This window comes from Oncorhynchus clarkii, unplaced genomic scaffold, assembly GCF_045791955.1.
Source record: "Oncorhynchus clarkii lewisi isolate Uvic-CL-2024 unplaced genomic scaffold, UVic_Ocla_1.0 unplaced_contig_7590_pilon_pilon, whole genome shotgun sequence".
In the NCBI taxonomy this organism is placed as follows: domain Eukaryota; kingdom Metazoa; phylum Chordata; class Actinopteri; order Salmoniformes; family Salmonidae; genus Oncorhynchus; species Oncorhynchus clarkii.
Genome location: NW_027258197.1, coordinates 1 through 72,089, shown reverse-complemented (window position 1 = coordinate 72,089; position 72,089 = coordinate 1). Strand labels below are relative to the sequence as shown.

Here is a 72,089-nt window from a genome sequence, read left to right as displayed (position 1 = left end):
CTTACCTTCCATAATATACAGCTAAGAGTGCAGGAACCAATGGGACTGGTCCTTTCTTTTTCAGAGACCCTGAGGTGATCTCTCTGACACTGGAGGATGTGTCAATGTAAGCTGGTGTATAGCAACTATATGTGGACAACACCAAATTAATTGTTGCAATTTTAGATATTTATATTGTAGATCAGCACATCTGGACTGAATATGAGGGGTATCGTTCATTAATTATTCATAGATTTTCAGTATTCAAACAATCAGCAGACTTACAACCTCAGGGTGTGTGTGTGTGTGTGTGTGTGTGTGTGTGTGTGTGTGTGTGTGTGTGTGTGTGTGTGTGTGTGTGTGTGTGTGTGTGTGTGTGTGTGTGTGTGTGTGTGTGTGTGTGTGTGTGTGTGTGTGTGTGCGTGCGTGCGTGTCTCCTGTCTACCAAAGCCTTGTCTGGATTGAAATACTGTATCTTTGATCTTATCTCCAGCCCTGGTCTGCACCGGTCCTTTGTTGAATCCTCACATAGTTGGAGTGCTTTGCAGTCTGCACCTGTTTCTTATTGGGATGCCACTAGGTCTTATAGCTCTGCAGTCTGCACCTGTTTCTTATTGGGATGCCACTAGGTCTTATAGCTCTGCAGTCTGTACCTGTTTCTTATTGGGATGCCACTAGGTCTTATAGCTCTGCAGTCTGCACCTGTTTCTTATTGGGATGCCACTAGGTCTCAGCTCTGCAGTCTGTACCTGTTTCTTATTGGGATGCCACTAGGTCTCAGCTCTGCAGTCTGTACCTGTTTCTTATTGGGATGCCACTAGGTCTTATAGCTCTGCAGTCTGCACATGTTTCTTATTGGGATGCCACTAGGTCTCAGCTCTGCAGTCTGTACCTGTTTCTTATTGGGATGCCACTAGGTCTCAGCTCTGCAGTCTGTACCTGTTTCTTATTGGGATGCCACTAGGTCTTATAGCTCTGCAGTCTGTACTTGTTTCTTATTGGGATGCCACTAGGTCTCAGCTCTGCAGTCTGTACCTGTTTCTTATTGGGATGCCACTAGGTCTCAGCTCTGCAGTCTGCACATGTTTCTTATTGGGATGCCAGTAGGTCTCAGCTCTGCAGTCGGCACCTGTTTCTTATTGGGATGCCAGTAGGTCTCAGCTCTGCAGTCGGCACCTGTTTCTTATTGGGATGCCAGTAGGTCTCAGCTCTGCAGTCGGCACCTGTTTCTTATTGGGATGCCAGTAGGTCTCAGCTCTGCAGTCTGTACCTGTTTCTTATTGGGATGCCACTAGGTCTCAGCTCTGCAGACTGCACATGTTTCTTATTGGGATGCCACTAGGTCTTAGCTCTGCAGTCTGTACCTGTTTCTTATTGGGATGCCACTAGGTCTCAGCTCTGCAGTCTGTACCTGTTTCTTATTGGTATGCCACTAGGTCTCAGCTCTGCAGTCTGCACATGTTTCTTATTGGGATGCCACTAGGTCTCAGCTCTGCAGTCTGCACCTGTTTCTTATTGGGATGCCAGTAGGTCTCAGCTCTGCAGTCTGCACCTGTTTCTTATTGGGATGCCACTAGGGATTATAGCTCTGCAGTCTGCACATGTTTCTTTTTGGGATGCCACTAGGTCTTATAGCTCTGCAGTCGGCACCTGTTTCTTATTGGGATGCCAGTAGGTCTCAGCTCTGCAGTCGGCACCTGTTTCTTATTTGGATGCCAGTAGGTCTCAGCTCTGCAGTCGGCACCTGTTTCTTATTGGGATGCCACTAGGTCTCAGCTCTGCAGTCTGCACCTGTTTCTTATTGGGATGCCACTAGGTCTTATAGCTCTGCAGTCGGCACCTGTTTCTTATTGGGATGCCACTAGGTCTCAGCTCTGCAGTCTGTACCTGTTTCTTATTGGGATGCCACTAGGTCTCAGCTCTGCAGTCTGCACATGTTTCTTATTGGGATGCCAGTAGGTCTCAGCTCTGCAGTCGGCACCTGTTTCTTATTGGGATGCCAGTAGGTCTCAGCTCTGCAGTCGGCACCTGTTTCTTATTGGGATGCCAGTAGGTCTCAGCTCTGCAGTCGGCACCTGTTTCTTATTGGGATGCCAGTAGGTCTCAGCTCTGCAGTCTGTACCTGTTTCTTATTGGGATGCCACTAGGTCTCAGCTCTGCAGTCTGCACATGTTTCTTATTGGGATGCCACTAGGTCTCAGCTCTGCAGTCTGTACCTGTTTCTTATTGGGATGCCACTAGGTCTCAGCTCTGCAGTCTGTACCTGTTTCTTATTGGGATGCCACTAGGTCTCAGCTCTGCAGTCTGCACATGTTTCTTATTGGGATGCCACTAGGTCTCAGCTCTGCAGTCTGCACCTGTTTCTTATTGGGATGCCAGTAGGTCTCAGCTCTGCAGTCTGCACCTGTTTCTTATTGGGATGCCACTAGGGATTATAGCTCTGCAGTCTGCACATGTTTCTTTTTGGGATGCCACTAGGTCTTATAGCTCTGCAGTCGGCACCTGTTTCTTATTGGGATGCCAGTAGGTCTCAGCTCTGCAGTCGGCACCTGTTTCTTATTGGGATGCCAGTAGGTCTCAGCTCTGCAGTCGGCACCTGTTTCTTATTGGGATGCCACTAGGTCTCAGCTCTGCAGTCTGCACCTGTTTCTTATTGGGATGCCACTAGGTCTTATAGCTCTGCAGTCGGCACCTGTTTCTTATTGGGATGCCAGTAGGTCTCAGCTCTGCAGTCTGCACCTGTTTCTTATTGGGATGCCAGTAGGTCTCAGCTCTGCAGTCTGCACCTGTTTCTTATTGGGATGCCAGTAGGTCTCAGCTCTGCAGTCTGCACCTGTTTCTTATTGGGATGCCACTAGGTCTCAGCTCTGCAGTCGGCACCTGTGGCCCACAGTTAAATCCACCAAACAAAATATTGTCAAGTCCATTGCCCTGCAATATATCCATAGTCTATTCGTCATAGTCTATTCGTCATAGTCTATTCGTCATAGTCTATTCGTCATAGTCTATTCGTCATAGTCTATTCATCATAGTCTATTCGTCATTGCAATGTATTCTGTCAGATATTTCCATCTAAATTGTTACATTCGTCAATCAATTATATTTTCAATCATATTATCACTTTACATATTATAGCTGAATAATCAGCGAGGGTGTAGTGGAAATTGAAGTTCCCCACTGGTCACAAAGTGGTTGAATCAAGGTTGTTTCAACGTCATGTGTGAAGGTATTGTGATGTGGAATCTATGTGGAAAATACATTGGATTTGAAAAAAGTACAATTTAAAACTGTTGTTTTAAGGGTGAAATTTGAACTACAGGATTATGTCATCATGGTAAACAAACTTCAACATAGACAAACCTTGGATAAAATATGTATTAGACATGTACCTTTCAAACAACGTCAGATCTTCAACTTAACTCCACTGGGAAGCACCTCCTACTGGAGAATTGATGTATCTATCTACAGCTACTCTTTGGCCTCCCATCCAGGGTTTTAACCAACGTCTGTGTTAAAGAATAGGCCTAAATCAAATTTAACTTTTTAAAGTGCATTTAAAGTTAGATTTTCTTTCATTTAGTCCTATTCTTTAAATGAGATTTTTGGATGAAATGGAGACATGAATACAACATATCAATGATTCATTGTAGACAACTGTAATTAAAGCCAGACTAAGTCAATGGCACAGATGGAACTATCAAGCAGAAGGTGCATATCTCATACGTTGATATTTGGTTGTGTTGACAACCAAAGACTAATCAATATCACTTTTGAAATACAACAAATTGCATATTTATTTGTCCACAAGTTAACCAATTATACTGTATGTTGGATTCACCTCTCTAACTCAACCAAAAATATAAGTGAAAGACTGTGATTAAGCCAGTGGTTCAGATGGAACTATCCAAGCAGTAGATACATCTCCTTTAAATGTTGATATCTGGTTGCATTGTCAACCAAAGACAATTCAATATTAGGTTTGTAATATTAAGTTACGGCTATTTTACAAACGAATGTAACATTCAACATTAAAATGAGTATCACATCCATGGCCACATTGAGGTCTACCAAAGCCTTGTCTGGATTGAAATACTGTATCTTTGATCTTATCTCCAGCCCTGGTCTGCACCGGTCCTTTGTTGAATCCTCACATAGTTGGAGTGCTTTGCAGTCTGCACCTGTTTCTTATTGGGATGCCACTAGGTCTCAGCTCTGCAGTCTGTACCTGTTTCTTATTGGGATGCCACTAGGTCTTATAGCTCTGCAGTCTGCACCTGTTTCTTATTGGGATGCCACTAGGTCTCAGCTCTGCAGTCTGCACCTGTTTCTTATTGGGATGCCACTAGGTCTTACAGCTCTGCAGTCTGCACCTGTTTCTTATTGGGATGCCACTAGGTCTCAGCTCTGCAGTCTGTACCTGTTTCTTATTGGGATGCCACTAGGTCAAGTTAACCAATTATACTGTATGTTGGATTCACCTCTCTAACTCAACCAAAAATATAAGTGAAAGACTGTGATTAAGCCAGTGGTTCAGATGGAACTATCCAAGCAGTAGATACATCTCCTTTAAATGTTGATATCTGGTTGCATTGTCAACCAAAGACAATTCAATATTAGGTTTGTAATATTAAGTTATGGCTATTTTACAAACGAATGTAACATTCAACATTAAAATGAGTATCACATCCATGGCCACATTGAGGTTACTGTAACTATACATGTCTTGTTGTGTAATCATATAACGCCTGCATGTTGAAGATGGCATGCATGTATGCAAGCATGTCTTGTTGTGTAATCATATAACGCCTGCATGTTGAAGATTGCATGTGTTGTAATCATATAACGCGTGCATGTTGAAGATAGCATGCATGACCTATGTATGTCTTGTTGTGTAATCATATAACGCGTGCATGTTGAAGATAGCATGCATGACCTATACATGTCTTGTTGTGTAATCATATAACGCGTGCATGTTGAAGATAGCATGCGTGACCTATGCAGGTCTGTGGAGAGCTTCACAATTACTGTAATAATCTGCGCAGAATCTCTAACGGCATTGATCACTTGCGCCATGTACTTTTAATGTCATCTCAACTGCAATCCCGGTCATTCGGGTCTGCTAAAATATTAAACACAGTGATAACACATTATTAATGCTGAATAAATAAAAAATATATTTTAAATTGAATTCCCATTTTAATTTTGCTGTGCTTTTAAAAATGTTTTAAAGTGCATAGACATTTGGCTGCGCCCAGAGGGGAGTAGCTCAAAGTCCGGGTGGCTTGGGTCTAAAATGATTTTGTACGTTTTGTACGCATAGTGACAACACATTGGAAATTCAACTAACTTTTGGGTGTATTTTTGAGTGGGTGAATAAAGGTTGTAATCTCATCAACGTCTCAACCAAATATTACCCAATTGTCCACGTTGAAATGACGTGGCGTGCCCAATATAATTGTTTTTAATATTACCTTTATTTAACTAGGCAGGTCAGTTAAGAACAAATTCTTATTTTCAATGACGGCCTAGGAACAGTGGGTTACCTTCCTTGTTCAGTGGCAGAACGACAGATTTGCTCGGGGATTTGTTCTTGCAACCTTCCGGTTACTAGTCCAACGCTCTGACCACTAGGCTACCTGCCGCCCCATTATGATCAAGTTGCATCTACCGACTACTGTCCTGTCCTTCACCACGGAAAGTTTTGATGCGGCCTGGGCAGACTTGTCCTGTTCTTCACCACGGAAAGTTTTGATGCGGCCTGGACCGACTTGTCCTGTCCTTCAACACGGAAAGTTTTGATGCGGCCTGGAACGACTTGTCCTGTCCTTCAACACGGAAAGTTTTGATGCGGCCTGGAACGACTTGTCCTGTCCTTCAACACGGAAAGTTTTGATGCGGCCTGGACAGACTTATCCTGTCCTTCACCACGGAAAGTTTTGATGCGGCCTGGACCGACTTGTCCTGTCCTTCACCACGGAAAGTTTTGATGCGGCCTGGACCGACTTGTCCTGTCCTTCACCACGGAAAGTTTTGATGCGGCCTGGACCGACTTGTCCTGTCCTTTAACACGGAAAGTTTTGATGCGGCCTGGACAGACTTGTCCTGTCCTTCACCACGGAAAGTTTTGATGCGGCCCGGAACGACTTGGCCATTGAGAATGTTTATATGTTTCACAACATTTATAATGGGTGTGTACATATTTAGCCATTGAAAATAACGTCATTGGAATAGTAGCTTATGCTATTTATGAAAGGATTGTGTGCTATTAGGAAAGCGGCCTATGGTAGAACAGGTCTATACTCCACCTGTTCTCATGGTAGAATAGGTCTGTACTCCACCTGTTCTCATGGTAGAATAGGTCTGTACTCCACCTGTTCTCATGGTAGAATAGGTCTATACTCCACCTGTTATCATGGTAGAATAGGTCTGTACTCCACCTGTTCTCATGGTAGAATAGGTCTATACTCCACCTGTTCTCATGGTAGAATAGGTCTGTACTCCACCTGTTCTCATGGTAGAATAGGTCTGTACTCCACCTGTTCTCATGGTAGAATAGGTCTATACTCCACCTGTTATCATGGTAGAATAGGTCTGTACTCCACCTGTTCTCATGGTAGAATAGGTCTATACTCCACCTGTTCTCATGGTAGAATAGGTCTGTACTCCACCTGTTCTCATGGTAGAATGGGTCTGTACTCCACCTGTTCTCATGGTAGAATAGGTCTATACTCCACCTGTTATCATGGTAGAATAGGTCTGTACTCCACCTGTTCTCATGGTAGAATGGGTCTATACTCCACCTGTTATCATGGTAGAATAGGTCTGTACTCCACCTGTTCTCATGGTATAATAGGTCTATACTCCACCTGTTATCATGGTAGAATAGGTCTATACTCCACCTGTTATCATGGTAGAATAGGTCTGTACTCCACCTGTTCTCATGGTAGAATAGGTCTGTACTCCACCTGTTCTCATGGTAGAATAGGTCTATACTCCACCTGTTCTCATGGTAGAATAGGTCTATACTCCACCTGTTATCATGGTAGAATAGGTCTGTACTCCACCTGTTCTCATGGTAGAACAGGCCTATACTCCACCTGTTCTCATGGTAGAATAGGTCTGTACTCCACCTGTTCTCATGGTAGAATGGGTCTATACTCCACCTGTTCTCATGGTAGAATAGGTCTATACTCCACCTGTTCTCATGTATGTCACAGTCATTATTTACTCTGTCCACTTGACCTAGTCCCCTGCTATATCAGAACTCAGGCACCCCTCGCCCCATTTGTGTGTCAATTATATAATAATTATTATTATTATAATAATAATAACAATCATAATAACAATCATAATATTCATCATAATAAATTGTGTATAATTATAAATAACAATTTGATAAAATGTATTTTAGGCCAAAATATTATTTTATGTAATTTACCTTGGGCCAAATCTTATTAAGAAACGAATGAACTGAATATAGAATAGTACAAGACAGTATCAGAAAGCCATATATCCTCGAAGGAAGGAATGGATTCTGGAGATAATGAACAACTGTTACCAGTGTATGCAGTTATTTATTCAAGACTCCTTTTCTGATAAAGTTATTGGCACCCAGTGATATAAACCGAGACTACAGGGATGAGGGATTATTTCACATTTTTATTTTAAAATCACTTTATTTCATTCTTACATTGCATTTAAATTATACATTCGGTAGGCCTATAATTTGCTTATTAGGAACATCACAATTACTTCAACCCGTATAGAAAACATTCCGTTATTGGTCAACACAGACAATAAATAGTCTGTATTATATTGATTTATGATAGATTTATTTTATTTTCTTGTCCTTTTCAAAACCACATATTTGTCATCGAACATTTTACGTCCCCGTTTTCTAACAAAGAGGTATCATTTTGCATCCCGATTTTCTAAGAAAAGAAACTCTGCAAAGTATTGGCTAAGGTTTAGCAGTCAACGAAGAGCAGGAAACTCACTGCAGGTCGTATTGAAGGCCCATTTCAGACTAACCCTTTGTACCAAAGTACAATTCCACACAGGCCTGGCCTATATTATATTCAACATCTCAATAGATAAGCGCGTTTCAATAACTATCAGACGTTATTTGGCGTCTTTCCAACAACCACTGGGATACGGTATTGCATCCTGCCATTATCAAAACAACTTACATAATACTGGTTAACAACATTGACGTCGATTGCTGTAGGCCTTCTCCCAGCACATATTTAAAAAAATGCTATATTCTCTTACCCCCATCTCCAGCAAATTCCTGCGCGGTTGGAACCGTCCATTTTAGTTTGATAGATTTCCTATGGGACGTAGGCCGAGGTTCCATCGCAGGTGAGGCCCGTGGTAATCTATTATCACCCACACGATGTGCTGAGTCGTTTTTTGTTGTGAATAGAACGCTAATGCTTCTCTCCGATCTTATTTCGAAGTCTTTCTGTCGAGGAATGCTCTCGAACCAAGGCGAGTCCCTGTTCTACAACAACATCTGTTCATTTCACGTGACTTTTGTAAAATACTAACATCTGTTCAGAATAGGTTTCATTCGGTGCCTCTCTCTGCGTCGTGTCCGTTACCAACTCCTCTCCGCAAACACAGGAACGTATACTTGCTCTTAGTTGTATTACATTTCTGAGTTGGAGAGAGTTTGTTGACTTCAAATTAAGCTATTTTGCTTGTCAACGGGAACAGCTTGGATGTTCATATAAGCAAGTTGTGTTCTTAGGTAGGCTAAGGACTAGGTTTATCTTTTGCATTCAGGTTTTTAGTTTGCACATAACTCTATTTTGCGTTTTGGAACTTTTCTTTTGATTCTGCAGTGACTGTGTCCATAAAAACAAGCGGTGTATAGGAGACTTTCACAAATGCTGGCTGTATACTCCACCACCTCACACTAGCCTACAGGGCCTACCAAAGACGCCTTGAATTTCATAGACATCTGGGAATTCCATACATGCCTCACAAGCCAATTGCACACCTTCAAACGGACACGTGCTTTGAATTAAACGACTTCAGGAGGGTTGAAGAGTCCAAAATACTTTTCCAGATTCAACAAACGGATGGATAGATGAAGCGTCCAGGGGCAGTAACTGCAGGCTATGCAATACTTTGATTGAACATGTATTCTGAGGGAACACGCCTGCGATCTCAGATTGACAATCAGTTGTTCTGCGTTATCTGCCATAAAGGGACATGTTTGCACAGCATCTAAAACTGATACACATGGCCTTTAATACATGCTAATGCTAATAATCTATCAACACCCGTTCATCTCAAATAAATCGGTGAAGAATATGGGGACAACGTCATGGGGATCAATTCATTAGACGCGCTTTGATTTACAGGCGGTTTGGCAGGAGCTTTAGCCTGAGCGCTTGCTATTATAGCCCGCCATATGGGAAATAACGTGCGCTCATCAGTTCGATTTATTAAATAGTTTATGTTTATATGAAAGCCACAGACAGAAAATAAAACCCACCAACAAGATTTGTTAACGTAAGCTTAATATTTGACTCTGTCTCGCATCAGTAGCCTATTACATTTAGCAAAGTAACATGACTCTTTGTGAATAGATTAGAAGTAGCCTAAAATAATACAGACAGTCAATTACAATAGGCCTGCTACATCGTCTAGGCTACATACTAGGCTATATGCAATATCATGATTTAAGGTGTTATGAATCGCATATCAATATATATCACAATTGAATAGGCCTATATTAATTTAGTATGTTTCAGCTTTTGCAAAACTAAAACTAGAGTAACTTCATTTATCAGAAACATGGAATAATCTCATTTATCAGGAACACAGAATAATCTAATATATCAGGAACATGGAATAATCTCATTAACAGGAACGTGGAATAAACTCATTTATCAGGAACATGGTATAACCTAATTTAATATGAAAACATAATAACCTAATTTATCAGGAAAACGGAATAACCTAATTTATCAGGAACATGGAATAACCTCATTTATCAGGAACATGGAATAAACTCATTTATCAGGAACACTGAATAACCTTATTTATCAGGAACATGGAATAAACTCATTTATCAGGAACGTGGAATAACCTTCTTTATTCTTTATCAGGAACGTGGAATAACCTCATTTATCAGGAACATGGAATAAACTCATTTATCAGGAACATGGAATAACCTCATTTATCAGGAAAACTGAATAACCTCATTTATCAGGAAAATGGAATAACCTAATTTATCAGGAACATGGAATAAATAAATTTATCAGGAACATGGAATAACCTCATTCATCAGGAACATGGAATAACCTCCATCAGGAACATGGAATAACCTCATCAGGAACATGGAATAACCTCATTTGTCAGGAAATTGAATCATCTAATTTACCAGGAACATGTAATAACCTAATTGATCAGGAAAATGGAGTAACCTCATTTATCAGGAACATGTACTAATAGCAAATGTCAACACTATAGGCTTTAGTGGCGCACAAAGTGTTGCTACACAATTAAAAACGGCAAAGTTTGCCTACTACTATACAATAATAATTAAAGCAGTAGTCTGGTTTATTTTACAAATAGGCTAATAATAATATTGTTCATAATAATAATAATAATACATTATTCCAACGATGTCCGTTCATTACTACAAAACAAACCTAATAAATAGTATGATTATTTAGTCTTTCATAACCTATAACATAACCTATAGTCCCATTGGGTCGAGAGAAATCCGATATTCGGAGGCATTTCAGGAGTATGTTGGTTTAAGATGAAGCGTGATTATGTTGATTATAAGACCATGCCAAAAACAACCGTGAAACGTTTCCCAGGTGGACACAGTTTTAATACATTGCATACACACCTCTTACTGAATGATCTCTGCGAAAGTTGTTGTCGTAAATGTGAATGTTAAGCATGGTCCACTTGTGGATTGGAGCAGGACACATTATAAACATTCACTTCAATGTGAAGACTTACCGCCAATTTATTAACTATTTGTGTCAGAATAAAAGTCGAAGTAGCCTAACTGGTAGCCTACCAGATAACTCTGCTGCATAAGATTGCATGTTTGCATCAAAAGAGGGAATTACTAAAGTATTTGACAATTGTTCGATCCTAGGACATTTAGATTTGTATAATCATACCATATGTGTTTGGTTGAAACTTAATTAATGAAGTAAAAAGGGAAATCATTTTGTTTTATCATTTACTTTATTGCGGAAAATATACAATTATTTACACAACAATAATAAAAATAGGAATGCATTTCAGACATAAGATCTATTCCTCATGTAACACGTGTCATCAATAAATAAATACATGTATTCTGAAAAGAATAACCTCAATTATTTTTGCACAGGTTGGCGACACATTATTTCAACCCATTAGCCTATAATACCGCAGTCAGTCCACATCGAAAGTCTCACACGGAAACTGAGACAAATGCGTCGATGCGGCCCTTTAACCTCCACAGAATACGGTCCACAGAGTCAAAGACATGCATGAAAACATACATTTCCAAGTAACATTCGTCGTCAACAATAAAAAAAACTAACGTATTTCAGAATGTAGTAGTGTAGTAGCCTAGCACTCGAATGCAGATCCAGGTCGTCCAAACGCGGGCCTTTCCCAGGCAAAGTGCTCTCCCCACGCCCTGTCCTTTTTGGTTTTAAATGGTTGTCAAAGTTTGCTCCCATAAACCGCAGCTTTGTGTGTTTCCAGCATTATTCTCCAGAATTGCCCCGTTGTCATACTGATAAGCAGAATCAGCTGTCACCTGCAGATCAGAAAATTATAAAAAATACGATTAATTATTGACGCCTGACTACGAAAAAGTTCAACAAAACACAGCAACCTAGACTTGTTTATGGCTGCAGTATGACTCACAGATCCAGGAAAGTACAATAGTCTATTAAAGTAGAACACTATTTAAACTGATACTGTTAAAAAAACAATAGCCCAAATAGGCTGTAGTCAAATGTAGTAGGCCCATAGGCCTAAAGTGATTATTTTTGTATTTAGCCATTTTGTACAACGAACATCAACTGAAATGGTTGCAATGTAGTACGGTCTTAAAAAGTAAGACAATGAGTTGGAAAACAGAGCATACCATTTTGGACTACAACTCTTCGGCCGTGAGCTAGTGAGATGCTGACATGGACCAAGCGCCCTCCATCCTCCATACAGAAAACGCATAGCTTAATCTCTCATGAGCCACATAACTACAACTTGCCATTTTGGAGTCCAATTCATCGCTCTGCAGAACTTGGTACAGGAAATCGATGTACCTGGCAGCAAGTTTTAAGGTTTGTATTTTGCTCAGTTTGTCTGAAGGCAAAGTGGGGATGATTTTCCGCAAAGACGAGAAAGCTTCGTTGAGTGACTGCGTCCTCTGCCGCTCGCGCACGTTCGCCATGACTCGTTGCGTCTGTAGGTCTTCGAAAGAATGTGGACTGCTGCTGCTTGACTTTTTCCCTCTTTTCCCAGGGGTAGGGCTATCTGAATCCTCCCCGTTTTTCCTGCTTGATGTCCTTTTCCTCCCACATCTCTTCGGTTGCCTATCCAGTTCCCCCTCACTGTTGCCGAGACTGTCTAGTGGAGAGCCTGGGGAGCTCGACTCTTCCCCGGTCATTTCCTCAGACATCACCCCTTAGTTAGAAGACAGACAAGCGACAGTCAGTCCGAATGATCCACGCATCAAGTTAACGGTTATTTCCAGTTGCGCCTTCGATTCACCGCCTTTGAAGACACCAATAATAAAGTATCCATACATGGGATCCCGAGACAAGAAATGTTTTCTGATACTTGAGAAAGTTACGGAGTTCTTATAGCCTGTATGGCGTAAAGATTTGGAGAGAGAGAGGATTGGCCAATAAAGTATATTACGTGTAAAGAGGGGTGGGCGCGAGCAAGGAACTATGAGGAACTCCTCTCGCTGCATGGTCTGCTGAAAACAAAGTCGGAGACCTCTGAAAGCTACTTCATCAATGGCGGGATTGGTATTGTAAAGCCTAGAATATAAATTGGATAGGCTTATCAAAGTAACACATTTTGTTTGATCTAAATCTCATTGAATATGCTAATGTGTAATGACACTATTAGGTAAAACATAAATACGTTTAAGCGTTGAATGCAATATTTGTTTTTACGCGCAACAAACAATCTAGATTTTAACTCAATGTATGCCATGCACCATGTTGTAATTCAAGATGAAATTAAACACTAAAGTAAAACAGTAACACGATATGGAGCCAAACGATGAATACCTAAACGTTATTCTTATATTCCTCTAGTTTGGATAAACATTATCATTATACGCTGGCTCATTCATGCGCACAAGTAGAGCGTATCCAATAGACCACACACACACCACCTGTAAACATACAACTGGCAACCCGCTGCTGACCCAACCTTTAATTTACCTAAACAGTTTTCGAGGTAATTATCCTGGATGAGAATGATCCTGGGTGAGAATGATTCTGGATGAGAATGATTCTGGGTGAGAATGATCCTGGATGAGAATGATTCTGGATGAGAATGATTCTGGATGAGAATGATCCTGGATGAGAATGATTCTGGATGAGAATGATTCTGGGTGAGAATGATCCTGGATGAGAATGATCCTGGATGAGAATGATTCTGGGTGAGAATGATCCTGGATGAGAATGATCCTGGATGAGAATGATTCTGGATGAGAATGATCCTGGATGAGAATGATCCTGGATGAGAATGATCCTGGATGAGAATGATTCTGGGTGAGAATGATCCTGGATGAGAATGATCCTGGATGAGAATGATCCTGGATGAGAATGATCCTGGATGAGAGTAAACTGACATATTTTTTCTTTAAGGGCATTTAAATGTGTCCTTAACTGGAATCCATGTATTTATAAATGAATATGAGACTTAGCCCATACTTTCTGTTGACTAGGCTACTGCAGTACTACTTTTAGCCCCTTATTCTGGAAACTAGAGATGCGTTTGAGTCCAACAATATCATTGTCCTCTATAGCCACAATTCTTCAGTGTTGTTGAAACTCCAATTCTACATGGGCATCAGTGTTGTTGAAGCTCTCTTGAGAAGACTGTAACTACATTGTCCACAAGAGGGCATATACCTCTATCATTATCTTTATCTCTAGACTCTAGAGCAGAGCTCTCCAACCCTGTTCCTGGAGAGTACCCTCCTGTAGGTTTTAACTCCAACCCTGTTCCTGGAGAGATACCCTCCTGTAGTTTTTAACTCCAACCCTGTTCCTGGAGAGCTACCCTCCTGTAAGTTCTAACTCCAACCCTGTTCCTGGAGAGCTACCCTCCTGTAGGTTTTAACTCCAACCCTGTTCCTGGAGAGTACCCTCCTGTAGCTTTTGACTCCAACCCTGTTCCTGGAGAACTACCCTCCTGTAGGTTTTCGCTCCAACCCCAGTAGTAACTGATCTGGTTCAGTTTATCAATCAGCTAATTAGAATCAGGTGCGCTAGATTAGGGTTGGAGTTAAAACCTACAGGACGGTAGCTCTCCAGGAACAGGGTTGGAGTTAAAACCTACAGGACGGTATCTCTCCAGGAACAGGGTTGGAGTTAAAACCTACAGGACGGTATCTCTCCAGGAACAGGGTTGGAGTTAAAACCTACAGGACGGTATCTCTCCAGGAACAGGGTATAGTCACTAGACCAGGGTTCCCCAACTGGCGCGTTTTTAAATTGAATTATTCATTTATTTGTACTTTTATTATTGTTGGACATAAAATATTGTTCCCAAGTATTCCCTCGCATACGATCAATAGAAATGTAAGCAAGGTTTGAAAGGATTACGTTTTAGTGAAATATTATATCTGTTTGGGCTTGGGGTCAATTTGCAGCCTGCAAATTATTTGAAATTATGTTCCGGTCCCCCGACCAAAAATCTTCCCACAGCTGAATCTAGTTTGATGATCCCTGCTCTATAGCGTTTCTAATTAGAAGATATTCCCCCATGCTATAAAAGTGATGTCTCATGTACAGTAATTTAGCTTAATACAGAAATCTAAACAAAAAACAGTTATCTCATAAATACTGCAATAAAATATTATTGAAGTCAATCACATTTACTACATTTTGTAACATACAGTATGAATGCTTAGTCCTGGTTAAAGTTGTAGCCAAGGCTACATGTGGGCTCCCAAATAAAAGGTAAGTTAACACGGCTGCTACCTCACCCTCTAATGAAGGTGAATTGAGGAGAAAACTGAATTGCAGAGGAAATTTTGCAACTCTTGGAGGACAGTGCCCCTATATAAAAGGCCTCTCTGTAAGAAATATTTACCAGGATGTGGGGGTGGTAAACAATAAACAATATCCATCTTGTGTCATAGTAAGAGGATTACCTTCTCTGGGTTCTAGAATCCCCAGGAGCACCAATAGGGGAGCAGGAAGCATGAGGGCAGGCAGGGTTAGAGGTCACAACACCAGTGACTATTCATTGAAACCAGCGTCCAACCAGGGCCCAGGGCTCAGAATGAATCATTGTTCTGACTGGGGGACAGACAGGGAGACACCTTAGGGCATACCTTACTTACACCGAGGTTGGTTAACTGTGACCTGTCCTGACCAATCATTTAATTGAATCAGTTTGACATGTTAGGGGCCAAACTGAAGTGCCAGTATCCAGGAACATCCATACATTTTGACTTAAAATATTATTGCGATTTGCCTACAATTTAAGGGCTCATTTGAAAAAGAGGCCTGGGTCCCAATGGGACTCCCTGTCAAAATAAAGGTTCACTAAAATATTGTAGCGACCCACACAGACAGCTGTGTGTTATGTGTTAGGCTATTAGTTGGTTGTGTTGTACTTACCAGTACCCAGTGTTTGCAGGGTCTGCCATGCCAATCAACCTGCTATCTGCCAATCACGGGAATGCCTGGAATGTTCTGATGCCGGGCATCCTGGTGGTTGGTGGAGTGGCGTGGAGGGGGGTTGGAACATTGGAAGTTAAGACCAGGTTTAGCCTTTGTTCTCTCTCTTACGTCTGGCTTTCACAAGAGAAGGTGACGGTTGTTTTATAGGGTATCCTTCATTTATTTGGTGTGGGCTACGGCCAAACAGTAGTCTGCGTAAAGTTGGGTTAATAAACCATAAATTCGTAAGCTCAATCCTCTGTCTGGACAATTGTTCCTTTGTGATCTAGTCAGGACATTACAATATTTTTTCTTCTTCTCCAGAATCATAAACGTTTTCAGAATGATTTAGCACTGAGACTAAAGATTCAACCAGTGATATTTCAGTAGATTTGAAGAGTCTATAAGCATCAGGTCCCCTCACCAGGTGACTTTACCTGCCTGTGTAGCCCTGTCCATGGTGCTGATCCTTACAGCATTACTTCGCCTGATGTTGTCGTCAGGCTACAGTAAATTATGTCGAGCTATTACCTTGATTATGGAAAACATCACATTCTGCAGTGAGGAGGCAGACAATAATATTACGCTGTTTTGCTTAAAGGTGAGGGCTTTTCTTTAATGTTGATATAAATAGGTTCCAAAACCTACAATGTTAATTAACAAAGCAGTAAACTGGACCAAAAGAAGAGCAACATAAACTGGATTGAAAGTCAGCAGTAGTCTAACCCAGCATTTCCTAAAGTATGGGTCGCGACCCGAAGTGCGTCGCGGACCTGTTAATAGTGGTTCGCGACGTGTCAGACTAAATGTATCATTATTTAACTAATTACTGGAATTGAGTTGGTGCAAGTGCAAATGCGCTCACTGTTTAGCAGCGGTATCTCAGCTCTGTTTGACAGCTGCTCGAATGGGAGGAAGATGTATGCTTCGTCGTTTACCGGGTCTTTTTTCTGCAGTTTTCGTGAACATCACTCTGCGCCCCACACGCTGCAGCTCTGTTGTTCAGCAGCAGGTGATGTGCTGTCTGCCGCTGACTTGTCATTCCCTCTCTCCATCACGTACCACTGTCATCAAATGGACTCGAGCTAGCCACAAGTTCTGACTGAGCTCAATCGTCATGAAACGCAAATACAGCGATAAGTTTCTCACTCTTGGTTTTGTACAAACTTTGAGAAATAGCGAGGATCGCCCGCAATGTGTTTTGTGCGGGGAAGTGCTTAGTAATGATTCTCTCAAAACAAACAAATTTAAAAGAGACGTCCTGACCAAACATCCACAGCATGACGGTGAACCCAAAGAGTTATTTCAGAACAGGGGAGAATGCTTCAGGAAACAGGGCTTCGACAGTGGAAGAGTAAGTCAACTAGCAAGGCATTGTTGTCATTTTATAACAGAAATAAGGGAGCATGATTTCTCATAGAAGTAGATGCGAGTTTCTCTTTCCAACAACCACCTCGTACTCAGCTAATAGCTAACGTTACCCAAAGCAAGCTAGTGCTTGCTTGCTTGCTTGCTATACTAATAGTGCAGCCCTAAGTAACAGTACAGATGAAGATGACAAATTCAGTCCTACTGTACATCTTACTGTAGCGATGATTGTTGAAAACAAGTCTAGGTTGGAACTGTTGCTGTTAAAATACAAGTATTTAAAAAAATTCTAAATAAAATTATTTAGCACATCATAGTCTAACACTCCACAATGCCCAGGACTCCATAATGCCTGATTGATAGTCAGATCAGTAGTCTAACCCAGGACTCCATAATGCCTGATTGATAGTCAGATCAGTAGTCTAACCCAGGTCTCCATAATGCCTGATTGATAGTCAGATCAGTAGTCTAACCCAGGACTCCATAATGCCTAATTAATAGTCAGATCAGTAGTCTAACCCAGGTCTCCATAATACCTGATTGATAGTCAGATCAGTAGTCTAACCCAGGACTCCATAATACCTGATTGATAGTCAGATCAGTAGTCTAACCCAGGACTCCATAATGCCTGATTGATAGTCAGATCAGTAGTCTAACCCAGGACTCCATAATGCCTGATTGATAGTCAGATCAGTAGTCTAACCCAGGACTCCATAATACCTGATTGATAGTCAGATCAGTATAACCCAGGACTCTATAATGCCTGATTGATAGTCAGATCAGTATAACCCAGGACTCCATAATGCCTGATTGATAGTCAGATCAGTAGTCTAACCCAGGACTCCATAATACCTGATTGATAGTCAGATCAGTATAACCCAGGACTCCATAATGCCTGATTGATAGTCAGATCAGTAGTCTAACCCAGGACTCCATAATGCCTGATTGATAGTCAGATCAGTAGTCTAACCCAGGACTCCATAATGCCTGATTGATAGTCAGATCAGTAGTCTAACCCAGGACTCCATAATGCCTGATTGATAGTCAGATCAGTAGTCTAACCCAGGACTCCATAATGCCTGATTGATAGTCAGATCAGTAGTCTAACCCAGGACTCCATAATGCCTGATTGATAGTCAGATCAGTAGTCTAACCCAGGACTCCATAATGCCTGATTGATAGTCAGATCAGTAGTCTAACTCAGAACTCCATAATGCCTGATTGATAGTCAGATCAGTAGTCTAACCCAGGTCTCCATAATGCCTGATTGATAGTCAGATCAGTAGTCTAACCCAGGACTCCATAATTCACAATCGTGACAGAACCATTGTTTAAAAGGTCCCTGACAGTTCCTGGTACAGCTAAAACAATCCCCAGTTTACCGGAAACATATTATATAACTCCCATAGTTACACACAGGACTCCATAATGCCTGATTGATAGTCAGATCAGTAGTCTAACCCAGGACTCCATAATGCCTGATTGATAGTCAGATCAGTAGTCTAACCCAGGTCTCCATAATGCCTGATTGATAGTCAGATCAGTAGTCTAACCCAGGACTCCATAATTCACAATCGTGACAGAACCATTGTTTAAAAGGTCCCTGACAGTTCCTGGTACAGCTAAAACAATCCCCAGTTTACCGGAAACATATTATATAACTCCCATAGTTACACACCAATGTAATGAAATGTTGAACCACTGTTCCCTACATGTAGTGTACCATGGGCCCCGGTCAAAAGTAGTGCACAGTATAGGGAATAGGGTGCCATTTGGGACACAACCATAAGACTAGTATAAAGGGTCATATCTATTTGAGTCTTTTTGGCAGATCTCCCCCTCAGTGTTCCCCTCACCGCGGCAGAAGAAGTGACTCTGAGAAAACACAGCTGTTTCATGAGAATATGATGTCATCAGAGGACACACAGACAGCCTGGTGTTGATTTTTAATAAAGACAGGCCTTTAGGAGCCATAATAACCTTTAAAATGAGATAGCATTTGTCAGTGGTGGATATTACGAGAGGTAGTAGGTTAGTCATGTCATTAGGACACTGAATAGGGACCGAGATAAATCCTGTCCTGTCATGCTTATTTTGCTAACAGGTACACCAAATGAGGCTCCATAAACTCAAGCTGCTCCCTTCAGGGTTAAAGCATGCTCATAGTATTTTCTTTCTGAATATTAGTGCTGACTTTGTGCTGATTCGTTGCAAGTGGATATGAGCTCCGACCCACTATGTCTGTCCAGCCAACTCTTTAAGTTGGACAAGGACATTCTGTGTTTTGATAAGATAAGAGGTTTGCACATCTAACAGTTACATATGCATTTTTCTTAATAATTGTTTTCCTTCTTTATTTTTGATTGTGTGGTATAAATGGTTTCAGGATGTAACTGTCTCCTACACTACAGGTTACATAAAGGAATAACACAAACTGAGTGTCCCATCCCTCACCACCATAATACAAACCCACTCTTTGTCTTTATGAGTAGTGAGTAGGAGGAGTGATTGTCTAAATGTATAATGGTGATTCATGCACCTTGACTTGACAGTCCTGAGTGACCCAGCCCAGAGGATTACTAACAGCCCCCACCAGGTCATTCAGGTCCATCCAGCCTGCAGTCAGAACCGGGTCCAAGCTCCACTGCCAGAGTCAGATCCACAAGGACTGGTGACCTCCAGCCTGCAGTCAGAACCGGGTCCAGCTCCAGCCTTCACCACCACAGCCAGAGTCAGCCCACAGGGACTAGTGTCCTTTGTGGATCTGGATTTGGATCTGCTGAGCCTTATCTCTCTCTCTCTCTCTCTCTTAACCTACTCACATATCTGTAGAAATAACAAACCCTGCACGGTCTCTCCATAACATAAGTCTCCCCACAATTGCCAGTGATATTCGTGTTCACTCCATTAAGTTGACCACACCGAGTGGGACGCCAGAGAGGGAAGATGGATCAGCTGCTAGCGTTGAGAAAAGACAGGGGCCTTGTCTTGAAAGAGGCAGGCAGAGCTTGGAGGATAAAGTCCCCTCGGGCCTCGCCAACTAACAAGGTCAGGCTCTTGTGTTGGAAGACAGCAGTTTTCCACCTCAAATTCATTCAACCAAATGACCTCAAAACGTTGCATTCCGAGGAGAAACTCAGACATCATATCTGGGTGTTTGATAGCGGCCAGTCTGGCAGTCGGTCGGGGGAGAGAGGAGAGGATGTGGGGTTTAGATTAGAGCGAGGCGAAGATGAAGACAGGCTTTTATAACCAGTCTGGATGTGAGCCGGGGCCAGAGCTCCTGAAGTAAGCTGTTAAAGAAGCCTTTTAAAAACACAGGGCTTTGATGCTGGGAGAGGCTAATCGTTTTGGTTGGCTATGAATCGCTTTAGCAGAACTCTAACCAAGTCCCAGACAGACTGCCCAAGAAAAAGACCCTCAGATCTGGCATGGCTCAGAGTGCCTACTGCATTGGACACAGAGAGACACCTCGACCTAGTCAGTCAACAATCAGTCATATGGCATAGTGGTTTGTCAATGTGCATCACTAGGAGCTTGCTTTCATTATTTCTGTACTAAACAATACAAAAAGACAGATTGGAACACTGTTTTGGTAGAAAAGAATCTACTCTATGCCTGTATGGTTTGTAGAACTTGGTAGACTAGAATCTACTCTATGCCTGCATGGCTTGTAGATCTTGGTAGACTAGAATCTACTCTAAACCTGTATGGTTTGTAGATCTTGGTAGAATATAATCTACTCTATACCTGCATGGTTTGTAGATCTTGGTAGACTAGAATCTACTCTATACCTGTATGGTTTGTAGATCTTGGTTGACTAGAATCTACTCTATACCTGTATGGTTTGTAAATCATGGTAGGCTAGAATCTACTCTTTTCCTGTATAGTTTGTAGATCTTGGTAAACTAGAATCTACTCTATACCTGCATGGTTTGTAGATCTTGGTAGACTAGAATCTACTCTATACCCGTATGGTTTGTAGATCTTGGTAGAATAGACTCTACCATATCTGCATGGTTTGTAGATCTTGGTAGAATAGACTCTACCATAATTGCATGGTTTGTAGATCTTGGTAGAATAGACTCTACCATATCTGTGTAGAGCAGTAGGAAGATGTCTAGTCTCTATCGACAGCAGCCTGTGGTTATAATGGCTCACTGGGATCTCAGACAGCTCTACCATACATCAACACCTTATTGGCCACCGAACCCCAACAAACCTTTAGCATGTTTTCACAGCTTGGAAGCCAGAGGTGAGGGGAGGTCTGGGAAGAGCTGGGATCCCCACGGTATGCTTTCCCCCTTTTACTTTGGAGCACACACTCACGCACCCACATGCACACTCACACACGCACACACACTTGTGGAATTCACACAAACACACACATATGCACACATACATCCACATGCACATTTTTGGAATTCACTCACACACAGAAATTATTCATACAATTATTTTATAAAGCCTTTTTTTTACATCAGCAATGTCACAAAGTTCTATACAGAAACTCAGCCTTAAACCCCAAACAGCAATGCAGATGTTGAAGCACATGCATGTACACACACTTTGCATGGATGAATGCACGCACACACATACATTTTGAATTTCACACACGCACACACGCACACACACACGCACGCACACACGCACGCACACACGCACACACACACACGCACACGCACACACGCACGCACGAACACACGCACACACACACACACACACAGTGAAAGCCTTTCCCCTAGGGGTGTTTGAAGCTGCCTCTCCAGCCCATGTTTATTATTCCTGAGTGATTCTCTCCACAGAGACAATAGATTTGAAGGGGCACATGGCTCTCTTCCTCGAAATCTTTGTTTATATGTTTTCCCCAACCAAGTAAACATGCCTTGTGAAAACAAGACAGATCGGGTTAGGGCAACACGTTACATCATGGACACAGCGAGGCAGTATAGTCACTATTTGTGCCTTCTGACAATTGTGAGAAGTTAACAATGAACCACTATTGCACCTGCTCTAAACTTGTTTGGTAACATTGGAAACATTCATATTTTCAACCATAGCATGTGATGAATGGGAATGTGAATGTGGTGAGTTTCCAACATTATACACCAGGGGTATGTACGTCCCAAATGGCACCCTATTCCCTTTATAGTGCATTACTCTGATCAAAAGTAGTGCACTACATAGGGAATAGAGTGCCATTTGGGAAACAGTCTAAGAGAAAAAGGGCCTCGCAACCACTGAACCACCCTGCTCAGCCTTCTGTTACCCATAAAGCACTCTGCCTGCCACCAGGCAGATCCCACACATCTTGCCATCCTCTGGCTCCTGCACGGAGGGAAACAGCCTCACTACAGATAACTATTTTAGACCACAACAGGAGCTACTGTCGTTTTACTGTGCGATGACTGAAAACGTTATTTGAGTGAAGTAGCTAGATGTTTCTGTAGCAGTCACCTCAGGACAGGAAATCTAAATCATTACATCAATATTGGTTATGATGTCATGTAATAGCAGGCTGTAGCCATAGCAACATAACCTATAACTACCGTACCATGAAGCCTTACATTTAAGAACTACATATTTAATTTGTTGTCTAGTACTGCGAGGTGAGGACTCATAGTCTCTTAATGCGAGCTCTGTGAGAGGAGAGGAGGTCACACAGAGTGTCTGCAGCTGCAGTCCAGGATGAATGGGGGGCAGGGGGATAAAGATGGGGGATGCATGGGGGGATAGGGGGATAAAGATGGGGGGGCAGGGGGATAAAGATGGGGGATGCATGGGGAGGGGCCGGGGGATAAAGATGGGGGATGCATGGGGGGGGCAGGGGGATAAAGATGGGGGATGCATGGGGGGAGGGGGATAAAGATGGGGGATGCATGGGGGGGGAAGGGGGATAAAGATGGGGGATGCATGGGGGGGCAGGGGGATAAAGATGGGGGATGCATGGGGGGGCAGGGGGATAAACATGGGTAGGGGGGTGCATGGGGGGGCAGGGGGATACAGATGGGTAGGGGGATGCATGGAGGGGCAGGGGGATAAAGATGGGGGATGCATGGGGGGGGGGAAGGGGATAAAGATGGGGGATGCATGGGGGGGGCAGGGGGATAAATATGGGTAGGGGGGTGCATGGGGGAGGGGGATAAAGATGGGGGATGCATGGGGGAGGGGGATAAAGATAGGGGATGCATGGGGGGAGGGGGATAAAGATGGGGGATGCATGGGGGGGGGATAAAGATCGGGGATGCATGGGGGGGCAGGGGGATAAAGATGGGGGGGCAGGGGGATAAAGATGGGGGATTGCATGGGGGGGAAGGGGGATAAAGATGGGGGATGCATGGGGGGGGACAGGGGGATAAAGATGGGGGATGCATGGGGGGGCAGGGGGATAAAGATAGGGGATGCATGGGGGGGCAGGGGGATAAACATGGGTAGGGGGGTGCATGGGGGGGCAGGGGGATACAGATGGGTAGGGGGATGCATGGAGGGGCAGGGGGATAAAGATGGGTAGGGGGATGCATGGAGGGGCAGGGGGATAAAGATGGGGGATGCATGGGGGGGGGGGGGCAGGGGGATAAAGATGGGTAGGGGGGTGCATGGGGGGCAGGGGGATAAAGATGGGTAGGGGGCGCATGGGGGGCAGGGGGATAAAGATGGGTAGGGGGGTGCATGGGGGGGCAGGGGGATACAGATGGGTAGGGGGATGCATGGAGGGGCAGGGGGATAAAGATGGGTATGGGGATGCATGGGGGGGCAGGGGGATAAAGATGGGTAGGGGGATGCATGGGTGGTCAGAAGGATTAAAAAGATGGGTAGGGGGATGCAGGGGGATAAAGATGGGTAGGGGGATGCAGGGGGATAAAGATGGGTAGGGGGATAAAGATGGGGGATGCATGGGGGGGGCAGGGGGTGCTCTTGGCCAAGAACAAGAGGGGGACCGAGGCCGACCCACCACTCAGAGAGACAGAGACATTATGGTGTCCCACCTAACCTGTGGTTCTGCTCCTACAAGAAGAGAGAAACAGACAGACACACTGATAGACACAGACAGACAGACAAACATGGACAGACAGACAGAAACAGACACAGACAGACACACTGACAGACACAGACAGACAGACAGAAACAGACACAGACAGACACACTGACAGACACAGACAGACACAGACAGACAGACAAACATGGACAGACAGACAGAAACAGACACAGACAGACACACTGACAGACACAGACAGACAGACAAACATGGACAGACAGACAGAAACAGACACAGACAGACACACTGACAGACACAGACAGACACACTGACAGACACAGACAGACACACTGACAGACACACAGACAGACACACTGACAGACACACTGACAGACACACTGACAGACAGACAGAAACAGACACAGACAGACACACTGACAGACACACTGACAGACAAACATGGACAGACAGACAGAAACAGACACAGACACAGACAGACAGACAAACATGGACAGACACAGACAGACACACTGACAGACACAGACAGACACACTGACTGACACAGTCAGACACAGACAGACACACTGACAGACACAGACAGACACACTGACAGACACTGACAGACACAGACAGACACACTGACAGACACAGACAGACACACTGACAGACAAACATGGACAGACAGACAGAAACAGACACAGACAGACACACCGACAGACACAGACAGACACACTGACTGACACAGTCAGACACAGACAGACACACTGACAGACACAGACAGACACACTGACAGACACTGACAGACACAGACAGACACACTGACAGACACAGACAGACACACTGACAGACAAACATGGACAGACAGACAGAAACAGACAGACAGACAGACTGACAGACACAGACAGACACAGACAGACACAGACAGACACACTGACAGACACACTGACAGACAAACATGGACAGACAGAAACAGACACAGACAGACACACTGACAGACACAGACAGACAAACATGGACAGACAGACAGAGACAGACTATTTGCACACAGTGAACTATTTGGACATAATGACATTTGAAATGTCTATGTATTTTTACTTCTGTGAGTGTAATGTTTAATGTTCATTTCTATTGTTTATTTCACTCTTGTTATCTACTTCACTTGCTTTGACAATGTTAACATATGTTTCCCATGCCATTAAAGCCCTTAAATTGAATTGACAGACAGACAGCAGACACGCTCACAAAGAGAGAGAGAATTCCTCACTGGTTTCTCAGGTCAACATGATAAGTATTGTGAATTATGTGGTTAAGTGAGAAGCATCATCCTCCTGTACATCTGAGGAGGGTGAGGTGGCTCTCGGCCCAACAACTATAAACACCATGAGAAACATAACCATTTACACCATGAGAAATAGAACCATTTAAACCATGAGAAATAGAACCATTTACACCATGAGAAACATAACCATTTACACCATGAGAAATATAACCATTTACACCATGAGAAATATAACCATTTACACCATGAGAAATAGAACCATTTACACCATGAGAAATAGAACCATTTACACCATGAGAAATAGAACCATTTACAACATGAGAAGTATAACCATTTACACCATGAGAAATAGAACCATTTACACCATGAGAAATAGAACCATTTACACCATGAGAAATAGAACCATTTACACCATGAGAAATAGAACCATTTACACCATGAGAAACATAACCATTTACACCATGAGAAATAGAACCATTTACACCATGAGAAATAGAACCATTTACACCATGAGAAATAGAACCATTTACACCATGAGAAATAGAACCATTTACACCATGAGAAATAGAACCATTTACACCATGAGAAATAGAACCATTTACACCATGAGAAATAGAACCATTTACACCATGAGAAATAGAACCATTTACACCATGAGAAACATAACCATTTACACCATGAGAAATAGAACCATTTACACCATGAGAAATAGAACCATTTACACCATGAGAAATAGAACCATTTACACCATGAGAAATAGAACCATTTACACCATGAGAAATAGAACCATTTACACCATGAGAAATAGAACCATTTACACCATGAGAAATAGAACCATTTACACCATGAGAAATAGAACCATTTACACCATGAGAAATAGAACCATTTACACCATGAGAAATAGAACCATTTACAACATGAGAAATAGAACCATTTACACCATGAGAAATATCAAAGAGATCCCAAAAATGTATCCTAGCGGTCCATCTTAATTATGTGAGACGGTGACACCCCCACTTCTTCCCTGAACTGCAGCTGTGAGCTTCACGCTGTGCCACAAATGGCAGCCTATTCCCTACATAGTGCCCTATTCCCTACATATTCCCTATCCCCTACATAGTGCTCTATTCCCTATTCCTTACACAGTGCAGTAATAGTAGTAAATAGGATGCCATTTGGTATGCAGACTAAGTTTCCGTCTCCAACTAAAATCCAGTTCCCCTCCCCTCTCATCTCCTCTCGGCTCTTCCAAGCTTGTCAGAGAGATGACCTCCTCCTCCCCAAGTTAGACCAATCTGTCATGACACAATGGGCTTCCTCTCCTCTCCTCTCCTCTCCCATCGTGTTGTTTTTGGAACGCAGACCCCCTCATCCTGTTGAGGGCGTCCCAAATGGAGCTTTATTCCAGGAATAGGGTGTCATTTGGGAGGCCCGCTTACCTTATTCTCCCTCTGTTGACTGACAGACGTTAGTGGCCGGCGAGGAGTCGAGGGACGGCGCTATGTGTGATTTATCTCCACTCTCCTCAATTCACACTCATGAAGTCCATTTCACAATGTGTTTCTAAGGAGCTGTTGATTGGAACACGTTAATGTGGTGACCGTGGAGTCGCGGTCCAGTGGTCCAGTGATCCTGTCTGACCACCCAGCTTAGACAGCTTCTCTCTCTATGGTGTGTCATACAGCATGCACCCTATTCCCTATTTAGTGCACAAGACCAGGGCCATTGTCCAAAGTAATGAACTACATTGGGAATAGGGTGCATTTGTGGACAAGGACACAGTCAGCTAACATGTAGACTGTTTCACATTGACAGTATGAATAGAGGAATCACATTGATTCTGTACCTGTACACATCATTTGACATGCTCCTCAAGCCATGGCCACTCAAGAAGCAACAACTCTGGCCATTAGGTTTTAATAACAACACACAGGTTTTATATGCTGCTTTTCATGGACTCTTAGATGCTGCTTCAAACCAACAAAGTGCATCACCAGCTATGTACTATGTCCTTACGCCTATTACCATCAAACAGTAGTGGAGGTCTGTGTCTGGTGAACACAGAGAGCAGTGTGAAGGTCTGGGTCTGGTGAACACAGAGAGCAGTGTGAAGGTCTGGGTCTGGTGAACACAGAGAGCAGTGTGAAGGTCTGTGTCTGGTGAACACAGAGAGCAGTGTGAAGGTCTGGGTCTGGTGAACACAGAACAGTGTGAAGGTCTGTGTCTGGTGAACACAGAGCAGTGTGAAGGTCTGGTGAACACAGAGAGCAGTGTGAAGGTCTGGTGAACACAGAGCAGTGTGGAGGCCTGTGTCTGGTGAACACAGAGCAGTGTGAAGGTCTGGTGAACACAGAGCAGTGTGAAGGTCTGTGTCTGGTGAACACAGAGCAGTGTGAAGGTCTGTGTCTGGTAAACACAGAGCAGTGTGAAGGTCTGTGTCTGGTGAACACAGAGCAGTGTGAAGGTCTGGTGAACACAGAGCAGTGTGGAGGCCTGTGTCTGGTGAACACAGAGCAGTGTGAATGTCTGGTGAACACAGAGCAGTGTGAAGGTCTGTGTCTGGTGAACACAGAGCAGTGTGAAGGTCTGGTGAACACAGAGCAGTGTGAAGGTCTGGTGAACACAGAGCAGTGTGAAGGTCTGGTGAACACAGAGCAGTGTGAAGGTCTGGTGAACACAGAGCAGTGTGGAGGTCTGTGTCTGGTGAACACAGAGAAGTGTGAAGGTCTGTGTCTAGTGAACACAGAGCAGTGTGAAGGTCTGTGTCTGGTGAACACAGAGCAGTGTGGAGGTCTGTGTCTGGTGAACATAGAGCAGTGTGAAGGTCTGTGTCTGGTGAACACAGAGCAGTGTGAAAGTCTGTGTCTGGTGAACACAGAGCAGTGTGAAGGTCTGTGTCTGGTGAACACAGAGCAGTGTGAAAGTCTGTGTCTGGTGAACACAGAGCAGTGTGAAGATCTGTGTCTGGTGAACACAGAGCTGTGTGAAGGTCTGTGTCTGGTGAACACAGAGCAGTGTGAAGGTCTGTGTCTGGTGAACACAGAGCAGTGTGAAGGTCTGTGTCTGGTGAACACATTAGAGCAGTGTTCTAGTGTAACATGGAGCCCCTGGCTCTGCAGACCATCTGGTCCTGTACGGCCACTCTGGAGGTCAGGGAAGGTAAAGAGGAATGTGTGGCTCCACACTGCAGTAGTAGAGGAGCAGATTCTAGTCCCATTCCCTATATCGTGCACTACTTTTGACCAGAGCCCTCTGGATACTGTAAGGCTGCTCTGGTCTAAATAAAAGTGCACATTAAAGGGAATAGGGTGCCATTTGGGGCAGGGACTATGAAAACTCTGCCTTTCTGTGGGTTCCAGTTCCACTATGTATATACACTGCACTGGTGAAAGACATAATCGACTCTTTCCACTCCAAAGCATTAATATGACTAACAAAACATACATAATCTACTGTCCTCATCATTATGACCTAACAAAACATACATAATCTACTGTCCTCATCATTATGACCTAACAAAACATACATAATCTACTGTCCTCATCATTATGACCTAACAAAACATACATAATCTACTGTCCTCATCATTATGACCTAACAAAACATACATTAATCTACTGTCCTCATCATTATGACCTAACAAAACATACATAATCTACTGTCCTCATCATTATGACCTAACAAAACATGCATTAGTCTACTGTCCTCATCATTATGACCTAACAAAACATACATTAGTCTACTGTTCTCATCATTACGACCTAAATCATCAGTGTCCATATATCCATGCTGGCTGTGTCAGTAGTATTGAACCGTTGCCCTCCTCCTCCTCCTCCTCCTCCTCCTCCTCCTCCTCCTCCTCCTCCTCCTCCAGCTAACCATCCCTCTGGTTCTAACGTTAACAGGGGAACTGAGAGAGTCGATGTTGATACCTCAGCAAAACCTGGCCCACAAGTTTTTGACAAACAAACGATTTTGACAAAATCTGTGAAGGAAAAAATCTGTGCGGCCTTCCATTGAATTTCAAAATCCAGAGGCTGCTGTTAGACTCTCCTCCAACTTATCAAAGGGCTATGCTGTGAGGATATCTCTTTAAGTGGTGTGTAGGTGGCTGGCTGGTGGAAAAAGTGAGAGTGAGAGAAGCACAGTGAAGTGTCCAAGGATGTGGATATGACCCAGCAAACCACAACGATTACTCACAAACAGACTTCCAAACACTTCACATTTCCTCTCCCTGCAGTGAGTCACAGGGCTGGAGCGGCAGATTTTCACCATTCCCAGCGGTGGTCCCGGGGGACACTGCTCCCTTCCCAATATTGTTTAGTCAGATCAGGGGGAGAATCTACAGTACCTCTAGTCAGATCAGGGGGAGGATCTACAGTACCTCTAACTTGTCAAAAGTACGACCACCTCTTATACTACTGTATGTTCTAACTCTTGTACATAGTTATGTAGTAATACTCATTATTAGTAATACTCATTATTAATACTACTCATTATTAGTAATACTCATTATTAGTAATACTCATTATTAGTACTACTCATTATAATACTACTCATTATAATAATGCTCATTATAATAATACTCAATATTAGAAATACTCAATATTAGAAATACTGGGAAATGGCTGACAACACAGCTCTTAGCTCCCTCAGTAGATGTCTACTGGACAACACAGCTCTTAGCTCCCTCAGTAGATGTCTACTGGACAACACAGCTCTTAGCTCCCTCAGTAGATGTCTACTGGACAACACAGCTCTTAGCTCCCTCAGTAGATGTCTACTGGACAACACAGCTCTTAGCTCCCTCAGTAGATGTCTACTGGACAACACAGCTCTTAGCTCCCTCAGTAGATGTCTACTGGACAACACAGCTCTTAGCTCCCTCAGTAGATGTCTACTGGACAACACAGCTCTTAGCTCCCTCAGTAGATGTCTACTGGAGAACTTATTTGTATTGCTTTTAATCTTGTTAATGAATTTATCTTATTAACACTTTGTTCTAGATAGCCATTTGTGTAGGTAGCTATTAAGGAAACGCAATGAAAAACTCATATGTATTAATAGTCATTATTAGAAAAACTCATTTTTAGAAATACTCATTATTAGTAATACTCATTATTAGTAATACTCATCATTAGTAATACTCATTATTAGTAATACTCATTATTAGTAATACTCATCATTAGTAATACTCATTATTAGTAATACTCATTATTAGTAATACTCACCATTAGTAATACTCATTACTAGTAATACTCATTATTAGTAATACTCATTATTAGTAATACTCATTATTAGTAATACTCATTATTAGTAATACTCATCATTAGTAATACTCATTATTAGTAATACTCATCATTAGTAATACTCATCATTAGTAATACTCATTATTAGTAATACTCATCATTAGTAATACTCATTATTAGTAATACTAATATACATAATTAGTAGTCGTAATATTATACGTGGTAAATCTTTTCTTGTAATTTTATGGCATTGTAGGATGGTCATTTACTTACGTGTTACACTGAGGGAATTGAAATGTTCTCTTAATTGTTCCTGGTCTGTCTTTGGTGTATAACAGCTGACTGATTAATGAGGAGTTGATGAGAGGCTGGTTTCAGGACAGATCAACAAGTGACTCAACACCATCTACAGGCTGCATTCCAAATGGCTCTCTATCCTCTATAAAGTGCACTTCAGATCCCTATAGGCTCTGGTCAAAAGTAGTGCCCTAAATAAGGAATAGGGTGCCATTTCAGAGACACATAATGCACAGTATATGTGTTATACTCTGCTCTGTCAGAGGTCTGCTTCCATGCACTGGTCTCAACATTCATCCATTACCTTCCACAGTACTCAACTACCAGAGTGATACATTAACTGTTTTCATTTGGTCTAATTGTTGAACTTTCTCTACCTTCACATCATCTGTCACAAAATGATTAGAGTACTCCGAGGAGGAGTGGGAAGGAATAGAGAGATTGAGGGATGGAGGGATAGAGGGATGGCGGGATGGGGTAGACACTACTGGTGCTTTTATAATGTACACAGAGGAGGAGTGGGGAGAGATGGAGGGATGGGGTGGAGGGATGGAGGGATAGAGGGATGGAGGGATGGGGCAGACACTACCAGTGTTTTTATAGTGTACATAAATCAAGGGGCTAATAAATTAATAGCTACATGACTTCTTGGCCTCAGCGTATATCACAGAGGGGAACCAGACGAAGCCCCGTATACCCCAGAGGACAGAAGAATGCTTCTGTTCAGAACTGTGATTTGTGGATGTCTCTTAGACACGTCAGCCTCTGAAACTCAAGCTCAAAGACGGTAATCAGGCTTCGAGAGGCCAAGGACTCTGGTTACACATACTAACAAGCAGAACCCCTCTGTATACAACAGGTCTGTGTCCCAAATGGCACCCTATTCCCTATATAATGCACTACTTTTGTCCGGGGCCCATAGAACCCTATTCCCTATATTGTGCACTACTTTTGACTAGGGACCATAAGGCTCTTGTCAAAAGTAGTACACTATTTTGGGAATAGGGTGCCCTATATTGGGAATAGGGTGCCACACCTCAGAATCCTGTCTTCCTGCAATGTTATGGGTGTGTTATTGGATAGATAGCGGTTTTGGAGGTACATTTTTTAGTTAGTTAATAAATGGATTTGGTATATTTTCAAGGTGTTAGTGACAGACTGTTAATGGACTCATAAAAGAGGCCCCAGGAACATCTCAGATTCAAATAAAAGCAAAGACTATACATCATTAATGTAAAAGTTAAAATACGGATGTACCAATCCCAGATTGCCCCTTTAAACCATAACTACACCCTCCGGCAACGTTCTTCTTCCCAGGTTGGCTGAAATGAACTGTAGTGAAAATGTAGTTTTGTCTAGACTCTAGTAAACCCACAAATTCCAAAAGATTATGAAGAACCATTAATCTCTATGAGTTTGCAGATTAAAAAGTTTTACAGCGAGCAAATGGAGAGGCAGTGGATTACTAGGAGAGAAAGGAAAACAGAGGAAATAATAGCAAAGGACAATCCAAAATAACATGGTATTAGACACGGGATACTGTTCTCATGCCTTTGACCTCTTTTTATCAACACAGACATAAAGAGCTCATTCAGACTGAATAGACAGGGACACAAAGTGCATGTTCCAATCAGTTCCTCGTCTTTTGATACCACAACATACAGCACCAGTCACCTAGTCATTCAAGGGTTTTTCTTTATTTTGACTATTTTCTACATTGTAAAATAATAGTGAAGACATCCAAATTATGAAATAACAAATATGGAATCATGTAGTAACCAAAAAAGTGTTAAACAAATCAAAACATATTTTGCATTTTAGATTCTTCAAAGTAGCCACCCTTTGCCTTGATGACAGCTTTACACAGTCTTGGCATTCTCTCAACCAGCTTCACCTAGAATCCCTTTCCAACGGTCTTGAAGGAGTTCCCACATATGCTGAGCACTTATTGACTGCTTTTCCTTCACTCTGCGGTCCAACTCATCCCAAACCATGTCAAATGGGTTGAGGTCGTGTGATTGTGGAGGCCAGGTCATCTGATGCAGCACTCCATCACTCTCCTTCTTGGTCAAATAGCCCTTACACAGCCTGGAGGTGTGTTGGGTCATTGGCCTGTTGAAAAACAAATGATAGTCGCACCAAGCGCAAACCAGATGGGATGGCATATCACTGCATAATTATGGGGTAGCCATGCTGTTTAATTGTGCCATTAAAAGCACCCCCACACCATCACACCTCCTCCTCCATGCTTGACGTGGGAACCACATATGCAGAGATAATCCGTTCACCTACTCTGCGTCTCACAAAGAAATGGAGATTGGAACCAAATATCGAAAATGTGGATTTATCAGACCAAAGGACAGATTTCCACCGGTCTAATGTCCATTGCTTGTGTTTCTTGGCCCAACCAAGTATCTTCTTCTTATTGGTGTCCTTCAGTAGTGGTTTCTTTGCAACAATTCGACCACGAAGGCCTGATTCACGCAGTCTCCTCTGAACAGTTGTTAAGATGTGTCTGTTACTTGAACTCTGTGAAGCATTTATTTGGCTGAAATTTCTGAAGTGCAGTTAACTCTATCCTCTGCTACAGAGGTAACTCTGGGTCTTCCTTTCCTGTGGCAGTCCTCATGAGAGCCAGTTTCATCATTGTGCTTGATGGTTTTTGTGACTGCACTTGAGGAAACTTTCAAAGTTCTTTACACTTTCTTGATTGACTGACCTAATTAATTTGTAACTTATTTTGTACATAATGTTTCTGCAACCGTATCTTATGGCAAAAAAGAGCCTCTGGATATCAGGACACTCACCTCGGATTAGACAAAGATTTTTCTTCAACAAGCAAGATGCACAGGACATTCTTCAAACACCCGACAGGGCCAACATCCCCGTTATTTGCAAGAGGAAGCGACAAAGGTACAGAGGACAAAGATCCGGATGCCTGGTCAGGACCTAGGTAAGGCGACTGGGAAAGCTGCTGTTACCATTAATACTACTCGCCAATGTGCAATCATTGGACAATAAACTAGACGAGGTACGATCACGAATACCCTACCAACGGGACATCAAAAACTGCAATATCCTATGTTTCAGCTATACTTTTCGTGGCTGTTTATTTACCACCATAGACAGATGCTGGCACTAAGACAGCAGTCAGTCAGCTTAAAAGGAAATAATCAAACAGAAAACCACTCACTCAGAGGCGGCGCGCCTAGTGGCTGAGACTTTAATGCAGGGAAACATATCAGTTCTACCAAATTTCCATCAACATGTTAAATGTGCAACCAGAGGGAAAAAAAATTCTAGATCACCTGTACTCCACACACAGAGACGCGTACAAAGCTCTCCCTCGCCCTCAATTTGGTAAATCCGACCACAACTCTATGATTCCTGCTTCCAAGCTAAAATTAAAGCAGGAAGCATCAGTTACTCGGTCTATAAAAAACTTGTCAGATGAAGCAGGTACTAAACTACAGGACTGTTTTGCTAGCACAGACTGGAACATGTTCCGGGATTCTTCCGATGACATTGAGGAATACACCACATCAGTCACGGCTTTATCAATAAGTGCATTGAGGACGTCGTCCCCACAGTCACTGTACGAACATACCCCAACCAGAAGCCATGGATTACAAGCAACATTCTCACTGATCTAAAGGGTAAAGCTGCCGCTTTCAAGGTGCGGGACTCTAACCCGGAAGCTTACAAGAAGTCCTGCTATGCCGTCAACCATCAAACAGGCAAAGCGTCAATACAGGGCTAAGATTGAATCATACTACACTGGCTCCGACTCTCGTCGGATGTGGCAGGGCTTGCAAACTATTACAAACTACAAAGGGAAGCACAGCCACGAGCTGCCCAGTGACACGAGCCTACCAGACGAGCTAAATCACTTCTATGCTTGCTTCGAGGCAAGCAACACTGAGGCATGCATGAGAGCATCAGCTGTTCCGGACGACTGTGTGATCACGCTCTCCATAGCCGACGTGAGTAAGACCTTTAAACAGGTCAACATACACAAGGCTGCGGGGCCAGACGGATTTCCATGACGTGTGCTCCAGGCATGTGCTGACCAACTGGCAGGTGTCTTCACTGACATTTTCAACATGTCCGTGATTGAGTCTGTAACACCAACATGTTTCAAGCAGACCACCATAGTCCCTGTGCCAAAGTACACAAAGGCAACCTGCCCAAATGACTACAGACCCGCAGCACTCACGTCCGTAGCCATGAAGTGCTTTGAAAGGTTGGTAATGGCCCACATCAACACCATTATCCCAGAAACCCTAGACCTACTCCAATTTGCATACCGCCCAAACAGATCCATAGATGATGCAATCTCTATTGCACTCCACACAGCCCTTTCCCACCTGGACAAAAGGAACACTTATGTGAGAATTCTATTCATTGACTACAGTTCAACACCATAGTACCCTCAAAGCTCATCACTAAGCTAAGGACCCTTGGACTAAACACCTACCTCTGCAACTGGATCCTGGACTTCCTGACGGGCCACACCCAGGTGGTGAGGGTAGGTAGCAACACATCTTCCACGTTGATCCTCAACACTGGAGCTCCCCAGCGGTGCATACTCAGTCCCCTCCTGTACTCCCTGTTCACCCATGACTGCATGGCCAGGCACGACTCCAACACCATCATTAAGTTTGCAGACGACACAACAGTGGTAGGCCTGATCACCGACAACTACGAGACAGCCTATAGGGAGGAGGTCAGAGACCTGGCCGGGTGGTGCCAGAATAACAACCTATCCCTCAACGTAACCAAGACTAAGGAGATGATTGTGGACTACAGGAATAGGAGGACCGAGTAAGCCATCATTCTCATTGACGGGGCTGTAGTGGAGCAGGTTGAGAGCTTCAAGTTCCTTGGCGTCCACATCAACAACAAACTAGAATGGTCCAAACACACCAAGGCAGTCGTGAAAAGGGCACGACAAAGCTATTCCCCCTCAGGAAACTAAAAAGATTTGGCATGGGTCCTGAGATCCTCAAAAGGTTCTACAGCTGCAATACTGAGAGCATGGTTGCATCACTGCCTGGTACGGCAATTGCTCGGCCTCTGACCGCAAGGCACTACGAGGGTAGTGCGTATGGCCCAGTACATCACTGGGGCTAAGCTGCTTGACATCCAGGACCTCTACACCAGGCGGTGTCAGAGGAAGGCCCTAAAGATGTTCAAAGACCCCAGCCACCCCAGTCATAGAATGTTCTCTCTACTACCGCATGGCAAGAGGTACCGGAGTGCCAAGTTTAGGACAAAATAACTTCTCAACAGTTTTTACCCCCAAGCCATAAGACTCCTGAACAGGTAATCAAATGGCTACCCGGACTATTTGCATTGTGTGCCCCCCCAACCCCTCTTTTTATGCTGCTGCTACTCTCTGTTTATCATATATGCATAGTCACTTTAACTATACATTCATGTACATACTACCTCAATTGGGCCGACCAACCAATACATTGGCTAACCGGGCTATCTGCATTGTGTCCCACCCACCAACCCCTCTTTTACGCTACTGCTATTCTCTGTTCGCTTTAACCACATCTATATGTACATACTACCTCAATCAGCCTGACTAACCGGTGTCTGTATGTAGCCTCGATACTTTTATAGCCTCGCTACTGTATATAGCCTGTTTTTTACTGTTGTTTTATTTCTTTACCTACCCATTGTTCATCAAATACCTCTTTTGCACTATTGGTTAGAGCCTGTAAGTAAGCATTTCACTGTAAGGTTGTATTCGGCACATGTGACAAATAACCTTTGATTTGATTTAATGATGGACTGTCATTTCTCTTTGCTAATTTGAGCTGTGCTTGCCATCATATGAACTTGGTCTTTTACCAAATAGGGCTATCTTCTGTTTACCACCCCTACCTTGTCACAACGAAACTGATTGGCTCAAACACATTAAGAAGGAAAGAAATTCCACAAATTAACTTTTAACAAGGCACACCTGTTATATGAAATGAATTCCATGAAGCTGGTTGAGAGAATGCCAAGAGTGTGTGCAAAGCTCTCATTAAGACAAAGGGTGAAGAATCTCAAATCTAAAATATATTTTGATTTGTTTAACACTTTTTTGGTTAATACACGATTCCGTAAAAAATAAATAAAAGACACTGGAATGAGTAGGTGTGTCCAAACGTTTTACTGGTTCTGGTCATGGTCTTTAATTTATGAATAATCCCTACCCTTTTCTTGGACTACAAGTCATGATGAGATAGACTCTTTCTCAATCAAAAACCATCAATCCCTGTGGTATACAATGGAAACAGCACATGTCAGCTGTGTATATTAAGGGCAGCTTGTGATGTATGGGGATGTTGGATAGAAATAGTTTTACTCCCAATAGGATAGTGCCACCCCTTGGATTGACAGTGTACTGCAGTTTAATTCCCAGTCCAAAATCTTCTGTTCGCTCTCACACAACTGAAAGAATACTATAGTCGATAGTACAATATTAACCAAAGGACAAAAAAACACGAGTTATGTAATCAACATGATACCACATATATGTCCAGTACAGTATATAAGTGATGATAGAAGTAAATATCAGGTGTAAACAGTACTTGATAATGGCAGGAACTCACTGGAACTAAGTACAGGCACCTCTAGTGTTATTCTGCTTGTGTTCCTCTTCCTCCTGTTGAATATTACCTCAGAAGTATTGCACCTACATATAAACGCTACCAGAACCCAAAATGAGTAGCGGACCGTATTTCAGTCCAAGTCAAGCACAGAGTGTAAAATGAGACCTGTTTGATCACAGAACACTTGTGGCTGAACCTGTCATTTCTGTTGTTCACCTAAAAAAATCTACATTGACATTCAGTGCAGAAAGAACAACACTCACACAAACACACTCAGGATGCATCCCAAATGACACCCTATTCCCTTTTTAGTGCACTACTTTTGACCAGGGCCCATTGGGCACCATACACTATGTAGGGAATAGGGTGCCATTTGGGACCCTTACTCAGTCTGCTCAGTGTACAAATCACCTCCCAAATATTGTGGGGGCTGGCTCTTTCTGTGGCTCCAGGATTAACCTTCAGTCATTTATCATCAGACACTCCCTTCTGAGACAGGCAGGCAGGCAGGCAGGCAGGCAGGCAGGCAGGCAGGCAGGCAGGCAGGCAGGCAGGCAGACAGACAGACAGACAGACAGACAGACAGACAGACAGACAGACAGACAGACAGACAGACAGACAGATAGCCAGGCAGGCAGGCAGGCAGGCAGCCAGACAGATAGCCAGACAGACAGAAACATAGTCAGACAGACAGAGTCAGACAGACACAGGCAGACAAACAGAAACAGGCAGACAGACAGACAGACACACAGGCAGAAAGACAGATAGACAGAGTCAGACAGACACAGGCAGACAGCCAGACACAGAGGCAGACAAACAGAAACAAGCAGACAGACAGACACATAGGCAGAAAGACTTAGAGACAGAGTCAGACACACACACAGGCAGACAGACAGACAGACACACACAGACAGACACAGTGGCAGACAGACAGATAAACACATAGGCAGACAGACAGTCATACAGTACAGTATGGACCTCACCACCGGGGCAACATCTCAAATGGCTCCCTACATATGCCCTATGGGTCCTATGGGCCCTATGGGCCCTGGTCAAAAGTAGAGCACTACAATGGGAATAGGGTGTCATTTGAACACATCCACTGATCCATCACTGTAGTACTCACTCAACATTCCCTGAAAACATCAAAGATGGCATATGTCTGTCTGAGCTCTTCCCCTGAAGTCTCTCATGAAGGAAAAACAAATACCAATGAATAATAAAATAAGTTGTTATTGGCAGTCAGCCAGTCAGTTTGTCAGTTAGTCAGCCAGTCAGTCAGTCAGTTAGTGAGGCAGCCAGTCAGCCAGTCTGTCAGCCAATTAGTCAGCCAGTCACTCAGCCAGTGAGGCAGCGGGTCAGTTAGTCAGTCAGTCAGTCAGTTAGCTTGCCAGGAGTAGAGCCAGGTGATACAGTCAGCCAGCCAGTCAGTTAGTCAGCCAGTCAGTTATTTAGTCAGTCAGCCAGTCAGTCAGATAGTGAGCCAGTCAGCCAGTCGGTCAGTCAGCCAGCCAGTCAACCAATCAGCCAGTCAGTCAGTCAGTTAACTGGTCAGGACTAGAGCCAGGTGAAACAGTCAGCCAGTCAGGACTAGAGCAAGGTGAAACAGTCAGTTAGTTATCTGGCTGGAACTAGAGCCAGGTGAAACAGTCAGTCAGTCAGTTAGCTGGCTAGAATTAGAGTCAGGTGAAACAGTCAGTCAGTCAGGACTAGAGCCAGATAAAACAGCCAGTCAGTTGGTCAGTCAGTTAGGATTAGAGCCAGGTGAAACAGTCAGTCAGTTGGTCAGTCAGTCAGTTAGGACTAGAGCCAGGTGAAACAGTCAGTCAGTTGGTCAGTCAGCCAGTTAGGACTAGAGCCAGGTGAAACAGTCAGTCAGTCAGTCAGGACTAGAGCCAGGTGAAACAGTCAGTCAGTTGGTCAGTCAGCCAGTTAGGACTAGAGCCAGGTGAAACAGTCAGTCAGTCAGTCAGGACTAGAGCCAGGTGACAGTCAGTCAGTTGGTCAGACTAGAGCAAGGTGAAACAGTCAGTTAGTTATCTGGCTGGGACTAGAGCCAGGTGAAACAGTCAGTCAGTCAGGACTAGAGCCAGGTGAAATAGCCAGTCAGTTGGTCAGTCAGTCAGTCAGGACTAGAGCCAGGTGAAACAGCCAGTCAGTTGGTCAGTCAGTCAGTTAGGATTAGAGCCAGGTGAAACAGCCAGTCAGTTGGTCAGTCAGTTAGTTAGGACTAGAGCCAGGTGAAATAGTCAGTCAGTTGGTCAGTCAGTCAGTTAGGACTAGAGCCAGGTGAAACAGCCAGTCAGTTGGTCAGTCAGTCAGTTAGGACTAGAGCCAGGTGAAACAGCCAGTCAGTTGGTCAGTCAGTCAGTTAGGATTAGAGCCAGGTGAAACAGTCAGTCAGTTGGTCAGTCAGTCAGTTAGGACTAGAGCCAGGTGAAACAGTCAGTCAGTCAGTTAGGACTAGAGCCAGGTGAAACAGCCAGTCAGTTGGTCAGTCAGTCAGTTAGGACTAGAGTCAGGTGAAACAGCCAGTCAGTTGGTCAGTCAGTCAGTTAGGACTAGAGCCAGGTGAAACAGCCAGTCAGTTGGTCAGTCAGTCAGTTAGGACTAGAGCCAGGTGAAACAGCATTTTGAAGTTTTTCACCAAAAAGTGGAAAGAGTAAAAACCTAGAAGTCAGTCTGGGACAGAGAACTGGGTGAGGACCTTGAAGGGAGCTTTGTTTGGGAGGTCTTACCCTGTCCAATGTCCCCATGAGAGGAGGGGTGGCCATGGAAGGACCAGGTTTCACTTTACAGGAAGTTCTGGTGGTTCTCACAGCTTCCTGGGATACAGTCTCTCCGTGTCCCAAATGGCACCCTCCCTATGGGCCCTGGTCAAAAGTAGTGCACTGTGTAGGGAATAGGGTGCCATTTGGGACGTAACCCATAATCTGTATTCTTACTTTGCAAGGGATGAGGGAGTCGGTAAGAGAATACATGAATGTAAATTCATGGAATGTTTTTCCTTGTCCTTCCATACTCTGCTTATCTTCTCTGGACAGCATTCCCATAAATAGGACTGGATATTTTCAGGTTAAGGGTTTTGCTCAGGGATACACAGGAAGTAGGACTACAATTTCAATCTGTCAGCAACACTCTGCTCATGTATCCATAACTTTCCATATTTATTATTCTGTTCAAATGTTCGACTAAAAGATTAAACTCTGAGTCCCAATTCTTTATATAGTGCACCACTATTGACCATAGGGCTCTGGTCAAAAGTAGTGCACTATATAGGGAATAGGGTGCCGTTTGGTACAGAGAATAAGTTAAAAGGAGATGGAGTCCTCCCTCTAGTGGGGGAATATAACTATCACTACTGCCTCCTACTGGTTGTGGTCTGCTGCAAAATATACTAATGCATATAGAATGAATTTCCTAATGGATACAATAAAGTCATCAACATCAACATCATCCACCATAGTCATCATCGTCATCATTCAACATCATCCACCATAGTCATCATTCAACATCATCCACCATAGTCATCATCGTCATCATTCATCATCATCCATCGCAGTCGTCATCACCATCATCATCCATCGTAGTCGTCATCACCATCATCATCCATCGTAGTCGTCATCACCATCATCATCCATCGTAGTCGTCATCACCATCATCATCCATCGTAGTCGTCATCACCATCATCATCCATCGTAGTCGTCATCACCATCATCATCCATTGTAGTCGTCATCATTCAACATCATCCACCATAGTCATCATCGTCATCATTCATCATCATCCATCGTAGTCGTCATCACCATCATCATCCATCGTAGTCGTCATCACCATCATCATCCATCGTAGTCGTCATCACCATCATCATCCATTGTAGTCGTCATCATTCATTGTAGTCATCATCATTCATCATCATCCGTCGTACTCGTCATCCAACTCCATTATTAAACCTTTAATTCATTATAATGCTCTAAATTGTAAAAACCTATCACAGATGGGATGTTATTATATTTTCATGCTTATGAATAAACAAACATATATTTAAATAATAAATACATAAATAATAATTCAAATAAATACTAGTACTGGAAGCAACTTCCACTGTATGACATGATCTCTATGACCAGTCAAACCCTGAAGCAGTTATGTCTTTCACCATCTCAACACTGACAATCTCAAGTGGTTTAGTTGTTCTTTTTGAGCCTTTGGATGTGCCATAGCTTTGTCCCCTCTACCTGCTGTTTCCATGTCCCCCAAATCCATGTCTGGGGACTATCCAGGTGCATTATTCAGCCTACATCGTCACTAGTAAGCCGATTGTCAAATCTCACAGCGCCTTCTCATAGTGTTGCCGTATGTTGATTCCTTTGTGTATTAGTTCATTGTAAGAGATCACGTCCCCTGTAATCGTTGGTGTTGAATGGAACCAACATTGTCTCCATGATGCTTTGAATACAGTAACACAGCTGGGCTTCAGCCTAATGACAATGGAGGTGAGGACTTTCCATTGAAGGAGATCTGGGGAATGCTGGCTGCTCTCTCAGATCTCTCAGCCAACTCCTGGAATAAACAGTAGTACAGCAGGGTTATACGAGCTTCCCAATTAGGACTTTTTATAATTTTATTTAGCAGACAGTCTTATGCAGAGCGACTAAAGATAGGTTCGCTCCAGTGGAGGCTGCCGAGGGGAGGACGGCTCATAATAATGTCTGGAACAGAGCAGATGCAATGGCATCAAACACATGGAAAACACGAGTTTGATGCATTTGATAACATTCCACTCATTCTGCTCCAGTCATTACCATGAGCCCATCCTCCCCAAGTAAGGTTTCACCAACCTCCTGTGGTGCATTCATATCCCTCTTCAGAACAGTGGTTCCCAACTCCAGTCCTCCAGTACCCCCGTCAGGACACATGTTTCTTGTAGCCCCGGACAAACATGCCCGATTCAACTCATTGAGGGCCTGATGATTAGTTGACAAGTTGAATCAGGTGTTCTTGTCTGGGCTACAATAATAATGTGTAGCGTTGAGGGTACTGGAGGACCGGAGTTGAGGGTACTGGAGGACCGGAGTTGAGGGTACTGGAGGACCGGAGTTGGCAACCACTGCTTTAGAAATACATAGTGACAGAAATGACAGGCCATTCACTCTGTCCAATTCTATATTATTATTGAGTTTTCCGTTCATGTTTTATCTGAGCTCACCTTTTCACTCATCTCATGGGAATGGTGCAGGGACAGCTCTCTCTCCAGGTACATCCTCTGCTGTTCACTGCTGGCCAGACGACAGGTGAGCCAGGTAAACAGGATGGACACTCCGATGCCCAGGCAGGCCAGCACCATGATGGCCAGGTAGAGGGACGGCAGGGCATCAGGACGCTTTGCCACCACACGCACAAACTGGAAGTTTAGGATCCCACTGATCAACCCACAGATACAGCAGGCTGAAAATAGGATCATCTGAAGAGAGATTTAAAGCACATTTTTTGCAATTCTACACATTTTGCCATGGGGTGGAGAGACAGTTTTGCAGTTTAAAAGTTAATTTCATACAGTTCTACACATTTTGCCATGACTTGTGCCATGTTAATGATATCTGAGTGAGAGTGACTAACAAAGCAATTGGGGGCCCCCTGCAGGTCAGGGCCACTGAGCACGTGCCCTGCATGCCTGGTTGGTATTCAGGCATTATTACTATATGTTTAGATGGCTGGCTAGACTAATTTACCAATCTAAAAATGTTTCGCTGACACGGCTAATTGAGTGACTGTCAGTGACTGACAAAACAAGAGAGAAACTGCTGATGCACAACCACATGTTGAACTGCACCTTGTGTATTCTACTACTGTAAAGTTAACTGTCAACAGTAAGTTGAGATCCTGACTGAGCTCTCTAGCGGCCTGGGGTCCCAAGTGACCGCTTATGTTCCTTATGCAGCTGGCCCTAGGCAGTGGTGGAAAAAGTACCCAATTGTCATACTTGAGTAAAAGTAAAGATACCTTATTAGAAAATGACTCAAGTAAAAGTGCGTCACCCAGTAAAATACTACTTGAGTAAAAGTCTAAAAGTATTTGGTTTTAAATATACTTAAGTATCAACAGTAAATGCAGCAAGTGTGTTTAGTGAGTCTGCCAGATCCGAGGCAGTAGGGATGACCAGGGATGTTCTCTGTTTAGTGAGTCCCCCAGATCAGAGGCAGTAGGGGTGACCAGGGATGTTCTCTTGTTAAGTGCATGCATTTGAAAATGTTTCTATCCTGCTAAGCATTCAAAATGTAAAAACTACTTTTGGGTGTCAGGGGAAATGTATAGAAGTAAACATGACATGGTTTTATTTAGGAGTGTAGTGAAATAACTGTAGTCACAAATATAAATAGTAAAGTATACAGATACCCCCAAAAACGACTTTAGTAGTACTTTAAAGTATTTCAACTTAAGTATTTTACACCACTGGCCCTAGGTGTGTTTCAAGCACAAGTACAGTGAAATGCCTTTCTTGCCAGCTCTAGCCCCAACAATGCACTGCATGCACTGTACACTCTTAGAAAAAAAGCTCTTAGAAAAAAAGTTTGGCTTTGGCTGTCCTCATAGGAGAAACATTTTGGGTTCCAGGTAGAACTCTCAGTGGAAAAGGGTTATACCTGGAACCAAATAACCCTTTTAGGTTCTAGACAGCACTTGTTTTTCTAAGAGTGTACCCACGTTAAATACGTCGTATTAAAATCAACTTACAATCAATCCTGACCTCTTCTTTGCACACACCATCCCACATAGTCCACAGATGAGAAACTGGGGGGAAATAAGAAGTTATACCCTCCCTCCTATTAACAATAGAGGTAATAATATTGCAAATTTGAATTATTTGACTTACACAAATTCCGCTCCATATAGGAGAGGCATCCCCCAGCTGCAGCTTGTGAACCGACCGGACTCGGATGATGCCGAACACCCCGAGGGCGATGCTGGACGCACCGAGCCCCATCTCCAACACCGACAGTACCACCAGACTCCAGATGTTACATCTGTCCGGCATCACTCATTCCTTCACAGCGGGTCATTCAAGAGGTGATGGTGGTCACCCCCTCGAACCACCCAAAAAGCAGCGAGTATTGACTTTTGCGCTAAAAGCATTAATCCATTAATCAAAATTACGCAGGTCGACTTTTGCGCGAGGGAACGTTTTCTATCCAGTAACCACCAAGTGATCCACCATGTAAGGGCTACTTACACGTTCCCTCTGAAAAATACTCCACTGTTAGACTTTATAAGGTATTCTAAATCATATCTTGTCATAGACTACATGGATTTATCAGGATTTGCTCTGGACAGCTCTGTGGACTGCTAGTATGCGTGTTTGATCTACTGTAAAACAGACACGCGTCATTCTCGCCAGTTGCCACCCTCTCAAAACTTTTCTTGCCCACAGCTGCAGTGCTCGCGACTCACGTGACTTCCTTGACGTCTTATAGCGCTCATGTGTGCAGTTTATATACATGAGGGTGATTTAAGGTAACTAGCTAGTAAGATTATATAACTAACGAATCCCATGAATTACCCCTAAGGAGATAAAAATAGTCATCTTAAATTAAACACCCATCAATGCATAATGCATAGGCTAATGCACAATGCATAATACTCGATATCTTTGATAATTGCATTTAGAAAATTAGTGTAATTTGTTTTAAGAGGAAAGTTATTGTCAATTGCATAGCTTGTATGGTCCAATGTTACAGTATATAGTTGAATGAATCCATTTTTGAATTTATTTTGTGCACATTATTACATATTATAAACTGGGTGGTTCAAGACCCTGGATGCTGATTGGCTGAAAGCCGTGGTAAATCAGACCATATACCATGGGTATCTCAAACATGTATTTTTACTGTTCTAATTACGTTGGTAGCAATAGCATTAAGGCACCTTGGGGGTTTGTGGTATATTGCCAATATACCACAGCTAAGGGCTGTATCCAGGCCCTCCGCGTTGCGTCATGTTTAAGAACAGCCCTTAGATGTGTTATATTGGCCATATACCACACCCCCTCGGGCCTTATTGCTTAATTATATTTAAACTGTAGTGTTAAAAAAAATATATGGCATTATGAAATATATGTAGTAGAATTACTTCCTGTGTAGTATAAGACCCAGTAACATGATGTAGGGCTGGTTTCCCAGACACGGATTAAGCCTGGACCTGGACTAAAATATTTGAATCCAAGAATAAGCATAATCTGTGTCCAGGAAACCAATCCTTAAATGTTGCATAATAATTGACAAACCCTTCCAACCTGATCCTTTACTCCAAGCCCTGGAGAACAACTCAGTCGGACATAGTAAGAGGCTTGCTATTTTTAGCACCTGCCACGATATAACATGAACACTTCCGTCTACAGAGGCAGACATTGATGTTCACACTGCTAAACCCTACACACCTACTCTCTGAATGAGATAACACTCCATGATCAGTGTGTGCATTTAACACTACTCTCTGAATGGGATAACACTACTCTCTGTATGAGATAACACTACTCTCTGAAAGAGATAACACTACTCTCTGAATGAGATAACACTACTCTCTGAATGAGATAACACTACTCTCTGAATGAGATAACACTCCATGATCAGTGTGTGCATTTAACACTACTCTCTGAACGAGATAACACTACTCTCTGAATCGGATAACACTACTCTCTGAATGAGATAACACTACTCTCTGAATGAGATAACACTCCATGATCAGTGTGTGCATTTAACACTACTCTCTGAATGAGATAACACTACTCTCTGAATGGGATAACACTACTCTCTGAATGGGATAACACTACTCTCTGAATGAGATAACACTACTCTCTGAGATAACACTACTCTCTGAATGAGATAACACTACTCTCTGAATGAGACAACACTCCATGTTCAGTGTGTGCATTTAACACTACTCTCTGAATGGGATAACACTACTCTCTGAATGAGATAACACTACTCTCTGAGTGAGATAACACTACTCTCTGAATGGGATAACACTACTCTCTGAATGGGATAACACTACTCTCTGAATGAGATAACACTACTCTCTGAGTGAGATAACACTACTCTCTGAGTGAGATAACACTACTCTCTGAATGAGATAACACTTCTCTCTGAGTGAGATAACACTACTCTCTGAATGACATAACACTACTCTCTGAATGAGATAACACTACTCTCTGAGTGAGATAACACTACTCTCTGAATGAGATAACACTCACATGTTGTGTGTGCATTCCAAATTGAACACTTCTTTTGACCATGACCCATAGGGAACTATAGATGGAAAAGGGTGCCATTTTGGACAGAGTGTGACAGTGAATGGGAAGGCTACAGTATAAAAGGCTCCCTCAACAAAAGTACTCATATCTCATTAATCTCAAAATGCGCTGCCTCACTAAATCTGAAAAGGCAGAGTGCTGGTCCATTCTTTCTGCAGGTTGGTTTTGCCTGGGGGCATTTTGGGGTTTTGCTCCTCTGGTTTCGCTGCTATGGGTGAAGTCTCTCGGGTGAATCCTCCCTTGGCTTGTTAACAATAAGTAGGCAGGCAACAGATACATTCCAGACAGTGTTCGTGTTCAGTTCACACAGACAGTCCATGTTTTTGGTGCTGACAGTCTCAGACAACCTGTTTTGTGTGTTTCTGTGTGTGTTGTTCTGTTCTTGCTCTACTGTCGGTGCAAGGAAGACACCAGGAGAAAGAACTTGTCAAGCAGCATTACTTTTTACACTTGACAAGATACAGTTTATGTTAACGCTGTTGATGTTAGTGTTGTATGAGTGTTGTATGTTGTATGTTATTGTGTGATGTATAAGTGTTGTATGTTATTGTATGATGTATAAGTGTTGTATGTTGTTGTATGAGTGTTGTATGAGTGTTGTATGTTGTATGTTATTGTATGACGTATAAGTGTTGTATGTTGTTGTATGAGTGTTGTATGTTATTGTATGATGTATAAGTGTTGTATGTTATTGTATGATGTATAAGTGTTGTATGTTGTTGTATGAGTGTTGTATGAGTGTTGTATGTTGTATGTTATTGTATGACGTATAAGTGTTGTATGTTGTTGTATGAGTGTTGTATGTTATTGTATGATGTATAAGTGTTGTATGTTATTGTATGATGTATAAGTGTTGTATGTTGTTGTATGAGTGTTGTATTATGTATGTATGAGTGTTGTATGTGGAAGAGGCTGCATCCTTTAGTCATGTTATCTTGTTCCTGAAAAAGAAACAGTATTCAAAAATACAAGCTACAGTTGTACCATTTAAAAAAATGGTTTTATTTATCCGTTATTTATTTATCTGTACTATTAATACAGTGGGTCCCTCCTAAATGGCACCCTATTCAATAGATAGTGCCCTACTATGGGCCCTGGTCAGAAGTAGTGCACTATATAGGGAATAGGGTGCCATTTGGGACACATACTGTGTGTTTGGAAATGGCCGTCATCTTTAACTGGCCGAGCAGAGGAGACACTGTCTGATGTGGTTGATCATGTGACGTCAATGAGTAGAATGACGGTGATTTACAGTAATGCCAACATCAAAACAGGGTCATGGGGATTAGCTGTGTGTCTTATTCAACGGGCACCGACGATCTGTCACAGATTTAGGGGTCGACTCGGTACATTACAATATTTTAATTAACTCTGTAATCGACTATTAACTCTAACCTACTCTCAACATGTGCAGGAAGTTGCGTTACAGATGAGCACGGTTAAAAAACAGAACGCGACAGACATGTTTCACACATTTCTTGAGCTTGAGACATGACATCATTTAAATGTAGAACAGGTTCACACACTGTAACCTGACACCTCGGATTATGAAACATGTCAGGTGCGTCGTTTCATCTTCACAAAGGGAAGCTGCGTACCTCCGTCAGGACCTTCTCTTCCTTCCTGTTTACTTTAACTAAAGAAAACCCTGCCACTGAAACTATATTTAATCATGTAAGCTCAGACCTAAATAAATAGACAATATATCACTGTCTCTTCCTATATGATACTAAGAGAGTGATAGCCAGGCATGTTGACATCTCACACGTGACGATCTGTGCCGTCCCAGAGAGGAGGTGAGTGCATGTTACAGCCATTACCTCCATCATCACACTGCTCCCAGTAATGTGGAGTGTCAGAGCCAGCGCCATCTTAGAGAACAGCTCACCAGGTACAGGCAACACTACCTTCCTGGCTTCAACATGTCTAGTGAAGGGAAACCACAAAGTAACTATTACTGTACAACAATAACCTACATGGTGTTATTCTAAAGGCCCAGACCGTTAGATGCAGGGTTGAGTCAATCAATTCTGTTTGAACTTCCTGAATGACAGAAGATTACGGTGTAAACGTGGCTTTCATTTGTACACATTCAAATGAGACATGGTGAAAGTGTTTCCTATGAAGCAGATCTCCCTGTCTATGGTGGTGACTGGTGATTGAAGGAAACTGATTGAAAAGGAAACTGATTATTTAAACAGATTAATCTGTTTGTTTTTTTAAATAAATTGAGCAACCTGTTTCTTTATTGAAACAAGGAAGTGAATCAGAGGAATTGTCCCAGGAAGTATAGACATGTCAATGACTAAATTGGCAGACATCCTGGCCTGTGGTGGAAATCCAGACTGACAGTAGTCTCTCTAGCCTGTCACATCAGAGAACTGTCATGACTTTGGAAGCTCAGGACGGTAGATTATGTTCAACCACACACTGTGGTTCTAGCTCTGCCTATGATGAAAATGTTTTAACGTTAATAGTGAGGAATAAACACTAAATGTCTCCTCTATGTTCCTGCTCTCTTCTCCTAGGAAACAGTCGGACACGAGCCAGATAACTGGACTGGATTTGGTGTCCTCCTTGTGTTACTGCCTGCTCACCCATGCTTTAACCTCGCCCGGAAAACAGGACCTCTTTGTCTTGGGTTACGTCACATTGAATGGCCACCTAATTGATCTGAAGGCTGGGATTCTTTTTAAAAATGTTTTATGAACTTTTATTTAAAACAAGGCAAGTCTGTTAAGAACAAATTCTGATTTATAATGCCGGCCTACCAAGAGACAAAAGGCTTTCTACTGGGACTGGCGCTGGAATAAAAAATAAAACTGTAGTACAAAACACACATCACAACAAGAGACACCACAACACTACATAAAGAGAGACCTAAGATACCACAACACTTGATAAAGAGAGAGCTAAGACACCACAACACTACATAAAGAGAGACCTAAGACACCACAACACTACATAAAGAGAGACCTAAGACACCACAACACTACATAAAGAGAGACCTAAGACACCACAACACCACATAAAGAGAGACCTAAGACACCACAACACTTGATAAAGAGAGAGCTAAGACACCACAACACTACATAAAGAGAGAGCTAAGACACCACAACACTACATAAAGAGAGACCTAAGACACCACAACACTTGATAAAGAGAGACCTAAGACACCACAACACTACATAAAGAGAGACCTAAGATACCACAACACTTGATAAAGAGAGAGCTAAGACACCACAACACTACATAAAGAGAGAGCTAAGACACCACAACACTACATAAAGAGAGACCTAAGACACCACAACACTTGATAAAGAGAGACCTAAGACACCACAACACTACATAAAGAGAGACCTAAGACACCACAACACTACATAAAGAGAGACCTAAGACACCACAACACTACATAAAGAGAGACCTAAGACACCACAACACTACATAAAGAGAGAGCTAAGACACCACAACACTACATAAAGAGAGACCTAAGACACCACAACACTTGATAAAGAGAGACCTAAGACACCACAACACTACATAAAGAGAGACCTAAGATACCACAACACTTGATAAAGAGAGAGCTAAGACACCACAACACTACATAAAGAGAGAGCTAAGACACCACAACACTACATAAAGAGAGACCTAAGACACCACAACACTTGATAAAGAGAGACCTAAGACACCACAACACTACATAAAGAGAGACCTAAGACACCACAACACTACATAAAGAGAGACCTAAGACACCACAACACTACATAAAGAGAGACCTAAGACACCACAACACTACATAAAGAGAGACCTAAGACACCACAACACTACATAAAGAGAGACCTAAGACACCACAACACTTGATAAAGAGAGACCTAAGACACCACAACACTACATAAAGAGAGACCTAAGACACCACAACACTACATAAAGAGAGACCTAAGACACCACAACACTACATAAAGAGAGACCTAAGACACCACAACACTACATAAAGAGAGACCTAAGACACCACAACACTACATAAAGAGAGACCTAAGACACCACAACACTACATAAAGAGAGACCTAAGACACCACAACATTTCATAAAGAGAGACCTAAGACACCACAACACTACATAAAGAGAGACCTAAGACACCACAACACTACATAAAGAGAAACCTAAGACACCACAACATTTCATAAAGAGAGACCTAAGACACCACAACACTTCATAAAGAGAGACCTAAGACACCACAACACTTCATAAAGAGAGACCTAAGACACCACAACACTACATAAAGAGAGACCTAAGACACCACAACACTACATAAAGAGAGACCTAAGACACCACAACACTTCATAAAGAGAGACCTAAGACACCACAACACTTCATAAAGAGAGACCTAAGAAACCACAACACTACATAAAGAGAGACCTAAGACACCACAACACTACATAAAGAGAGACCTAAGACACCACAACACTACATAAAGAGAGAGCTAAGACACCACAACACTTCATAAAGAGAGACCTAAGAAACCACAACACTACATAAAGAGAGACCTAAGACACCACAACACTACATAAAGAGAGACCTAAGACACCACAACACTACATAAAGAGAGAGCTAAGACACCACAACACTACATAAATAGAGACCTAAGACACCACAACACTTCATAAAGAGAGACCTAAGACACCACAACACTACATAAAGAGAGACCTAAGACACCACAACACTACATAAAGAGAGACCTAAGACACCACAACACTACATAAAGAGAGAGCTAAGACACCACAACACCACATAAAGAGAGAGCTAAGACACCACAACACTTCATAAAGAGAGACCTAAGAAACCACAACACTACATAAAGAGAGACCTAAGACACCACAACACTACATAAAGAGAGACCTAAGACACCACAACACTACATAAAGAGAGAGCTAAGACACCACAACACCACATAAAGAGAGAGCTAAGACACCACAACACTTGATAAAGAGAGAGCTAAGACACCACAACACTACATAAAGAGAGACCTAAGACACCACAACACTTGATAAAGAGAGACCTAAGACACCACAACACTACATAAAGAGAGACCTAAGACACCACAACACTTGATAAAGAGAGACCTAAGACACCACAACACTACATAAAGAGAGACCTAAGACACCACAACACTTGATAAAGAGAGACCTAAGACACCACAACACTACATAAAGAGAGACCTAAGACACCACAACACTACATAAAGAGAGACCTAAGACACCACAACACTACATACAGAGAGACCTAAGACACCACAACACTACATAAAGAGAGACCTAAGACACCACAACACTTGATAAAGAGAGACCTAAGACACCACAACACTACATAAAGAGAGACCTAAGACACCACAACATTTCATAAAGAGAGACCTAAGACACCACAACACTACATAAAGAGAGACCTAAGACACCACAACACTACATAAAGAGAGACCTAAGACACCACAACATTTCATAAAGAGAGACCTAAGACACCACAACACTTCATAAAGAGAGACCTAAGACACCACAACACTAAAGAGAGACCTAAGACACCACAACACTACATAAAGATAGACCTAAGACACCACAACACTACATAAAGAGAGACCTAAGACACCACAACACTACATAAAGAGAGACCTAAGACACCACAACACTACATAAAGAGAGACCTAAGACACCACAACACTTCATAAAGAGAGACCTACACCACAACACTATAAAGAGAGACCTAAGACACCACAACACTACATAAAGAGAGACCTAAGACACCACAACACTACATAAAGAGAGACCTAAGACACCACAACACTACATAAAGAGAGACCTAAGACACCACAACACTACATAAAGAGAGACCTAAGACACCACAACACTACATAAAGAGAGACCTAAGACTAAGACACCACAACACTACATAAAGAGAGACCTAAGACACCACAACACTACATAAAGAGAGACCTAAGACACCACAACACTACATAAAGAGAGACCTAAGACACCACAACACTACATAAAGAGAGACCTAAGACACCACAACACTACATAAAGAGAGAGCTAAGACACCACAACACTACATAAAGAGAGAGCTAAGACACCACAACACTACATAAAGAGAGACCTAAGACACCACAACACTTCATAAAGAGAGACCTAAGACACCACAACACTACATAAAGAGAGACCTAAGAAACCACAACACTACATAAAGAGAGACCTAAGACACCACAACACTACATAAAGAGAGAGCTAAGACACCACAACACTACATAAAGAGAGACCTAAGACACCACAACACTTCATAAAGAGAGACCTAAGAAACCACAACACTACATAAAGAGAGACCTAAGACACCACAACACTACATAAAGAGAGAGCTAAGACACCACAACACTACATAAATAGAGACCTAAGACACCACAACACTTCATAAAGAGAGACCTAAGACACCACAACACTACATAAAGAGAGACCTAAGACACCACAACACTACATAAAGAGAGACCTAAGACACCACAACACTACATAAAGAGAGAGCTAAGACACCACAACACCACATAAAGAGAGAGCTAAGACACCACAACACTTCATAAAGAGAGACCTAAGAAACCACAACACTACATAAAGAGAGACCTAAGACACCACAACACTACATAAAGAGAGACCTAAGACACCACAACACTACATAAAGAGAGAGCTAAGACACCACAACACCACATAAAGAGAGAGCTAAGACACCACAACACTTGATAAAGAGAGAGCTAAGACACCACAACACTACATAAAGAGAGACCTACAACACCACAACACTACATAAAGAGAGACCTAAGACACCACAACACTACATAAAGAGACCTAAGACACCACAACATTACATAAAGAGAGACCTACGACACCACAACACTACATAAAGAGAGACCTAAGACACCACAACACTTCATAAAGAGAGACCTAAGACACCACAACACTACATAAAGAGAGACCTAAGACACCACAACACTACATAAAGAGAGACCTAAGACACCACAACACTTCATAAAGAGAGACCTAAGACACCACAACACTTCATAAAGAGAGACCTAAGACACCACAACACTACATAAAGATAGACCTAAGACACCACAACACTACATAAAGAGAGACCTAAGACACCACAACACTACATAAAGAGAGACCTAAGACACCACAACACTACATAAAGAGAGACCTAAGACACCACAACACTACATAAAGAGAGACCTAAGACACCACAACACTACATAAAGAGAGACCTAAGACACCACAACACTACATAAAGAGAGAGCTAAGACACCACAACACTACATAAAGAGAGAGCTAAGACACCACAACACTACATAAAGAGAGACCTAAGACACCACAACACTTCATAAAGAGAGACCTAAGACACCACAACACTACATAAAGAGAGACCTAAGAAACCACAACACTACATAAAGAGAGACCTAAGACACCACAACACTACATAAAGAGAGAGCTAAGACACCACAACACTACATAAAGAGAGACCTAAGACACCACAACACTTCATAAAGAGAGACCTAAGAAACCACAACACTACATAAAGAGAGACCTAAGACACCACAACACTACATAAAGAGAGAGCTAAGACACCACAACACTACATAAATAGAGACCTAAGACACCACAACACTTCATAAAGAGAGACCTAAGACACCACAACACTACATAAAGAGAGACCTAAGACACCACAACACTACATAAAGAGAGACCTAAGACACCACAACACTACATAAAGAGAGAGCTAAGACACCACAACACCACATAAAGAGAGAGCTAAGACACCACAACACTTCATAAAGAGAGACCTAAGAAACCACAACACTACATAAAGAGAGACCTAAGACACCACAACACTACATAAAGAGAGACCTAAGACACCACAACACTACATAAAGAGAGAGCTAAGACACCACAACACCACATAAAGAGAGAGCTAAGACACCACAACACTTGATAAAGAGAGAGCTAAGACACCACAACACTACATAAAGAGAGACCTACAACACCACAACACTACATAAAGAGAGACCTAAGACACCACAACACTACATAAAGAGACCTAAGACACCACAACATTACATAAAGAGAGACCTACGACACCACAACACTACATAAAGAGAGACCTAAGACACCACAACACTTCATAAAGAGAGACCTAAGACACCACAACACTACATAAAGATAGACCTAAGACACCACAACACTACATAAAGAGAGACCTAAGACACCACAACACTACATAAAGAGAGACCTAAGACACCACAACACTACATAAAGAGAGACCTAAGACACCACAACACTTCATAAAGAGAGACCTAAGACACCACAACACTTCATAAAGAGAGACCTAAGACACCACAACACTACATAAAGATAGACCTAAGACACCACAACACTACATAAAGAGAGACCTAAGACACCACAACACTACATAAAGAGAGACCTAAGACACCACAACACTACATAAAGAGAGACCTAAGACACCACAACACTACATAAAGAGAGAGCTAAGACACCACAACACTACATAAAGAGAGAGCTAAGACACCACAACACTACATAAAGAGAGAGCTAAGACACCACAACACTACATAAAGAGAGACCTAAGACACCACAACACTTCATAAAGAGAGACCTAAGACACCACAACACTACATAAAGAGAGACCTAAGAAACCACAACACTACATAAAGAGAGACCTAAGACACCACAACACTACATAAAGAGAGAGCTAAGACACCACAACACTACATAAAGAGAGACCTAAGACACCACAACACTTCATAAAGAGAGACCTAAGAAACCACAACACTACATAAAGAGAGACCTAAGACACCACAACACTACATAAAGAGAGACCTAAGACACCACAACACTACATAAAGAGAGAGCTAAGACACCACAACACTACATAAATAGAGACCTAAGACACCACAACACTTCATAAAGAGAGACCTAAGACACCACAACACTACATAAAGAGAGACCTAAGACACCACAACACTACATAAAGAGAGACCTAAGACACCACAACACTACATAAAGAGAGAGCTAAGACACCACAACACCACATAAAGAGAGAGCTAAGACACCACAACACTTCATAAAGAGAGACCTAAGAAACCACAACACTACATAAAGAGAGACCTAAGACACCACAACACTACATAAAGAGAGACCTAAGACACCACAACACTACATAAAGAGAGAGCTAAGACACCACAACACCACATAAAGAGAGAGCTAAGACACCACAACACTTGATAAAGAGAGAGCTAAGACACCACAACACTACATAAAGAGAGACCTACGACACCACAACACTACATAAAGAGAGACCTAAGACACCACAACACTACATAAAGAGACCTAAGACACCACAACATTACATAAAGAGAGACCTACGACACCACAACACTACATAAAGAGAGACCTAAGACACCACAACACTACATAAAGAGAGACCTAAGACACCACAACACTACATAAAGAGACCTAAGACACCACAACATTACATAAAGAGAGACCTACGACACCACAACACTACATAAAGATAGACCTAAGACACCACAACACTACATAAAGAGAGACCTAAGACACCACAACACTACATAAAGAGAGACCTAAGACACCACAACACTACATAAAGAGAGAGCTAAGACACCACAACACTACATAAAGAGAGAGCTAAGACACCACAACACTACATAAAGAGAGAGCTAAGACACCACAACACTACATAAAGAGAGACCTAAGACACCACAACACTTCATAAAGAGAGACCTAAGACACCACAACACTACATAAAGAGAGACCTAAGAAACCACAACACTACATAAAGAGAGACCTAAGACACCACAACACTACATAAAGAGAGAGCTAAGACACCACAACACTACATAAAGAGAGACCTAAGACACCACAACACTTCATAAAGAGAGACCTAAGAAACCACAACACTACATAAAGAGAGACCTAAGACACCACAACACTACATAAAGAGAGACCTAAGACACCACAACACTACATAAAGAGAGAGCTAAGACACCACAACACTACATAAATAGAGACCTAAGACACCACAACACTTCATAAAGAGAGACCTAAGACACCACAACACTACATAAAGAGAGACCTAAGACACCACAACACTACATAAAGAGAGACCTAAGACACCACAACACTACATAAAGAGAGAGCTAAGACACCACAACACCACATAAAGAGAGAGCTAAGACACCACAACACTTCATAAAGAGAGACCTAAGAAACCACAACACTACATAAAGAGAGACCTAAGACACCACAACACTACATAAAGAGAGACCTAAGACACCACAACACTACATAAAGAGAGAGCTAAGACACCACAACACCACATAAAGAGAGAGCTAAGACACCACAACACTTGATAAAGAGAGAGCTAAGACACCACAACACTACATAAAGAGAGACCTACGACACCACAACACTACATAAAGAGAGACCTAAGACACCACAACACTACATAAAGAGACCTAAGACACCACAACATTACATAAAGAGAGACCTACGACACCACAACACTACATAAAGAGAGACCTAAGACACCACAACACTACATAAAGAGAGACCTAAGACACCACAACACTACATAAAGAGACCTAAGACACCACAACATTACATAAAGAGAGACCTACGACACCACAACACTACATAAAGATAGACCTAAGACACCACAACACTACATAAAGAGAGACCTAAGACACCACAACACTTCATAAAGAGAGACCTAAGACACCACAACACTTCATAAAGAGAGACCTAAGACACCACAACACTACATAAAGATAGACCTAAGACACCACAACACTACATAAAGAGAGACCTAAGACACCACAACACTACATAAAGAGAGACCTAAGACACCACAACACTACATAAAGAGAGACCTAAGACACCACAACACTACATAAAGAGAGACCTAAGACACCACAACACTACATAAAGAGAGAGCTAAGACACCACAACACTACATAAAGAGAGAGCTAAGACACCACAACACTACATAAAGAGAGACCTAAGACACCACAACACTTCATAAAGAGAGACCTAAGACACCACAACACTACATAAAGAGAGACCTAAGAAACCACAACACTACATAAAGAGAGACCTAAGACACCACAACACTACATAAAGAGAGAGCTAAGACACCACAACACTACATAAAGAGAGACCTAAGACACCACAACACTTCATAAAGAGAGACCTAAGAAACCACAACACTACATAAAGAGAGACCTAAGACACCACAACACTACATAAAGAGAGACCTAAGACACCACAACACTACATAAAGAGAGAGCTAAGACACCACAACACTACATAAATAGAGACCTAAGACACCACAACACTTCATAAAGAGAGACCTAAGACACCACAACACTACATAAAGAGAGACCTAAGACACCACAACACTACATAAAGAGAGACCTAAGACACCACAACACTACATAAAGAGAGAGCTAAGACACCACAACACCACATAAAGAGAGAGCTAAGACACCACAACACTTCATAAAGAGAGACCTAAGAAACCACAACACTACATAAAGAGAGACCTAAGACACCACAACACTACATAAAGAGAGACCTAAGACACCACAACACTACATAAAGAGAGAGCTAAGACACCACAACACCACATAAAGAGAGAGCTAAGACACCACAACACTTGATAAAGAGAGAGCTAAGACACCACAACACTACATAAAGAGAGACCTACGACACCACAACACTACATAAAGAGAGACCTAAGACACCACAACACTACATAAAGAGACCTAAGACACCACAACATTACATAAAGAGAGACCTACGACACCACAACACTACATAAAGAGAGACCTAAGACACCACAACACTACATAAAGAGAGACCTAAGACACCACAACACTACATAAAGAGAGACCTAAGACACCACAACACTACATAAAGAGACCTAAGACACCACAACATTACATAAAGAGAGACCTACGACACCACAACACTACATAAAGATAGACCTAAGACACCACAACACTACATAAAGAGAGAGCTAAGTCACCACAACACCACATAAAGAGAGACCTAAGACACCAAAACACTACATAAAGAGAGACCTAAGACAACAACACAGCATGGCAGCAACACATGACACATGAACTCTGTCTCTCATGCTGCTGACCAGTCTGACAGAGAAGGAAAGAATACTGCCCCTGCAAGCTGGAGGAGTGATATCCATCCCTCTTTTTACATGTATATGAAAATACATAGTAACAATTTCTTGTTTCCTCAGTGCAGAATGAGGGGTTGGCGTTGACTGTTACTGTACATTTACCACCATGTAGGGCCTTTTTCCCAGACAGCGATTAAGCCTATATAGTCCTGGACAAAAAATAACTTTCAATGGAGATTCTCTGTTGAGATGTATTGTTAGTCCATTACTGGACCTAAACTGTGTCTGGGAAACCGTCCCATAGTGCTTAAAATGTAATATAGGATCTCAGCTATTGCCTCTTTTAAAGTGCACATTCAAGCGTTGGTCAGAGTCACAGAATCCCTTTTATAAATCAATCTAAAGTTTCAGTCAGTGCGGGCAATTGACTTCAGTGTATTCTCCGCTCTGGTGTTTTACAGCACTCTTTGTGCCTCCGCCCTCGCATGGCAAAGTTTTGACTTGGTCAGCCTAATCTGGGATCGGCCCGGACTTCCATTTCAGTGCGGGAGAAATTAGATCGCCCAATTAATCCCAGAGTTTTATCCATCAATCACTTGATGTTTTGCCCAGTGAGATGTCGTCTTCCCATGTATAAATGAAGTGTCACAGCTCCATAATTAATCTACACTTGATGCTGGTCCAGTAACATGTCACTGGTCCACTATCTGGATGGAATATTACCAGGATATTGAATAAGACTACTGTCTCTCTGGTGTCAACAACAGATGAACTAGAAATCACTTCAATGACAAGATATTTCACTAGTCATAATGTAACAGACATTGTTTAAAACTATACAGAATATCTTCTTGCTTTAGGACTGTAAATGTATTAGGAAGGAGGTACATACAGTATATTATACAGTATATCACAAAAGTGAGTACACCCCTCACATTTTTGTAAATATTTGAGTATATCTTTTCATGTGACAACACTGAAGAAATGACACTTTGCTACAATGTAAAGTAGTGAGTGTACAGCTTGTATAACCGTGTAAATTTGCTGTCCCCTCAAAATAACTCAACACACAGCCATTAATGTCTAAACCACTGGCAACAAAAGGGAGTACACCCCTAAGTGAAAATGTCCAAATTGGGCCCAATTAGCCATTTTCCCTCCCCGGTGTCATGTGACTCATTAGTGTTACAAGGTCTCAGGTGTGAATGGGGAGCAGGTGTGTTAAATTTGGTGTCATCGCTCTCACACTCCCTCATACTGACTGGTCACTGGAAGTTCAACATGGCACCTCATGGCAAAGAACTCTCTGAGGATCGGAAAAAAAGAATTGTTGCTCTATATAAAGATGGCCTGGGCTATAAGACGATTGCCAAGACCCTGAAACTGAGCTGCAGCACGGTGGCCAAGACCATACAGCGGTTTAACTGGACAGGTTCCACTCAGAACAGGCCTCGCCATGGTCGACCAAAGAAGCTGAGTGCACGTGCTCAGCGTCATATCCAGTGGTTGTCTTTGGGAAATAGACGTATGAGTGCTGCCAGCATTGCTGCAGAGGTTGAAGGGGTGGGGGGGGGGGTCAGCTTGTCAGTGCTCAGACCATACGCCGTACACTGCATCAAATTGGTCTGCATGGCTGTCGTCCCAGAAGGAAGCCTATTCTAAAGATGATGCACAAGAAAGCCCGCAGTTTGCTGAAGACAAGCAGACTAAGGACATGGATTACTGGAACCATGTCCTGTGGTCTGATGAGACCAAGATAAACTTATTTGGTTCAGATGGTGTCAAGCATGTGTGGCGGCAACCAGGTGAGGAGTTCAAAGACAAGTGTGTATTGCCTGGTGGTGGGAGTGTCAGGGTCTGGGGCTGCATGAGTGCTGCCGGCACTGGGGAGCTACAGTTCATTGAGGGAAACATGAATGCCAACATGTACTGTGACACACTGAAGCAGAGCATGATCCCCTCCCTTCGGAGACTGGGCCGCAGGGCAGTATTCCAACATGATAACGACCCCAAACACACCTCCAAGACGACCACTGCCTTGCTAAAGAAGCTGAGGGTAAAGGTGATGCACTGGCCAAGCATGTCTCCAGACCTAAACCCTATTGAGCATCTGTGGGACATCCTCAAATGGAAGGTGGAGGAGTGCAAGGTCTCTAACATCCACCAGCTCAGTGATGTCGTCATGGAGGAGTGGAAGAGGACTCCAGTGGCAATCTGTGAAGCTCTGGTGAACTCCAGGCCCAAGAGGGTTAAGACAGTGCTGGAAAATGATGGTGGCCACACAAAATATTGACACTTTGGGCCCAATTTGGACATTTTCACTTAGGGGTGTACTCACTTTTGTTGCCAGTGGTTTAGATATTAATGGCTGTGTGTTGAGTTATTTTGAGGGAACAGCAAATTTACACGGTTATACAAGCTGTACACGCACTACTTTACATTGTAGCAAAGTGCCATTTCTTCAGTGTTGTCACATGAAAAGATATACTCATATTTACAAAAATGTGAGGGGTGTACTCACTTTTATGATATACTGTTCTTCTATTTTAAGCCAGAATGTATGTAGTCATAACATTCACCTGTAATACCAAACAGAAACAGGATAGACATCCTGAGCTTCCCCGTTGCCAACGCCAACAGATAAAGACTAAAGACCATACAATGCAACTCCCAGTTGAAACCAGCTTAAATAAACAGAGGAGAGAAAGTCAAACTAAAAAGGTCAACAAGAGTAAGTCAACAGAAAACACACAGCCAGGAAATTATAGGACAAGATTCAGTCATATATAGGGTTCAAGGACAGGATTCAATCATATATAGGGTTCAAGGACAGGATTCAATCATATATAGGGTTCAAGGACAGGATTCAATCATATATAGGGTTCAAGGACAGGATTCAATCATATATAGGGTTCAAGGGCAGGATTCAATCATATATAGGGTTCATATAGGGTTCAAGGACAGGATTCATTGCTTATAAATTGGGGAGTTAGGATTGGGAGTTTCAGATGAATTTCAGCTTCAGGTCTTTTAACTGAAGGGTTTCCTCTGTGGATACAATCTGTCTGTACAGAGAATGTGATCTAGGCCTATGTAATTAAAGTGTTATTGCCATGGTAAATCAAGTCGTTTCAATCATGAACAGACTTCAGTATTAGGGTCAATGCACGTCCCTAACGGAACCCAAATATTCTCATTTATCTTTAACTGAACGGATGTGACATGTTAGAGACCAAAGTGAACCGCATGACACTACTCGTAGTATCTTGTCACATTATTACACTACCCACAATGCAAGACACAGACCCTTACTGCTCACTATCCCTGCTACTCTTACAAGACATGTGATTCACAACATAAATAATTGATCTTCTTCTCAATTAACTACTTTAGTTGACAAATCATTGAAAATAGTCATATATTACTTATCTGTCAAAATGTAAGTGATATTAATTCATACTTCATACACACCAGGTCACCATTTCAGTTATATATTACTTATCTGTCAAAATGTAAGTGATATTAATTCATACACACCAGGTCACCATTTCAGTTATATATTACTTATCTGTCTAAATGTAAGTGATATTAATTCATACACACCAGGTCACCATTTCAGTTATATATTACTTATCTGTCTAAATGTAAGTGATATTAATTCATACACACCAGGTCACCATTTCAGTTATATATTACTTATCTGTCAAAATGTAAGTGATATTAATTCATACACACCAGGTCACCATTTCAGTTATATATTACTTATCTGTCTAAATGTAAGTGATATTAATTCATACACACCAGGTCACCATTTCAGTTATATATTACTTATCTGTCTAAATGTAAGTGATATTAATTCATACACACCAGGTCACCATTTCAGTTATATATTACTTATCTGTCTAAATGTAAGTGATATTAATTCATACACACCAGGTCACTATTTCAGTTATATATCATCATTGTGAAATATTATATTTCTGAAAAATCACAACAAGGTTGTTTTACATTATATTACATATTTAAAATATATTTTAACATAATATGCTATTTTCAAGTAGACAAAACTAAATGCACTGAAAAAGGTTTGAGTGTATGGGCTTAAGACACGGAGTTAAAAAATAGCAATGTGAATACTGAGGATTGGATCTGGCAGATAAAACAAATGTGATCCCTTCCAACCTTAACTAAAATGAGCGTAAATACAGCTAAAATAAACGTAAATAAATGTAAAATGTAATAAAAAACCAGGGGGATTTCATGTAACATTGTAACATAAAATATAAAAGGTATGAAACCGTGTGACAACTGGAAGTGCTAACTCTACTGTATGTTGCCTCACTATTAATGTCAAATCAATAACAAGCGCTATCACATAGTGTCAAACAGAAAAACCCAAAGTAACAGACCTCAATATAGTTTCTGCTGTTTGGTCTTAAGAAATTATGTCAAAGGAAGCAGATATCTGTTAGACAAAATATCAAAATGAAACCTTTATAAAACTCATGTAAAGATACATATGGTTAATATGGCTGAGATATATGTTCGTTTGCATCCTGTGTAACAGAATCTGTCCATACACTGGTTCTGGCTTTGTATGAACAAAATCTAGCAATATAGTTTAAGTATCTAGCCACAATGAATAATTAAATATAGGTATAATTATGTTTACGACATGAACTGAACTCTAAGAAGAAACTCTGACAAAGTGGGCAAAGACGACATGACACAAGAACAAGAACAAACAGACTTCATCTTCGTCTCCCCCTCTGCATCGTAACAAGGACCTCCATATTCAAAGACAGTGGGAACTGCAGTAAGCTTGATCAAAGGGCCTCTGTGGCCTCAGTTCTACAGTTGTTACCCATTTGAGCTCTCCAGCGTGCTCATTCTTCTCCTCAGTGGGGTTCTATGGTTCTATGGTTTGGTGAAGGCTGAGACCCTGAGGATCTCCAGACAGTTGACTGCGATTAGCGCCCCGGTCAGCTGCCTCCACTGTCTGGTGATTGGGCTCTTCATCTTGTCTAGGGCCAGGTGGAGGTCCTGGATCATGTCCTGGTAGCCCTCCCCGTACAGCTGGCTCCATGAGTACAGGAAGTCATAGGCAGGTTTCCACATAGACTACAATAGAGAGAGGAGGATCCACAAGTTCAGTTGATAGATTCTCGAACTATCAACTAACTATCAAATCAGAGTTTATTCGTCATATGCACAGGATACGCAGGGTGTAAATGGTACAATGAAAGCAGTTGAAATAAATCTACAGCACATCTATAATGGACTATACAAAAAAAGTATTGGTACAGCCTCCCTAATCGTTGTCTGTTGATCCAATGAGATCATGAAGGGGTGATCTCCTAAGAACAACACATTTTCCTAAATAGAACAAATAAAAGTCAAATGAACTAACCACGACGCTAACTTCTCCACTCTTCCCCCGGTGTGGTGCCTCGTAAGCAGCGATCTGAGCACTGGAGAGTTTCCCCAGCCTCTCAGCGAGCTCCCTCCACCTGATACCCAGCTCCACCGCTGTGGACAGGATGACCGTGTTCTGGATCAGATGAGCCACTAGAGCCTGAGAGTCCATCTTCAACAGACCCTAGGATGGAAAAAGCAACATATAAAACACTTACTTGAAATGCAACAAATGAAGCGCAATTGGAAAAGAGAAAAAGTTATTCAAAACAAAGGTCAAGCTGGTTTGAAGATTCTTCTCTAAACCGGAATACTATCAAACATGTCCCGTCCTTTCTACACTTACGATCATGAGCTTGTGCTGGAACTTCTTCTTGCTGTTCTCAGTGTGGCAGTCCTCCTTCAGTTTCTCCAGCACGCAGGCCACCTTCTCGGCTTCTGTTTCAGCATGTCTCCGTGTGATTGTGTCCAGCAACAAGCTCGAGTAGCCCAGGGCATCAGCGAAGCCCCTCCAGCTGGGGATGTGTTCAGTCACCAGTGTCTGGATGTCTGAGTAGATGTAGGTGAGCTTCTTGAACGGCAGTGCCATGTTGTCCAAGAGGGTCTCGGTGGTGAAGTCAGTGCCGTTGAAGTCGATCACTTGGTCTCGGGTGATGAGCTTGACGTTCTTGCAATGGACCAGGCCGGTCCTGCCTCGGAGGAAGCCGATGTACCACTCCTTGACTTTGGACTGGCCCACCGACCTCACGGTCTCTCTGGAGAGGAGAGCCACGGTGTCACCCTTGAAGTACTCCAGGAGGTACTCCACTCGCGGTTGCCGGAGCACTGACTTCAGTGCCACCCCGTAACACTGCACCTTCACAGGTCTGGTCCAGAATTTGGGGAACTCTGGGACGGATTCCTCCGGTATAGATAGCGATTGACACATGTTGTTTCGCACGGGATCTCGCTTTTCAGAGCGAATAGGTGCCGCTGCAGGGGAAGACACCTGGAACTCTGCTACTGTGACGCTGTTTGAATCCCTCACCTGGAGGCATAGTTTAAAGGAATCCATCTCCCCATTGCCCATCTTGGCCAGCTCAAGAGGCAGGTGAATGACTTTACCCAGTTTGAGTAGCCCTTGTTTCACCTCTTTCCTTTTATCCTGGGCTTTGACTTCGAACTTTGACGCTAAGACGGAAGTCGCAATGTGTAGGTCATTCAGTCTCTCTGGGCTAAACTGGTGCTTCTCCCAGAGCTGTAGCACCAGAGGGGGCAAGTTTCTGCTGCCCCTGTGGATATCTGAGAACGGAAGCCTCGGTGGAACGTTATCGTGGCAAGAGACGACCACGACCACTTTGAAAGATGGATGGATATACTTTGGGCCATAAACGGCGACGGTGACTTGACGATCCAGGTAATCCCAAACGGATGTAGCAGGGGGCTGGATAACCGAGGCCTCTGCGGCTACAATAACATAGAAATTAGACTTTAAGTCTTGAAGACTCATCTGCATGATGTTCTTGTAAATGTAACAGTCCTTGACTTTCTGATAAGGTCCCTCTCTCTTGTTGGACACTAGTCCCACAAATGTGGTCATGACCTGACTTATCGGATCCTTCTTGACCTCCGCGACCATTTTCATTTCCAGCGTGATGGATTCCTTTCCGCTCGTGTTGCTGAGACTCACCTCCAGGAGCGGACTCACGGTTGTCATGTAGTTGTTGTTCAGCCCGTGAGGGGGCTCCAGGATGGCTTTCAGTGCAACCTCCTGAACCTCCCCAGCAGGAACATGGCCCTCTGGGATATGGACGGTAATATCAGAGTCTGGTAACTGTAGTGACCCTCCGCTGTGACCTATCTTGCAGACTATCTGAGAGTCGGTGGCTTGGGTCTGGGCCCATCCAGGACTCTGACTCATCAGGCCTAGGTCAAGACATGACCTCGTTAGCTGCCTGTGACTCAACCAGGCCATTTTGTACGCCTCCCGGTCATTTTTCAACCACTCAAAATCTGCATTCAGAAATGGGCCTGCTGACAATTTGAAGCCATTTTCCCTTTTCGGTTCCTTTCTCTCCTGGTCGTCGAGAATATCCGAGGCACTCCTCCATCTTCCTGATTGTCTTATGCTCTTTTGCTTCGTATCCGCAAAATGGGCGAAGTTTGTTTCGTCCGAAGATGTGCTACTGGCGTCAAAGTTCTCAGTGTCAAACAGAGTCGAAGGTTCATCTTTCTGTACTGAGAGATCAGCATTGCTTAGTGTTTTGTCATTGTTTGTGTGTAAAATGTCATCCAAAAACGGATTGGATATAGACAGTTTGTTCCAGAATGGATTTGTGGTTTGACTTCCATGTTTGACCTCCGGCTGCAACACAGGCCACTCTGAATGTTTTGTCACTTGATTTATTATGTAACTACTCCCTGTGAAAATACAAAATATCTGTGTCAAATCAAAGCCTTACTTACTAATATAAAACATACATATGAGAGCATGGTAAAATCACACAGAATGGGCTTCAATACTGGTTGTTGCTCTTTAAAGAGGCATTATTTTAAACGAGGGTACCACTCAAAGGAGCTACTGTACAAAACACATAATGCAATCCTCTATTTGAAACTGTTTAATAACCAGGGTTGCAAACATCTAGTAACCTTCCCAAGACTACCAAGCTTTCCAAAAATCCTGTTTCTGGATTTCCTGCTTATTCTCTTCTGATTCCGTGAATCTTCCAACTGGAATCTCTGGAAAACCTGGGAAAGTTACCCGATTTTTGGAAACCTATTAATGACATCTAGTTCAAAGACAATATATTTCATAAACGTTAGAGTAGGCTACCATTTAAATTGTTGACGTTCAGCGTTCCAGTGTCATCTAGATCAATCAACGTCCCCTCAGATTTGCTCCTAATGAGACTTCCTTGGCGACGAAATGACTTTGCTCTGACAGCTGCCATCTTTACATCTGTAAACAATAAGATTCATAAGTTACACACACAATTACTACACCTCAAATTGCAATCAGTTGGCATAATAATATAGAGTACACAGCATAACCTATATAATATTTTTCAGAATTCGGAGGGTTGCCGTGGCTCGAATTCGGGTCCAGCGGCTGTGAAGCCAAGACATTAACCGTTATGCCAAGAGGTCCGAACCACTTGACAAGGTCGCTAGGTGTCGAGTTAAGGTCGCTAAAATATATTGGCCAATGTTATATGTTTTCTACCCTGGCTGTTTATTCTATAAAACGTGGCTACAAACATGATAGTTTAAGAATACGGATAAAGTAGCCTACAGCGGAATCTAAAAAAAAGCCTATGAAAACACAGAGAAACAACATATCTAGATAGGCCTACAGTTTCTTTCGTTTACCAAAAGTTGTTTTGTAGTAGGGCTGGCCGATATCTCAAATTCATATTTTTGGGCCCGATTGCCCAGCCCTATGCCATTGCTAGTCATTTTCCTCCACACTGGTTCACACCTGAGATTCTTTACCTGGGGCTACCTGTGGGATTAGTTTGAGGTAACCTATTTTACAGAGCATAAATTCATTCAGGCTGTAATTTGTTTGCGTAAAGGGATACTTCTTATGATTCATGTATACCCTATGTTGCTGTCGCAGTGAGTCAGTAATAATTAATTTGGGTTGTACACGAGTGCACACAAACAGGTTGCTCTTGTCTGGGATTCAACAATCAGTTATTCCGCAAAGCCGATTCTTGAATGTGTGTGTGGGTGGGTAGCCAACCCTCCTGTCGAATTTCACCTTCTCGTTATCTCGAAATACAGAAGCCTTGTTCAGGCGCACCTGTTGGATAGCCTACCTTATCGTTGAGAAAATATATAGAGACAGAGCTAGCTGTGAATAAACCATCATCATCGACAAACCATCATCAAAATTTGGCTACATACAGTATGACTATTGTAATAGTTGTTTTTTCACATGTAGAAATGCTGCTCCTCTGTCTATGCCAGATTTACAAAGATACTGTTTCCGCAGAGTCAACAGGTGTATTACAAACGCTCGCTTGTGCGCTTCAACTACGGTAAACCAGTGGCTATGTAGTTCTGTAAGATGACATATATATATAATAATAAATATATATATATATATATAGCGTCGATGTCAAACTTTCAAACACAAGATAGACCTACCTGTACTATGTTCATACAAATGTTATGATTCCGTTCAGCTACTAGATTTGCACACTTGCCTACAATTTCCAGCGTCGGTAGAAAGAGCAGAAATATTGTAACAATACTTACTTACCATGTCTCGCCAAACTGTGTATCAGAGATGTCGGGGAATCTCACTTTTGATCCATGGTAATAAGGTTTCCGCCATAGCCTTATTTAGACACTAACCAAATCATATCTTTACACCTTCACGCCACAACTCTCGGCTTCTGTTTGCTTTGAAACTACAAGCATTCCGGGACTAGTAGTTCAAAACAATGAGGCTACTCTTCAAATGAGCTGGTTTAACTTTATTATACAACTACAATATCCGTAATGCAATCCTGTATTTACGCAAAGAGTGTTGCAACACCTGAAACTGCAGCAGAAACTAGGTCGGTTCAGTGTTCTGTCATTACGGTAGAGATACTTTTTTTTTCTCCCGCGGATGCAATTATGTGAAGGGCAGACAGTTCAATTAAAATTGGCTCATCATGCATAATCATTTAAGCTATTATAAATAATGGGTCATAATAACACACGTATAAGCTATTTACTAATTGCTTTAAACAAAGAGTTTTGATTAGAAGTTATATATTGTGTTACTCAATTAGTGCATTTAGTGTATGTGTTTGGACATACCTACTCACTCAAGGGTTTTTCTTAATTTTTTACTATTTTCTACATTGTAGATCAATAGTGAAGACATCAAAACTATGAAATAACACATATGTCAAATCAAATTTTTTATTTGTCACATACACATGGTTAGCAGATGTTAATGCGAGTGTAGCGAAATGCTTGTAATCATGTAGTAACCCAAAAAGTGTTAAACAAATCCAAATATATTTGAGATTTGAGATTACACATTGTAGAAAATAGTAAAAATAAAGAAAAACCCTTGAATGAGTTGGTGTGTCCAAACTTTTGGCTGGTACTGTATGTGAATAACATTGTGATCCTCTCTCTTAGTATAAACGTGGGTGTTTCTTCCAGCCAATGCCATACAATTCTCCTTCCGTGGCCTCCAATTGCTCTTAAATACAAGTAAAACTAAATGCATGCTCTTCAACCGATCGCTGCCTGCACCTGCCCGCCTGTCCAACATCACTACTCTGGACGGCTCTGACTTAGAATACGTGGACAACTACAAATACCTAGGTGTCTGGTTAGATTGTAAACTCTCTTTCCAGACCCACATCCAACATCTCCAATCCAAAGTTAAATCTAGAATTGGCTTCCTATTTCGCAACAAATCATCCTTTACTCATGCTGCCAAACATACCCTTGTAAAACTGACCATCCTACCAATCCTCAACTTTGGCGATGTCATTTACAAAATAGCCTCCAATACCGTACTCAACAAATTGGATGCAATCTATCACAGTGCCATCTGTTTTGTCACCAAAGCCCCCATATACTACCCACCATTGCAACCTGTACGCTCTCGTTGGCTGGCCCTCGCTTCATACTCGTCGCCAAACCCACTGGCTCCATATCATCTACAAGACCCTGCTAGGTAAAGCCCTCCCTTATCTCAGCTCGCTGGTCACCATAGCATCACCCACCTGTAGCACGCGCTCCAGCAGGTATACAGTGCCTTGCGAAAGTATTCGGCCCCCTTGAACTTTGCGACCTTTTGCCACATTTCAGGCTTCAAACATAAAGATATAAAACTGTATTTTTTTGTGAAGAATCAACAACAAGTGGGACACAATCATGAAGTGGAACGACATTTATTGGATATTTCAAACTTTTTTAACAAATCAAAAACTGAAAAATTGGGCGTGCAAAATTATTCAGCCCCCTTAAGTTAATACTTTGTAGCGCCACCTTTTGCTGCGATTAAAGCTGTAAGTCGCTTAGGGTATGTCTCTATCAGTTTTGCACATCGAGAGACTGACATTTTTTCCCATTCCTCCTTGCAAAACAGCTCGAGCTCAGTGAGGTTGGATGGAGAGCATTTGTGAACAGCAGTTTTCAGTTCTTTCCACAGATTCTCGATTGGATTCAGGTCTGGACTTTGACTTGGCCATTCTAACACCTGGATATGTTTATTTTTGAACCATTCCATTGTAGATTTTGCTTTATGTTTTGGATCATTGTCTTGTTGGAAGACAAATCTCCGTCCCAGTCTCAGGTCTTTTGCAGACTCCATCAGGTTTTCTTCCAGAATGGTCCTGTATTTGGCTACATCCATCTTCCCATCAATTTGAACCATCTTCCCTGTCCCTGCTGAAGAAAAGCAGGCCCAAACCATGATGCTGCCACCACCATGTTTGACAGTGGGGATGGTGTGTTCAGCTGTGTTGCTTTTACGCCAAACATAACGTTTTGCATTGTTGCCAAAAAGTTCAATTTTTGTTTCATCTGACCAGAGCACCTTCTTCCACATGTTTGGTGTGTCTCCCAGGTGGCTTGTGGCAAACTTTAAACAACACTTTTTATGGATATCTTTAAGAAATGGCTTCCTTCTTGCCACTCTTCCATAAAGGCCAGATTTGTGCAATATACAACTGATTGTTGTCCTATGGACAGAGTCTCCCACCTCAGCTGTAGATCTCTGCAGTTCATCCAGACTGATCATGGGCCTCTTGGCTGCATCTCTGATCAGTCTTCTCCTTGTATGAGCTGAAAGTTTAGAGGGACGGCCAGGTCTTGGTAGATTTGCAGTGGTCTGATACTCCTTCCATTTCAATATTATCGCTTGCACAGTGCTCCTTGGGATGTTTAAAGCTTGGGAAATCTTTTTGTATCCAAATCCGGCTTTAAACTTCAGTATCTCGGACCTGCCTGGTGTGTTCCTTGTTCTTCATGATGCTCTCTGCACTTTTAACGGACCTCTGAGACTATCACAGTGCTGGTGCATTTATACGGAGACTTGATTACACACAGGTGGATTGTATTTATCATCATTAGTCATTTAGGTCAACATTGGATCATTCAGAGATCCTCACTGAACTTCTGGAGAGAGTTTGCTGCACTGAAAGTAAAGGGGCTGAATAATTTTGCACGCCCAATTTTTCAGTTTTTGATTTGTTAAAAAAGTTTGAAATATCCAATAAATGTTGTTCCATTTCATGATTGTGTCCCACTTGTTGTTGATTCTTCACAAAAAAATACAGTTTTATATCTTTATGTTTGAAGCCTGAAATGTGTCAAAAGGTCGCAAAGTTCAAGGGGGCCGAATACTTTCGCAAGGCACTGTATCTCTCTGGTCACCCCCAAAACCAATTATTTCTTTGGCCGCCTCTCCTTCCAGTTCTCTGCTGCCAATGACTGGAACGAACTGCAAAAATCTCTG

At 42.4% G+C, this 72,089-nt stretch overlaps 3 protein-coding genes across 4 annotated transcripts; all 3 read right to left on the bottom strand.

The window, feature by feature from the left end:
- Positions 1 to 11,533: 11,533 nt before the first annotated feature.
- LOC139395949 (twist-related protein 2-like) lies at positions 11,534 to 12,768 on the bottom strand. Its single transcript, XM_071143260.1, has 2 exons — positions 12,101 to 12,768; positions 11,534 to 11,767 (listed from the first exon to the last, which is right to left on the bottom strand). The coding sequence occupies exon 1, from the start codon at positions 12,632 to 12,634 to the stop codon at positions 12,131 to 12,133; it is 504 nt and encodes a 167-aa protein (XP_070999361.1). The 5' UTR covers positions 12,635 to 12,768; the 3' UTR covers positions 11,534 to 11,767; positions 12,101 to 12,130.
- A 28,973-nt stretch (positions 12,769 to 41,741) lies between these two features.
- Positions 41,742 to 44,690, bottom strand: LOC139395950 (transmembrane protein 196-like). Its single transcript, XM_071143261.1, has 4 exons — positions 44,522 to 44,690; positions 44,383 to 44,439; positions 42,857 to 43,111; positions 41,742 to 42,210 (listed from the first exon to the last, which is right to left on the bottom strand). The coding sequence occupies exons 1-4, from the start codon at positions 44,681 to 44,683 to the stop codon at positions 42,124 to 42,126; spliced, it is 561 nt and encodes a 186-aa protein (XP_070999362.1). The 5' UTR covers positions 44,684 to 44,690; the 3' UTR covers positions 41,742 to 42,123.
- Positions 44,691 to 63,158: 18,468 nt separating this feature from the next.
- LOC139395951 (metastasis-associated in colon cancer protein 1-like) lies at positions 63,159 to 69,030 on the bottom strand. 2 transcript variants are annotated; one of them, XM_071143262.1, is made up of 5 exons: positions 68,876 to 69,030; positions 67,446 to 67,571; positions 64,977 to 67,030; positions 64,626 to 64,814; positions 63,159 to 64,336 (listed from the first exon to the last, which is right to left on the bottom strand). In XM_071143262.1, exons 1-5 carry the CDS (start codon positions 68,880 to 68,882, stop codon positions 64,133 to 64,135), a joined length of 2,580 nt encoding a protein of 859 aa, XP_070999363.1. In that variant the 5' UTR covers positions 68,883 to 69,030; the 3' UTR covers positions 63,159 to 64,132. The 2 variants fall into 2 exon arrangements, with proteins under 2 accessions (XP_070999363.1, XP_070999364.1); XM_071143263.1 differs by having other exon boundaries at positions 68,880 to 69,026.
- Positions 69,031 to 72,089: the final 3,059 nt, after the last annotated feature.

What these genes read in the sequence shown, in the direction of transcription:
- LOC139395949 (XM_071143260.1), bottom strand. Translation starts at nt 12,634, where the DNA reads ATGTCTGAGGAAATGACCGGGGAAGAGTCGAGCTCCCCAGGCTCTCCA.
- LOC139395951 (XM_071143262.1), bottom strand. An exon ending in GAACGTCAACAATTTAAATG is followed by an intron (nt 67,031 to 67,445) that starts GTAGCCTACTCT and finishes GTATTTTCACAG; the next exon opens with GGAGTAGTTACATAATAAAT. An exon ending in TCCAGCACAAGCTCATGATC is followed by an intron (nt 64,815 to 64,976) that starts GTAAGTGTAGAA and finishes TTTCCATCCTAG; the next exon opens with GGTCTGTTGAAGATGGACTC.
- LOC139395950 (XM_071143261.1), bottom strand. Translation starts at nt 44,683, where the DNA reads ATGCCGGACAGATGTAACATCTGGAGTCTGGTGGTACTGTCGGTGTTG. An exon ending in CTATATGGAGCGGAATTTGT is followed by an intron (nt 44,440 to 44,521) that starts GTAAGTCAAATA and finishes ATTTCCCCCCAG; the next exon opens with TTTCTCATCTGTGGACTATG. An exon ending in AGAAGAGGTCAGGATTGATT is followed by an intron (nt 43,112 to 44,382) that starts GTAAGTTGATTT and finishes ATCTCTCTTCAG; the next exon opens with ATGATCCTATTTTCAGCCTG.